Source organism: Sarcophilus harrisii, chromosome 3 (genome assembly GCF_902635505.1).
Source record: "Sarcophilus harrisii chromosome 3, mSarHar1.11, whole genome shotgun sequence".
Classification (NCBI taxonomy): Eukaryota; Metazoa; Chordata; class Mammalia; order Dasyuromorphia; family Dasyuridae; genus Sarcophilus; species Sarcophilus harrisii.
In genome coordinates, this window is record NC_045428.1 from 443,959,940 (window position 1) to 444,032,028 (window position 72,089).

General features: G+C 34.8%; 1 long non-coding RNA gene across 1 annotated transcript; it reads right to left on the reverse strand.

The window, feature by feature from the left end:
• Window positions 1-11,756: 11,756 nt before the first annotated feature.
• Window positions 11,757-43,743, reverse strand: LOC105749889. The gene is made up of 2 exons (XR_004233145.1): window positions 43,523-43,743; window positions 11,757-12,187 (listed from the first exon to the last, which is right to left on the reverse strand). It is a non-coding gene; the product is annotated as an uncharacterized LOC105749889 (long non-coding RNA).
• Window positions 43,744-72,089: the final 28,346 nt, after the last annotated feature.

The following is a 72,089-nucleotide window of genomic DNA, read 5'->3' on the forward strand; positions in this document are numbered from 1 at the left end:
ATTAGCTGAAGGTCATTAAAAAGGGATTTAATTAGTTCCTTCTTTTCTAAGCATATCTTATATTACTTTGTGCATATATTTCCAATTATGTTCATATTACCTCCACCTTAAAATGTAAACTTTTCCTTTTTCTTTATATCCCTAGCTCTCAGTATGTTGTTGTTATTTGTCCTTTGTTCTTGAAGAAGGATAATGACATCAGAAAGGTGATGCCATGAAATGCAAATGAATTGGATTTAATTCAGAGAGGGCTATGCAAAGCACCATCCTCACTTTCTTCTCCAGAGCCATCTGGGTTCAAGGGCAAGATATACATCAGGATGACTAAAGATGGCCTTGGATGCAATGGGAGACCTTGGGACCAAAAGCAGTTTCCTGGAATACTATCATGATAAAATAGTACTGATTCATTTTTGATTCCTCTTAGGTTCTAGCCGTTCAAACAGTTCTGAATCTTCTCTAGGACACAGAAGTATCTTGACTACAAGAATGATACTAGAGGAACAGCTAGATGGGGCAGTATATAGAGCACCAGCCCTCAAGTCAGGAGGACCTGAGTTCAAATTTGGTCTCAGACACTTAACACTTCCCAGCTATGTGACCCTAGGCAAGTCACTTAACCCCAATTGCTTCAGGGGTGAAAAAAGAATGGTACAAAACATTCATTAAACACTTTGCTTCTAAGATAAGAAAACAATTTGTAGCAGGGTTTACTTGTAAATGTTTTCAAGAGTTTACTACCTTCCCACCATTCTGTGCTGGCTCAACTGTTGGTGTATACAGAGAATTGTAAGAGGGATTAGAGGGTGGAGTAAAACAAGCCAGAGTTACTTTTTGGGGAGAGAGGAAGAGAAAGGAGGTGTGGAGATTGCTGTGTCTATTCCCTTCACTTCTACCCCTAAAACCAAGAATAAAGAGCAAGGACTTTTGCTTATCCTGACTCTAAAGAATCCCGGGTGCTAACTCAGTCTTCACATTTCGTGTCCAATATGTGGACCAAGGACCCTACTTTCACTGAAGAAGTCCCTGGTGACCAGGAAATTGGGTGAATATTTTAATAGACAAACAGGAAACTTACTTTGTTAAGGACTAAACTAGTTAGTAACCTTTTCTAGCTGAAATGGGGCAGATGTTAGGAAAAGATTATCTCCCAGCTCCAGCCCCAGCCCTGCCCCAAAGGGGCAACATAGAAAGCATATTTAAGTTGATCAAGAGACAAGGTTTAATTGTAACTTAGGAACAGATTGCTAGACTCTTGGGTACATTAAAACACACGTTCCCTTGGTTCCTAGAGGAATCAGAAATAGGGCCAGATAATTGGAAGTTGGTAGGAGATAAACTATGTGAATACTATAATGATAAAGGTCCTAATTCAATTTCCAAGGAAGCATTCTATACATACAACATAATACAATTGGCCTTAAAGAATCCTGCAAGTTATAGAAAAAAGATAAGTTTTAGGAGCAGCCAGATGAGGAAGTATGAGGAAAAAGAGGAAGACAAAGAACAAATTAATGACATTGCCAGAGGGCATGAGGAATTAAGTGAAGTTCAAGGTCATGGTGATTCTGGTTCTCACAAGGCAGCTTCGACTCCACCTACTGAGCAGATCCTTGACATGCCCCCATCAACTTCACCTTCTGAGATGGAAAGAGGAGGAGTAGTGGGAGGGGCAGTGATACCACCAGCACCTCCCCCCAACAATCACCCCCTCCTATGACTAGATTGCAAAAGGCACTACTTAAAGCCACAGAAGAAAAGCAGGATTTAGCTGATTTAAAAATAGGAATGTATCCTGTGATTCAACAGTTTAACTCTTCAGGTCAAGAAAGCAGAAGGTGCACTCCTTTTGATATAGAAATCCTCAAAAACCTGAAAAAGGCTTGCACTCTTTATGGGGCTATGTCAGTTTATGTTAAGATGTTATCACAGAATTTGGCTTATGAAGTCTTAACCCCTAGTGACTGGAAATCTATAACAAGGACATGCTTAGAACCTGGACAAAATTTGTAGTGGCTTTCTGAATATAGTGAGCTCTGTAGGATACAAGCCCAACAAAATAGTCATAGTGGAGTATTAACTCCAATCACCTAGGACCAACTAACAGGTATGGGTTCTTATGCAGAAATTTCAGTATAGATTAATTACTCCATAGCAACATATGAGGAAATTGCTTCGACTGCTATCAAAGCATGGGCTTTTCTCCCCAGTGAAAACAATAACGGAGAGGCCTTCACAAAAATAGCACAAGGACCAAATGAACCCTTTGCTGATTTTGTGGGATGTTTGCAGACAGCTGTCATACGAACTAATGGTGAAAATGAAGTAACAGACATTATGATAAGGCAACTTGCTAAAGAAAATGCTAATGAGGTTTGTAGAAGAATTATACTAGGACTATGCAAGGATGCTTCTTTAGAGGAGATCATAAGACGCTGTGTCACAGTGGGCACAAATACCTTTTATAGCCAGGCTATGATGCAGACTTCCCAAGATCCCAACATGGAAAGACAGGGTCCATTTTGGCAAGGGACTTCCAGAGAGACTCATCAATCCTTCCAATGTGGTAAAGAATTCCCCAGTATTTGTTGTAAGAAAGAAATCTGGAAAATGGAGGATGTTGACTGATTTAAGAAAGGTAAATGAACAGATGGAAACTATGGTAACTCTTCAGCCTGGACTTCCATCTCCTACTCAGTTGCCTAGAGAATGGCCTCTTTGGGTTATAGACATTAAGGATTGTTTCTATTCTATCCCTCTAGATAAGAAGGATATGAAAAGATTTGCCTTTTCAGTGGCCAGCGTTAACTTAGCTGAGCCCTATAAAAGATATGAATGGACAGTTTTGCCACAGGGAATGAAAAAGAGTCCGACTATATGTATCAAATGTATGTTGCTGCTCTTACTCCAGTAAGAAAATCATTTCCAAAAGTAATGTTATTAATTACATGGATGATATATTGGGATGTGCACCTGAGGAATAAATGTTAGAAGCATGTCTACAAAAGACCATAGAAACACTAAGGAACTACAAATTGCCCATAGCTCCAGAAAAAATTCAAAGACATGCGCCTTCTCAATATTTAGGATATGAAGTATACCCTACATTGCTTACAGTTCAAAAACTTTCCTTAAGAACAGAGAAGCTAAACACCTTAAATGTTTTTCAGAAATATAGGAGATATCCAATGGATACGTCCAGTGTTAGGCTTGACTACCTATTAATTGCAACCATTATATGACATTTTGAGGGGAGACAATGCTTTAAACTCACCATGTCAGCTTACAAAAGAAGCTCAAGAGGCTTTGAGAGAAGTTAAACTGGCTTCATCCAATGTGGTTGGAAGAGTCACTCAAAAACCCTTGGAAATACCAGTTTTTGCTACACAAGAGGCACTCACAGCAGTCCTTCATTAAGGAGACAGTGTGATAGAGTGGGTAAACCTCCCAGCACAATCAGAACAAAGCATTCCTCCTTACCCAGTGCTTGTGGCTAGAATTTTATTAAAGGCCATTAAGCAAGCAATACTATTATCTGGGATAAGACCTGACAAGATATACACCTTTTATACTAATGTGCAAATTAATGTGTGCTGTGAAACCATCTCAGAGTGGCAAATTTTATTAGCCACGGCTCCAAATTTTACACACGGGTCTCCATTAAAGATAATCAGACAATTACATACTTAGTGATGAATTCTTGAAGAAAAGGTTTCTAAAGTTCCTCTTAAAGGACCAACTATCTTTACAGATGCATCCAAACATAATATTTGCACTATATACTCTCATGACTTAACTATAAAGAGAGTAGTCAGAACTCCTTTTCAATCCACTCAGCAGAATGAATTGTATGCAATCATTCTAGCTCTTACTTATTATCTAGGAGATATAAATATAATATCTGATTCAACCTATTCAGTAGGTGTGGTATAAAGAATTGCCACAGCCCAAATAAAAAGCCTTTAATATATATCAGCTCTTTAAAGAACTTCAAGAGCAAGTGAGAAAGCATCCAGGTAAGATTTCTATCTTGCATGTCCACTCTTATAGTGGACCTCCAGGTCCTATTTTTGATGGTAATTCAAAGGCAGATGGCCTTCTAACTATGTTGGCCCATCCTCCTTTATTTCAAGAAGCCCAAAAATCTCATTTTAAATATCATCAGACTGCTGGAGCTTTACATTTACAATTTGGAATAATTGGAGAGAAAACTAGGAGCATAGTAAAAGCCTGTACGACTTGCCTTCCTTTCCACGTTTCTACACTGCCTCCAAGGAAGAACCCTCGTGGTTTGAGACCCAATGAAATTTGGCAAATGGTTGTGATCCATTACAAATCTTTTGGTTGTCTGTTTTTTATCCATGTTGTGGTAGACACTTTTTCAGGATTCACTTTTGCAATACCAGCAGCAAAAGAGACAGCCCGAGTGGTCACTGGATTCCTTATATAAGCATTTGCAATTATGGGTGTGCCACAAGCAATAAAAACAGATAATGGACCTGCATATATTTCTAAACATTTTGCACACTTTTGTGCACAGTATAAGATTTTACACACCACTGGCATACCCTTTAATCCTCAAGGACAGGCAAGAGTAGAAAGGAGAAACAGAGACATTAAGATGCTCCTCCAAAAACAAAAGAAAGGGGGAGCCACAGGTAACCCTAGAGTGCTTTAAATCTAGCTCTTTATACTATTAACTTCTTGATTTCTGACAAAGATGCACTGGCTCCAGCAAACAGGTTTTATAACCCACCAAAAGGGCAGTGTCCAGTACAAGCAGCTCCACTATCTTTAAATAATTGCCAGGTGATGTGGAGATCCCCAGAAAGTAGTGAATGGAAGGGACCAGATGGATTAACAACTTGGAGGAGAGGGTTTGCTTCTATCTCTACAGATGGAAAAGAAATCAGATGGGTGCCAATGAGCCGTATTCACCTCATTCATCAGAGAGAGACAGAGCAGACCCTTGAAACGAAGGAGAAGATCCAACAAACATCAGGTAGTTTTGTTGCTGACTGTGCCTACCACTGAAAGAGCATGGTAGGTATGGCATTTGACTCATAGACATCAAAAATTGTTGGTCTACAAAATCCTCAACAATCATTGGATTTTCTGAAACATGATAAGACTGATGTAGGATTTGAAAACCCTCAGGAATCATTGGATTTTCTGAGAAATGATAAGATTGTTGCAGGACTTCAGAATCTGCAGGAATTATTGGATTCCCTAACATATAAAAAGACTGTTGCAAGACTTCAAAAACTTGTGGGGATCATTGGATTCCCTGACTCATGAAACAATGGACAGTAGATTGGTTTTGGACTATCTCTTGGCTGCTGAAGAAGGCATATGTGTGACTGTTGTTTACATACCCTCCTTCTAGGACTTCTGGAAATCTTTTACAATACCATGTTGATTTATATTGTTTGTTATATCACTACTTGCATGTATAATTCATGTCTGTTACACCACATTGAGCCTGTCCTGGCTATGGGGAGAGTCATCACTAATAGCCTGTGAGTTATTGCTATGTGCTTGTGTAATACCTCCCATGCTGATGGGTTTGTATATACCTGTTTCTAGTAAGACCCTTCAGCCCAGAAATCCACTAACAATATCTGGCTTGACTCCCCACTTCCCTTTGGTGCTTTTCATCTTCCTTCCTGAGAAGTCAGGGAGGGCATGATTATCTCCTTTTTTGTGCTTTCACCTCCCTTCCTGAGAAGTCAGGGCGGGAAGGGAAATGTGATCACCTCCTTTTTGGTGCTTTCACCTTCTTTCCTGAGAAGTCAGGGATGGCGTGACCACCTGTGTTCTAAAACAAAAGAAATTGGGAGATGTAAAGGGCTGAAATTCTTGAGTTTATGCACTGGGGGCGGACAACTGAGCACTTAAGGCTAATTACCGATTGGACAATACCCTATTAGCATATGCTTGGAAAATGGCCCTTCCCACCATTCTGTGCTGGCTTGATCTGTTGGCATATACAGAGAATTGCAGGAGGGATTAGAGGGTGGAGTAAGACAAGACAAAGTTACTTTTAGGGGGGAGAGGAAGAGAAAGGAGGTGTGGAGATTGCTGTGTCTATTCCTTTCACTTCTACCCCTAAGACCAAGAATAAAGACCAAGGACTTTTGCTTATCCTGACTCTGGCTGATTCTAAAAAATCCAAGGTGCTAACTCGGTCTTCACACTGATATATTTTTACTGTGTGTATAATAATTTGAATATTGATCATTTCTGGGGAGTATTTTAGTTTTGTTTTTACACATATTTGCATTTTGACATAAATATTTATTCCTTCCTTACCCAAAAAGACTTCTCATGTAATGACAGAAAAAAGTTAAATCCTCTACCATGTTTGACAAAATAGATAACATTCCATATCCCCAGTGCCTCACATCTTCTAAAGGAAGGAAGCACATGTCCTTAGCTTTTCTCCATATGTAGAGGCGCTATCTTCTCCAATGACAGAACTATTTTATGTCTTTGTATCCCAATACTTAGGTTAGCACAGAGAAGGTACTAAATAAATGTTAATGGATTGACTGATTTTGATGCATATATTAGAAGAGTAGATAAGAGGAATATACTAGAAATTATGCACTACTTTATTTCATGAAGGAACTTTGCAATCTTTCTTGCTACTCTTATGAATAAGATAAATATTTATGGAATATATGATAGGTGAGTTGAATGGGTTTGGAATTGGTTGACTGACCAGACTCAAAGAAAGAGTGATTAATGAATGGATCAATATCAAGGGGAAGCATATATGGAACATTATAGAGCTCTGTCTTTATTGCTATTGAATTTTTCCCTTTTTCAATGATTTGGAAATATAGATAGATAGCATATTCATCATAAATACAGAGGTAATGAAGCTTGAAGAGATAGTTAATATATTGAATTACATCACTAGGATCATATATATACTGATGGACTAGAAGAATAGGCTGAAGCTAAAGTGAAATTTATTGGGATAAATATGAATTCTTGTATATGAGTTCAAAAGTTCATTGACACAGGTACAAGCTGAAGGAGCCATGATTAGAAAGTAATTTATTTGGAAAGACATAGATTTAGATAGATTGAAAGTCAAGTTAGTTGTCTTGACTATTCCAGAAAATTATGGTAAATTTTTTAAAACCCTAAAATTATCTTACTCTGCATTACTAGAAATGTGGTATACTGTGTTCTTCCTAGGTCAAATCACATTGGAAGTAGTATATCCCTTTCTTGAAAGCACATTTTAGGAGGAACACTGAAAGACTAAAATATAACTAAAAGAAGGTGATTCATCTGGTAATGAAACTCAAAATCATGCAATACAATGATGGGTTAAAAAAAATCTGGGAAAGTGCAGCCTTGAGAATAGATTTAGAAATGACAGGATGATTATCTCCAAATATTTGAAAGATTAGTAAATAGAAGAAGTATTAAATTTGTTTTACTTGGGCCCTAAGGATGTATGGAATATTCCAAGAAGACTAGAATTTCTGATATAAGGGCTTGGGATCCTTTTTAAGAGCGCCTCATCCACCTTTGGTATTCATCATCACCCAATTTTCACCTGTGGCTCCAAAAGTTGTAACATGCATATGTTTCCCAGTAAAAACATCTCAACAGACAGGCTAAACCAGGTGTGGGTAACTGACAGTTACAAATTTATCAGTGAATTAGGGGATATCTGTGGGAAGACCCCACCCCAACCCTAGCCATATGAGAACAATTTGTTCCAAGGACCATGACAGTGACTGGAACTAGTATTATGGAGCCATTAGAGCTTGGTCAGTTATTGAAGACTACATTGAAGGTCATCAGCTACATCCCATGCCATCAGCAGTCATCTTGACTTTTGTCTTCTCATTGGACTTTGATGATTCTGGAATAGAGATTGATGTAAGCTAATTAACCACTTTGTGTACTTCTGCCTCACTTGAATCCAATTTATGTTCAAGTGAAGACATTACTCCATGTAGTCACTGATCCTCTTTGGACAAAGTCAAACAATTTGGACTCTGGGACAAAATTGGAACCAAGAAAGAATAATTCTGGGAAAGTAGGTTTCAGTTAAATATAAGGAAAATATTTCCTAAGAATTAGAATAGCCCTGATGGAAAAATCTTGTTTTCAGAATAATGACTTACCCATCTGTTGAGGCCCTCAAATCAGAGCTTTGTATGAATATTATAGAAGGGATCAATATGTTGCCTGGGGATTGGATAAAACAACCTCTAAAACCCATACTAATTCAGATTCTGTGATTCTGTAATAATCCCAGGTTACATATATTTAACACAATTTTTTTCTCTCTCCCTTGAATTTCTACATTACTGTATTTGTACTATTCATCTAGCATTTGTGCTGTCTATATTATGTCTTAATTATGTTGCTCCAGATCCTCACTCCATTGTAACTTCAAAGAGTAAGGAATAACATAGGGGAAACCTGGATTTATCTAAGTGCTTTATTGGCATACTGTGAGCTCTGGCTCACAAGTACAGTGAATAAATTTATAATACAAGATGTCCCTAAAATTTCCTTTCTACAAAAGAAGGAGTCCTGTTTGGGTGTAGCTGCTTCTGTCCATCATTGATCAATTGAAACTGAGTTAGATCTTCTCTTTGTCGAAGAAATCCACTTCCATTAGAATACATCCTCATACAGTATTGTTGCTGAAGTATATAATGATCTGGTTCTGCTCATTTCACTTAGCATCTGTTCATGTAAGTCTCTCCAACCCTCTCTGTATTCATCCTGCTGGTCATTTCTTACAGAATAATGATATTCCATAACATTTGTATACCACAATTTACCCAACCATTCTCCAGTTGATGGGCATCCATTCATTTTCCAGTTTCTAGCCACTACAAACAGAGCCGCCACACATTTATTAAGCCCTTTCTATGTGTCAGGTACTATGCTAAAGTCCTTTACAAATATTAAGTACAGAATAACATTCCACCTCTCTTAAATTACCCAATTCCTATTCTCATCTGTATAACATCCAGAGGAGATATTCTTTCATAGCCTTTCACTAAATATAATGTAAACAATGGTTGAAGATGCTCTCAATTTCCATTGTTTCCTCCTCTTCCTTTTTTTTTTTTTTTACCAATATTACCAGCATATTCTAACACATGTCCAGCCTAATCTTTGGAGAAAAGACTCTCTTATAATCCCAATTCTAATCTTACTGATCCAGGATATTTGGCTGTTCAGTTCATCATCAGATTATCCTGACCAAAGGTCCTCTAGTTCAGCACTCCTATAGGCGGCTATGGGATAACCCCCTTCCTGCTGATGCCCAGCAAGACTTCAGTATCTCGGCTCCAAGGATCTTTGTTGTCAGTACCTATATTTCTTGAGATAAAAAGCTTGCAAAAAATAATAAGACTAGACAGGCCTAAAGATAAGCTGCAGCTACCAAGGTTATTTCTGAAACTATAGAGTATCATCCTTGGACCTGAGCCAGCTGCTGCCCAGAACCTCAGATCCTGTATTTTTCTGGCTAAAGGCTTTTGATGCCTTTCCAAAAGTTAACCCCTTGGTTAACATCATATTCCTTCATTTTTTATATCATACAAGACCAATAAATGCAAAAACTAATACTTCATCCAAGATCTTTGATTAATTTGTTCTATATTTTCCACAGGCATTGTTTCATTTCTTGTCCTCTCTAATAATGATGCCAAGAGGTCTTTCTAAAATTTTTGGAGGATTAGATTTTTTTATTTATTGGTTTCTTTTAATCCACTTTAGTTTCCATAATAGAACTTTAACTTCCAAGTTAGTAAAATATCCATCCAGAGAAGAATGAGAACAGACTGTACTTGAGCATGCTTTACTGATATCCATAACAGTCTTGAATGAATGAAAAAGCATTTATTAATTGCTAACTATGCTATACAGGCACAGTACTAAATTCTACAATGACAAATACAATCAAGCAAAATAGCCTCTGTCCTTCAAGGAATTGATATCCTAATGGGAAAAGATAAAATAAAGGGACTTGGGGGATGGGTAGTAAGGTACCTTCCTTTTGATTATGACAATGTGATATTGACTCATATCTATAGGGCAGATTTATAAAATATGGCCTACATTCTTAATAACTGCTATTGGAAGTGCAGTTATGAAATGAATTATAGTTATATTCCCTTGTAGAGATCAAAATTTTCTAAACAGAATAGAAGTGGAGAATAGGAGTGAAACTCTTCTCTACACTCAGAACTGTCCTTCTCTGTCTTATGTGGCTTCCATTATGCCTTCATGTTACAAATGGAGGGAAACCAACCAATACAAGGACAAAATTCACCACAAGTGTTAATGGAAAACATTAAATAAAGCAATGTATTAACCAACAGAATGTCAAAAAAAAGCCACAATTTTGCAAAAGTAAAACAGGACTGAAATAGATCCATCCTCCCATTCCTCTAACTGGTTTGCTTCTTTCACAATTCTTTTCTCAGAACTCGACTCTTTTAAAACAAGTGTCCCTCCACATAAAAAAAAAAAAACTACCTTTCCATTGTACTTTTTTAGTTTCCTCTCTTTCCAAACTGGGAAGAATTACAAATAATCATCATCCTCTTACCATAGATCATTATACCAGCATAGTTAGGCATGCATAGTTGGAAAGTGATATAGAGACATAATTCTGGGAAAAAATAAGGTGAAAGCTCAGGGTGCATAAAGAAAGAATACAAGGTCTGGTGGGATTTTCTTGAGAAAAATGATCCCAGTACATGTTGAATGAATGGAAACATTTTCTTGTGTATCTATCTACAACCTGTAGGCTCCCACAGACACCCAGTAATTCATATGCATTCAATGACTTTTCTTTAAAAAAAGAAAGATTGGTTCCAAATCACTATTGATCAGAGAAATGCAAATTAAGACAACTCTGAGATATCACTACACACCTGTCAGATTGGCTAAGATGACAGGAAAAATTAATGACGAATGTTGAAGGGGATGTGGGGAAACTAGGACACTGATACATTGTTGGTGGAGTTGTGAACCAATCTAACCATTCTGGAGAGCAATCTGGAATTATGCCCAAAAAAGTTATCAAACTGTGCATACCCTTTGATCTAGCAGTGTTACTACTGGGTTTGTATCCCAAAGAGATACTAAAGGGAAAGGGACCTGTATGTGCCAAAATGTTTGTGGCGGCCCTGTTTGTAGTGGCTAGAAACTAGAAAATGAATGATGCCCATCAACTGGAGAATGGTTGGGTAAATTGTGGTATACAAATGTTATGGAATATCATTATTCTGTAAAAAATGACCAGCAGGATGAATACAGAGAGGGTTGGAGAGACTTACATGAACTGATGCTAAGTGAAATGAGCAGAACCAGATCATTATATACTTCAGCAACAATACTGTATGAGGATGTATTCTAATGGAAGTGGATTTCTTTGACAAAGAGAAGATCTAAATCAGTTTCAATTGATCAATGATGGACAGAAGCAGCTACACCCAAAGAAAGAACACTGGGAAATGAATGTAAACTTCATTTTTGTTTTTCTTCCCGGGTTATTTTTACCTTCTGAATCCAACTCTTCCTGTAAAACAAGAGAACTGTTCGGTTCTGCACACATATGTTGTATCTAGGATATATTGTGACATATTTAACATGTATAGGACTGCTTGCCATCTGGGGGAGGGGGTGGAGGGAAGGAGGGGAAAAGTCAGAACAGAAGTAAGTGCAAGGGATAATGTTGTAAAAAATTACCCAGGAATGGGTTCTGTCAATAAAAGTTATAATTATTTAAAAAAATTTTTAAAAGATTGCCACACAAAAAGAAAGATTGATACTTTTTGTCATTGTAGAATAGTCACTTCACATACCAGTTCCAAGTGGAATATTCTTTTGGGAGAGGGGGAGAAAATATGCACATACATATTTTCTTCAATAGATGTAGCCCTCTACCTCTTGTTCTGAGGACTGAGATAGATTTCATTCCCAGGAAGTTTCAAGTACTCAGAGATCAATTTCCTGTTCATTATTTGAATTGTTATAGTCATGTCCTCCAAGTGTTTTTGTGCATCCATGTGATCCAACTAGCTGTGAGTTTTTATCTTGTTGACATTCATCTGTCCATGTACTTGATCAATGAGTTCTCTAGAAGAAAAGTTTATCCTTCTGGACACAGTACCCAACTTGCCAACATCTAGAAAATATAAAGCAATACATTAATTTCTGGAATCTCTGAAGGCTATGTTTAACCTTCAAGGTAAAATCCAAGCTTTGCTCCAATTCACTGATGTAGAGGAGTCTTTACCAACAAAAGAAACTTGCTAGTACTCAAATAGTAGGGGGCATCATCCTTTCCTAATGGTACCACCTTCATCCACTCCACTGAGTTAGAATCTACCATGACCAATAAAAACAACTTCCCATATGTAGTAAGCCACAGAGTCCTTAAAATTCCTCTTAAAATCTTGTCATCCAGATTCTTCATGGCTTCTGGGACACATTTTTTATGTATTACTAGCCATCTAACCCATTGATCAATATCAATCAGTTTCCTATTTCCTTATGATGTTTTCAGGGAATTAGTGTATTTTTATCTGGAGCAAGGAACCTTCAAGGGTATGCCAATTTATTTGTCACTAAAATGGTTTTAAACACATCATCAATCTGTGCTAACCATTCTTCCCATCTAGGGACTATTATAACTTTTGGGGAGATTATCATCATGGTGATGTATTTTCATCATTATTCTCCAAGTTTCTTGCTATTAGAAACCTCTTTTAAAATATCTTTTTTATCTCCAACAGTACATAAGATAGAACCTTAAAAGAGAGAATTAACAGGAAAAACAAGGAGAATCAGTCCACAGAGAACACACACACACACACACACACACACACACACACACGGAAATACCAGACTAAAACTAGGAAAAACCAGAAGTAGTTCAGCAAGTACAATCCTAATTCAGTGTATTTGCAATCTGAAAATAGACAGTACATCAATATAATATAATATAGCTGAATATTCTGATATAGAAAGGTAATGTTTTAGTTTTCCCTGCCTACATAGAGTCTCTCAAATACTAGCCTGGAAGGGACATTAATGATCATTAACCGCATATATCCCCTTGATTTTACAGGACAGGAATAGAAACACTAAATCTGAATAAGATCTCTAATAACTTTAAAATGCTATGACATTCAGGTCATACAATTAGCCAAAAGTTCAATTCAATTGAAAAAAGAATTATTAAACATCTACAGTACATCATATACTAGGTAGTTGGGTCCTAGGAATAGAAAGGCAAAAACTGCCGCTGCTCTCAAGGAGTTTACTTTCTAATATTAGATTAATTAAAGAATTTGTCTCGTACTAATTGATAGTAGTAAACAGAATAAGAACAGAATATTTGGTAATTTTATTTATTTGTTTTAATCTATATATTTAATTTAAACTGAGGTGTTATTTCTTTTTTGTTTATTATTAGATATCTAAAGAACTTTTGACAGTCTCTTCCGGCTTTAAAATTGTTTATCAGTCTTTATGTGCAATTCAAAGAAAATAAATAGATAAATGAAAAAATGAAAATATATTTATTATTAAAAACTCATTAGGTTCCAAAATTTTTCTAAAGGATAATAAATTTAATTTCTTTCAATATAAGCAGATTAAAACATTATAATACATTCATTTCCTGTCAAAGTTTTACCCTCATTTAAGTAAATATGGCAACATGTTTTCTCTTAAAGAAATGTATATATGTTGTTGTTAAGTTGTTTTAATCATGTCCAACTTTTTGTGACCTCAAATGAAGTTTTCTAGGCAAAGATACTAGAGCGGTTTGCCATCTTCTCTATCTTATTTTAAAGATAAGGAAACTGAGGCAAACAGGGTTCAATGAATTGCTCAGAGGCCAAATAGGAACTCAGGAAGATGAGTCTTCCTGATCATACTTTATCCTCTAACTATGTGCCCACAAATGTATATATTTAGAAGATGAATTGAAGAATTTGGTATTGGTTAGCCTGGAAATGAGGAAATTTGGATTCTAGATTAGGTTATCCTTTTAATGACCTCAAGGGAGGCTAAGAGTTCAATCCCCTAAACCCCTAGAAATAACCCAAACCTAAAACCTCTAAGACTCCCTGGAGTTGTAATGAGTGAGGAAAACTTCAGTCATTTCAGAACTTTAGATTCATAGATTATTATCTTGACTCACTGACTTGGGAGAGAAAGATTCTTAGAACTGGCCCTAGAAAAGATGAATTTCTAGGAAATTAGAACTCAGGCACTTCCTATTTCCAGTTCCCTATTAGCCAAGACATTAAAAACAACCACAGAATATCCTTTCCCTCCATTCACAAAAAAAGACATGCTGAATGCATAACTTCCTAAGTCTCTTCATCCTCTCCCAATTATTGTACCACTATCACCACCAGGATGTTGTAGGTCGAAATATGGAGATTTTGTTTTAAAAATAAAAAGTGGCTCTACTATCCTCACATAGCAAGAATGATGAAGACAAAGAAGAGATAAGGGAGGCAGCTGCTAATAGGTAAGAGGATGTTATCTCAGAATTGGTATTTAAAAATTAAAATTATATTTTTATCTATTTATTTATATCTATATCTATTTATATCTATTTATAATATTATATATAATATAATTATATATTATATATTATATATATAATATTATATATTATATTATAATCATATCATATATCATAATCATATAATATCATATCATAATCATAGAATCATAGAATCATATATAATATATAATATATATTATATATTATATACTATATGATCATATATATTATATATTATTATGATAATGATAATGATAATGGTATATGATAATGTGATAATATATAATATATAATGATCATATAATCATATAATATCATATCATAATTATATCATATCATAATCATTATTATATCATTATATATCATATATCATTATTATAATAAATAAATAAATAAAATATAATAATATAATTATATTTTTAAATACCAAATATTTAAAAAACCATTAAATTTGAAGTCAAATGACCTGGGGTCACATTCTAGTACTTTCATTTATCACTGTATGACTTAAAGCAAACATTTTATTGGGGGAAAGAGGGAGAAAGGGTCCTAAATCCCTTCATCAGGAAAATACTATTCTAAATACTAGTTCTAAAATCCTTTGACTGTTTATCAGTCTGTATAGGCAATAACTGAGAAAATGAATGAATAAATGAAAATGCATTTATTAAGAACACATTAGGTTCCAGGCATTATTGTTAGTAGGGTGGATACAAATACAATATATACTTACCCTCAGGGAACATATGTTGTAATAAAGGGAGACAATATTTATAGAAGAGAGCATCCAGGGAGTGATATTTTACTTAGGGAAGTTATTGAGATGGAAATTATCACCATAATGGAACTGATTTACATGCCTTTTCTCTTTTTTTCTTAAACAATTTTTTCATTGTATTTGCCCTTTGACCACCCTGAACTTCCACTTTCAGAGAATGTTAGAAAATGCAATTTCTTGTTAATTATATATATATATATATATATATATATATATATATCCCTCCCAAAAGCTGGATATATTTTTATGCATATAATTTCATCAGTCTTCACACTATTCTTCTGAAGTGTGTAGGGACAAATGTTTTCTTATTTTATTGAGTCAGACAAAAATCAAATTTATCTTAAATCTTTCTTTAAGCATTCACAGAGATGGACACACCTAGAATTAAAACTCAATTCTCTTTGTCCTTTTACTCTCCTATTCAATAAGTGATATTATCATCAAAACAGATTCATTTTTAGAACCAGGAAAGATTATGTCTACATTCAATTATGGTAGAGATTGCCAAATTGATAAAGTATTTTAATGTGATATGTTGGATCACCTAAAAAATGATTTCAATATGGAAAGTCCTTCAAATGGAGTCTAATTATAAATGCTTTTATTTTAAAAAAAAAAGATATCTTTTATAAATTTTCCAATTAAAAAAAAAAGCATTTAAAATTAGTTTTTAAAAAGAACCAGGAAAAAGAGCTATATAGATTTTTTAAAATTCTGAAGGTATGTGGAATGTGTTTAATTATGAAGTTTGAAAGATTACTGATAGCTGTGATGAGAGTATGAAAGCTTAGAACGGAATTGGACCTTAATAACTTTAATAATCTCATTTCTAGAAACATACTACTAGTATAGAATTCAAACTGTCTATTCTTTTTCATCTTGTGTAATAATAATAATTTATAGAGTTCTTACTATGTGTCAGGCACTCTGCTAAGGGTTTTATGGTTATCATCCCATTTGATCTTTACAATACCACTACAAGGTATATACTAATATTATCCTCCACATATGAGGAAAGTAAGATACAAAGAACTTAAGTGACTTATTTAAGGTCCACACATTTAATAAATATCTAAGGCAAGATTTGAACTCTGTCAACTGCCCCAAGGCAAGTGTACTGTTCACAATGAATGACAAAGACAATCATTTGGTATTTAAAACCTTTGTTAATTGTCCCCCTCTTAGATTTCTAGATTGATTTCAGATAACTTGTGCATAACCCTTTACATTCTAGTGAGGTGGCCTATTTGCCATTTTTCAAGTATTATATTCCATCTTCTGTCTCCCTTCCTAGACTTGGAATTGCCTTCCTCTTTGCCTCACTTTTTGGAAGTCCTCATTTCCCTTCCAAGCTTATCTTCAATGCCCCTTCCTACACATGCCTTTCTGGAGCCCTACCAGCTGTTAGTGATCTCCTATACCCTAAACTGATTTGTTCACACTTTTTATTCATATACTTATGCATTATAGTATATAATAGTAGAATATAAATTCCTTCAGAGTATGGATGAGGTTTGCTTCTTCTTCTTCTTTTTTTTTTTTTTTTTTTTTTGGTATCACCAGTGACTGGCATATAGACATTATTTAAAAAATGATCAGTTCAGTTAAATCTGGGCAGAAGAACTTTAGAAACCAATCAATGAAGAGAAGAAAAGGAAACACAACAAAGACTTTATAGGGTTGACAAGTTTAATCAATTGGCAAAAGAATAATAATGAAACTTATTAAGGACTTGAGAAGGATATTCTTTCAATAACCCTATGGCTTTTATTGTGATGATTAGATATGAAGCTTTCAATTTTAAAGACTTATCTCCAGATGTAAAGTCATGAGCCCGGTCTTCTTCAGGAGAGTCATCAAATTGACTACCAATACTTACTCTCTGAACTCCTTTCCGGATACTGCAACTTCATTCTTCTGTCTACTCCTATATCCTGTTGACCCTCTTCTGAGCCCCTCTGTTCTATCAGCAACATTTATCCACTACCCTAAAGTGGCAAGCCGAAAATCATGTACCAGTTGCTGAGCCCAAGCCCAGAGTAGACTAGGGAAGGGAGGGATGATAGACTGAAAAAGGAAAGGAGGTAACCAAGAAGAGGGGGAAGTATGTCAGATGAAAGGAAAAGTTTAAATTTTTTTTTTATTTTCTTTAACCTTATTTTTCTGATTTGCATAGACTCCCCTGGACTATTTTTGTTTTCTAATCAATGACATTTTTTAATGTTGTGGGTATCCTGGGGTTTAATTCAGACTGTCTCTTACCTTTTACAATGTAGAGAGAAATTACAATGTAATTAGAAGCCCATAGGGAATATAACCACTGAGGAAAGGGCAAAAGAAAAGGGCAAGTAGCCATGGACAAAGGATCATTTCCTTGAGGACATTAAGATCACAGGCAAGTATGATCCCAGGCCATAGTTGTCCTACTTAGATAACATCAGAGGCAACACATATCTTCCTATTTCAGTGTGAGACAGCCAGGACCTTATACTACAAAAAGAGTGGTGTTAGTCTTTAAAATATACATATAAAACCCCCAAACAAACAGAAGAAAAGTGCCCAGGAAACAAAGGGGTAAGCTATCTTGCTAAATATTCTCCAGGAGGAAATATCAGCTGAAATGTTGTGTCATTTGAAGATGGAATGTATGACCTGCTAATTGAAAGCTGCAGACTAGAAACATTTGATATCAATACAATTTACTTAACCAAATTACTATTATTAGTGGGTAACAATGACAAAGAATTATCCAACATCCACACATTTAATTTCAGTGATTATTATTTACACATGATTTATTACCCCCAGTGCAAAGCACAGCTGTAAGGATCACAGAGATGACTCATGATTTGCTAATGCCAAAATTTTGTTTTGTTTTGTTTTGCCAAAATGATGGTTTTATTGAATCCCCAGGATGAGAGGCTGCTCCTGATGTGTAGCTAGTCCCAAATGCAATGAAGGAAATACAGGAGCACTGAATTATAACTTTGTTTCTAATAAAGGGTTCAGCCTTGCCTTTGTTCTTCAACAAGAAGCTCTATCCACAAATCTTGAGAAGGATACAAATCTAATGCTTTCTTTAAGACTGTAGTTGGAAACTACAAAGAATAACACCATGTTACATTCGAATCACTTGAAACAAGTTAATTACAGGGTTTCTATCATTTCTAGGAAGACTGCTTTTCAGGGCCTACTAAAAAATGCACACAATCCATTCTTAAGCCTTTACAAAAAATTTGCATAATTGTTATATTCACTGAGCATTGGAGCACAGAAGGTCACATTCTTCTTCTTCTCTGTAATTCTGTATTGAGCAACAGGAACATCAAAAAAGTGGCAGACCAAGCTAACTAGCTGACCTGAGATACCAGGAGAAGTTGCATATGAAGTAAGTTGAAATATATACTTAAATATATTTGTGAGTATAGTGTTAGAAGAGAATTTTAAAAACTCCTTCCTAATAAAATGTGAATTTCCAGTGTGTGTGTGTCTGTGTGAGTCTGTTGTTTTGTTTTTCCAGTATTCAACACATAGTAGGTGCTTGATAATTGCTTTTTTGAGTTAGATAGCACTTTGGAAATGTACACATAATGTTCCATATAATGGGATAAGAACAGATTGGTGAGTCATAAAAACTAAATCAAAGAAGAAAAATTTGGTCACCAAAAATGAAATAACTTTTCCCTCAAATTGCTCAGTCCTTGTGCAAAAAGTAGCAGGATATAGGAGGAACAGTGTCATTTATTGATGCTGTTTTGGGGAACACATTGTTAGTTATTTCTACCATTCCTTGAACTCTAAAATGGAGCCAAAGGCTCTACTGCAAAGAGCAAGTGGATTTGTCTATAAGAGCAACCAGCCAATAGGAAATAACAAAGGAGGAGAGGAGGAGGAAAAGGACAAGGAGGAGAAGGATAATGGTAACAAAAAATAATATATTTGAGCACAGATTTTCCTAATTCCAAAATCAGTGACCTATCTACTATCCCGTATTGTCCTTCACTATGCCCTCCTATTTAATCAATATTAAATTCAATAAAACAAATATTTATTAAGTACCTACTTTGTGTCAAGGACTATGTATATATTGTATACTCATACTTTCTTACATTCTTGTTCTGTTAACCCCAAAGTAAACCCTGACCTATTTGTTTACTCTCTAAATCATGCTTGTTTCTTCCAAATTAGCCTAACCATAAATTCTGATAATGAGGCTCAGAGAATATTGAGTAGAATGGCTTAGCTGGAGTGTAGAATTAAAGTACAGGAATCAGGGGAACTAAAACTCAAAAGGAGCGAGTGTGATCATATTTTGTTTTACTTTGAATGCCAGCAAAGTAATTTATATTTGATTAGGTGATGAGGAATTATTAAAGATTTCAACAACTTGAAGGCAAATGAGTATCATGATTAGAGCTACGCTTTAGAAAATTAACTTAGAGATGATGTAAAGATAAGAATTTGGAAATACAAAGATGATTTCAGGGAGTACAAGGCAAGAGGAAATCTTCACTACCAGTATCACCCCATACTAGTAGTCACAGAAGTAGAAATAGAAATAGAAATGTGAAAGAATTTGAGAAGGTAGAATTGATAGGCCTTAATAACATAGTGTTGTAAGAGAGGTGGAAGAGATGCTGATATTTAAATGTTGATGCTGTTATTTAAAACCTCAGGGATTTAACCTATTAGGTGATAAGCTCCATGAAGACAAGATTGTGCCAATTAAAAATCTCTTTCTTACTGCCACTACTCTTCCTTCCTTTCTCTGTTAACCATTCATTTTTTCTCTATAATTTGTCCATGTGATTCTGCTACAAAAGTAAACAGCCTGGTCACTCTGCAGTTAGGGTCCCTCTATGCCTCTAATTCAAGTTCCTTTTAAGAACTACTTGTCATGCATTAAAAATGAAAAGGATGAACTTAACACCAATGAAAAAAATTAAAACAATAATTAGGAACTATTTTGCCAACTACATGGCAGTAAGTCTAACAATTTAACTGAAATGGATGAATATTTAAAAAACTATAATTTGACCAAGTTAAAAGAAGAGGAAATAAATATTTTAGACCCATTTTAGAAAAATAAATTGAACAAGTCATTAATGAACTCCCTAAGAAAAAATCTGCAGTGTCAGATGGATTCACAAGTGAACTCTACCAAACATTTAAAGAACAATTAATTCTAATACAATGTAAACTATTTGGAAAAATAGGTAAAGAGGGGCAGCTAGGTGGTGCAGTGGATAGACCACCAGCCCTGAAGTCAGGAGGACCTGAGTTCAAATGTGACCTCAATTATTTAACACTTCCTGGCTGTGTGACCCTGAGCAAGTCACTTAACCCCAATTGTCTCAACAAAAAGAAAAAAGAAAAATAGGTAAAGAAGGAATACTGGCAAATTCCTTCTATGACACAAATATGGCACTGATACCTAAACCAGGAAGATCTAAAAGAGAGAAAGAAAATTACAGATCAATTTCCCAAATAAATGTTAAAGCAAAAATTTTAAATAAAATGTTAGCAAAAAGATTACAGCAACTTATCAGCAGGATAAAATACTATGATCAACTGGAATTTATACCAGAAATGTAGGACTGATTCAATACCAGGAAAACTATTACTATAATCAGCCATATCGATGACAAAAACAACAAAAATCATATGATAATCTCAATAGATCCAGAAAATTTAAACAAAATACAGCATCCATTACTATTAAAAACCCAAGAGAGCACGATGATAAAGGATGCTTCCCTTAAAACAATAACCAGTATCTATCTAAAACCAGCAGCAAGCATTATTTGTACTGAAGAGAAGCTGCATGCATTCCAGATAAGATCAGGGGTGAAACAAGAATGCCCATTATCAAAACTATTATTCAACATTGCATTAGAAATGTTGGTTTTAGCAAAAAAGAAAAGAAAAAGAAATTAAAGGAATTAAAAAAGGTAATGAGGGAATAAAACTATCACTATTTGCAGATGATATGATGTTATACTTAGAGAATCCTAGAAAATCACCCAAAAACCTACTGGAAACAGTTCACAGCTTTAGCAACATTGAAGAATATAAAATAAATCCACACACATCATTAGCATGTCTATATATTATTGACAAAGTCTAGCAGCAATAAATAGAAAGAAAAATTCCATTTAAAATTATGGTAGACAAAATAAAATACCTAGAGATCTACCTGCCAAGACAAACCCAAGAACTATATGAACATAATTACAAAATACTTCTCATACAAATAAAGTCAGATCTAAACAATTGGAAAAATATTAATTGCTCATAGTTAGGCTAAGCTAATATAGTAACATGACAATTCTGCCTAAATTGGTCTACTTGTTCAATGCCATACCAATCAAACTGCCAAAACATTATTTTATAAAACTAGAAAAAAATAACAAAATTCATCTGGAAGAACAAAAGATCAAGAATATCAAGTGAATTAATAAAAAAAATGCAAAGGATGGTCGTTTAGCAAAATACCAAACCCAAAACTATATTACAAAGCAGCAGTCATAGAAACCATCTAGTATTGGCTAAGAAATAAAGTGGTACATGAGTAGAATAGATTAGATATATGTGACACAGAAATCAAGACTTATACCAATCTAGTATTTGATAAATCCCCAAACTCAATAAGACCTCACTATTTGACAAAAATTGCTGGAAAAACTGGAAAATAATTCAACATAGACCTACATCTCACACACCATACCAAAATATAGTCAAAATGGTTCTGTGATTTTAACATAAAGGATAATATCATAAACAAATTAGGAGAATAAAGGATAATTTATTTCTCAGATCTTCGGAGAAGGGAGGACTTTATGACCAGAGAATAACTAGAGAATAATATGAAAGGCAAAATGGACATCTTTGATAACATTAAATTAAAAAGGATTTATACAAACAATACTAAAAGAAACAAGATTAAAAGGGCAATACAAAGCTGAGGGAAAAAATCTTTACAGCCAGTGTTTCTAATAAAGATCTCATTTCTAAACTATATAAAGAACTGTGGGGGGCAGAGCTAAGATGGCAGAGAAGACATACATGTCATTCTAAGCTTCTCTTCTATCCTCACTACTAATTACCAAATTCAGCCTCAGAAATAGTGCTTAACTGGTAAAATCCATGAATATTGGGAGTACAACAAATTACCACTTGAAGATAATCTGGAAGATTGCCAGAAAAGGTTTGTCCTGATTGGCGGGAGTAGGCCAAAGCAGACAGGAAGGTAGAACGCAGAGGCTAGCACACTGAGCAGATGGAGGCGGGGTTGGTCTCTGTGGGTAGAGATTTTGCAGGTAGGATTCTATCACAGATTGGCTGCTCTGCTTTGGTTGCAAAGTAGTAGATCAGCAAAGAAGTTACACAAATGCCAAAGGTAGAGTGTACTCCCAAAAATGACAGAATCTAAGGATCTGGCTACACCCACCCAGCACCGGAGGTGATTCAACACAGACCACAGCACAGCTATGCAATCCCATTCTGCAGCATGTGGCTTTTGCCCAGGGTAGCCACAAATCTGCACAGCAGGGGGCTCTGCTTGGGGCAGCCACAAATCTGCATAGCAGGAGGGCTCTGTCCAGGGCAATATAACTTTTGTAGCACAGCTATGCTTCCAGGAAAGAAACACTTCCCGTGGTGGGGCTCTTGCCAGGGCACTTCCTTTAGCAGCCCATTTGCAGGACAGCTACTGTCCATATATCTATCCCTGTTCTGCAGAAGAAGCTGATAGCCGTCTTGCCCTGAAGGCAAACCCTAAGAGCTTTTTTTTAAAAAATGAGTAAAAAAGCCAAGCATACACTAACTATCAATAGCTTCTAATAAAGAAAGAGAGCAGGTTTTCAACCCAGAGGAGACTAATAGCAAACGATCTCCAGACAAAACCCCAAAGTGGGATGTAACCTGATCCCCATTACACATGGCTCTCCTAAAATAAATTATAAAAGATATTAAAAGAGAGCTAGAAGAAAAATAGGGAAAGGAAAGAGAAGCCCTGCAAGGGACTATGGAAAAGGTATGTAATTCACTGAAAGAAAAATTTGATGAAGTGGAAAAAGAAAACAACTTCCCGAATGTGAATTGGAAAAGGTAAAGAACTTCAAGGGAAACAAATTTTGTGAATTGGAAAAGATAAAAAAATTCCCAGGAAAGTAAGATTCGTAAATTGGAAAAAGACAATAACTCAGTAAAAAAAATGCAATAGAACAAAACAACTCATTTAAAAACTCAATTGGACATATACAAAAAGAAGTAAAAAAAGCTAATGAAGAAAACAACTCATTAAAAATTAGAACTGAACAAATAGAAATGAGTGACTCATTGAGACATCAAGAATCAATCAAGCAAAACCAAAAAAAAAAAAAAAATGAAAAAATAGAAAAGAAGTTAAATGTGTACTTGGAAAAACAACAGACCTGGAAAATATATCTAAGAGAGATAATCTAAGGATTATTGGACTTCCTGAAAATTATGATTAAAAAAAGAGCCTAGACAATATTTTACAGGAAATTATCAAAGAGAATTGCCCAGAAGTAATAGAATCAGAAGGTAAAATAAACATTGAAAGAATTCATCAAACACCTTCTGAAAAAGACCTTAAAACAAAAACTCTAAGGGATATTGTGACTAAATTTCAGAACTATAAGACTAAGGAAAAATATTACAAGCAGCCAGAAAAAAAAAAAAAACATTTCAAATACCGAGGACCCACAATAAAGATCTAGCTGCTTTCACATTAAAGGATCGAAGGCCCTAGAATCTGATATTCCAAAAGGCAAAAGAACTTGGAATGCAGCCAAGAGTAAACTACCCAGCTAAGCTGAGCATTTTCTTCCAGGGAAGGAGATGGACATTTAATGAAACAGGTGAATTCCATTTGTTTCTAATGAAAAAAAACCAGAGCTAAACAAAAAAATTGACCTTCAACTGTAGGACTCAAGAGAAGCAGAAAAAGGTAAAAAGAACTCTTGAGAACTGTATTTCTGTTATGGACCAACATAAAGAATGCATGTATAATTTGATTTTACTAATATAATATTAAAAAGGAAGTAGAAATGGAAAGGGGATAGTATCAGAAAAAGGAATAAGGGGAGATAAAAAGAGGAAAACTACATCCCACAAAGAAGCAAAGGAAACCTATCATGTCTGAGGGAATTTAGAGAGGGGAGGAAAATTGTGTGAATCTTACTCTTATCAGACAGAGAAACTTCTCTCACATCATTAAAAAGTGGGAGAGAAAAAGGGCAAAGGAAAAGAGTAATAAGGGAAGGATACAAGAAAGGGGAAGAGATTCAAAGGGGGTGAGAGGGATCCTAAAGAGGGAGAGCTGCATGTTACAAGTGGTGCCCATAAGTTTAATACTTAAAGTTTAATAAGTTAATAAGTTAATAAAGTTAATAAGTTTAATACTTAAAGAATGATTGGGTGAAACAGTAAATTACAGACACAATAATTTTACCCAAGATAATGACAACGATGAGACGTCATACCAAAATGTTCAATATTAGCAAAATTATTAGCATAATAAGATATATCAATTACCAAATTAATAAAAACCATATGATCATCTCAATAGATGCAGAAAAAGCATTTGATAAAATCCAACATCAATTCCTATTTAAAAAAAAACATTTGAGAATATCGGAATAAATGGATTTTTCCTTAAAATAATCAGTAGCATCTATTTAAAACCATCAGCAAGCATCCTATGTCATGGGGATGAACCAGAACCATTCCCAATAAGATCAGGCGTGAGACAAGGTTGCCCATTATCACCATGACTATTCCATATTGTATTAGAAATACTAGCTTTGGCAATAAAAGATGAGAAACAGATTAAAGGAATTGGAATAGGTAATGAAGAAACCAAATTATCACTCTTTGCAGATGATATGATGGTATACTTAGAGAACCCCAGAAATTCGACTAAAAAGCTCTTAGAAATAATCCACACCTTTAGCAAAGTTGCTGGATATTAAATAAACCCACATAAGTCATCAGCATTCTTATATATCACTAACAAAATCTAACAGTTAAAGTTACAAAGAGAAATTTTATTTAAAGTAACTTCCAATAGTATAAAATATTTGGGAATTTATCTGCCAAAGGAAAGTCAGGAACTGTATGAGCAAAATTACAAAACACTTTCCACACAAATAAAGTCACATCTAACCAATTGGAAAAAATATTAAGTACTCTTGGATAGGTTGAGCAAATATAATAGAGACAATACTACCTAAATTAATCTATTTAGTGGTATACCAATCAGACTCCCAAAAAAACTGTTTTAATGACCTAGAGATTTCACTGTTTGACAAAAACTGCTGGGAAAATTGGAAATTAGTATGGCAGAAACTAGGCATTGACCCACACGTAACACCATACACCAAGATAAGGTCAGAATGGGTTCATGATCTAGGCACAAAAAATGAGATTATAAATAAATTAGAAGAACATAGGATAGTTTACCTCTCAGATCTGTGGAGAAGGAAGGAATCTGTGACCAAAGATGAACCAGAGATCATTTTTGATCGCAAAATAGGAAATTTTGATTATATCAAATTGAAAAGCTTTTGTACAAACAAAACTAATGCAGACAAGATTAGAAGGGAAACAATAAACTGGGAAAACATTTTTACAGTCAAAATTCCTGATAAAGGCCTCATTTCCAAAATATATAGAGAATTGACTCTAATTTATAAGAAATCAAGCCATTCTCCAAGATAAATGGTCAAAGGATATGAACAGACAATTTTCAGATGAAGAAATTGAAACTATTTCTAGCCGTATGAAAAGATGCTCCAAGTCATTATTAATCAGAGAAATGCAAATTAAGGCAACTCTGAGATACCACTACACACCTGTCAGATTGACTAGGATAACAGGAAAAGATAATGTTGAATGTTGGAGGGGATGTGGGAAAACTGGGACACTGATACATTGTTGGTGGAATTGTGAATACATCCAGCCATTCTGGAGACCGATTTGGAACTATGCTCAAAAAGTTATCAAAGTATGCATACCCTTTGATCCAGCAGTGTTACTACTGGGCTTATATCCCAAAGAAATCTTAAAGAAGGGAAAGGGACCTGTATTGCAAGAATGTTTGTGGCAGCCCTCTTTGCAGTGTCCAGAAACTGGAAACTGAGTAGATGCCCATCAATTGGAGAATAGCTGAATAAATTGTGGTATATGATCTTATGGAATATTATTGTTCTGTAAGAAATGACCAGCAAGATGATTTCAGAAAGGCCTGGAGAGACTTACATAAACTCTGAGTGAAATGAGCAGGACCAGGAGATTATTATATACTTCAACAACAATGTTATTGATCAATTCTGATGGACGTGGCTCTTTTCAACAATGAGATGAACCAAATCAGTTCCATTTGTTCAATAATGAATAGAACCAGCTACACCCAGCAAAAAACTTCTGGGAAATGAGTCTGAACCACTACCTAGCATTTCCAATCCCTCTATTTTTGTCTGCCTGCACTTTTGATTTCCTTCACAGATTAATTGTACATTATTTCAAAGTCTGATTCTTCTTGTGCAGCAAAATAATTGCATGGATATATATACATATATTGTATTTAACATATACTTTAACAGATTTAACATTTATTGGTCTACCTGCCATCCGTGGGGGGAAAGGGATGGGGGGAAGAAGGGGAACAAGTGGAACAATTGTTTTTGCAATTGTCATGCTGAAAAATTACCCATGCATATATCTTGTAAATAAAAAGCTATAATAAAAAAAAGAAACCCCCCCCAAAAAAAGAACTGTGTCAAATTTATAAAAATACAAGTCATTCCAGGAAAAGATAATGATGAACATTGGAGGGGATGTGGGAAAACTGGGACACTGATGCATTGTTGATGGAGTTGTGAATGAATCCAACCATTCTGGAGAGCAATTTAGAATTACGCCCAAAAGGTTATCAAAATATGCATACCCTTTGATCCAGAAGTGTTACTACTGGGCTTATATCCGAAAGAGCTATTAAAGAAGGGAAAGGGACCTGTATGCGCCAAAATGTTTGTGCAGCCCTTTTTGTAGTGGCTAGAAACTGGAAAATGAATGGATGCCCATCAATTGGAGAATGGTTGGGTAAATTGTGATATATGAATGTTATGGAATATTATTTTTCTGTAAGAAATGGCCAGCAGGATGAATACAGAGAAGCTTGGAGAGACTTACATGAAGTGATGCTGAGTGAAATGAGCAGAACCAGGAGATCCTTAGACACTTCAACAACAATACTGTATGAGGATGTATTCTGATGGACATGGATTTCTTTGACAAAGAAAAGATCTAATTCAGTTCCAATTGATCAATGATGGACAGAATCAGCTACACCCAGAGAAGGATTACTGGGAAATGAGTGTTAACTGTTTGCATTTTTGTTTTTCTTCCCAGGTTATTTTTACCTTCTAAATCCAATTCTTCTTGTTCAATAAGAGAACTGTACGAATCTGCACACATATATTATATCTAGGATATACTATAACATACTTAACATGGATAAGACTGCCTGCCATCTAGGGGAGGGGATGGAGGGAGGGAAGGGAAAAGTTGGAACAGAAATGAGTGCAAGGGACAATGTTGTAAAAAATTACCCATGCATATGTTCTCTCAATAAAAAGTTATAATTTAAAAAAAGAATACAAGTCATTCCCTGATTGATAAATGGTCAAAGGTATGAATAAACAATTTACAGATGACAAAATTAAAGCTATCTATGGGTATATGAAAAAAATACTCTAAATCACTATTGCTTAGAGAAGTACAAATTAAAATAACTCTGAAGTACCTTCCTATATATTTCAGATTGGCTAAGGTGACAGGAAAAGACAATGATAAACGTTGGAGGGAATGTGGGAAAACTGGGACACTAATGCATTGTTGATTAAGTTGTTAAATGATCCAATCATTCTGGAAAGTAATTTGGAACTATGCCCAAAGATCTATAAAACTCTGCATACACTTTGACCCAGCAATGCCACTACTAGATCTATATCCCAAGGAAATTATAAAAGAAGAAAAGGGGCCCACGTGTGCAAAAATCTTTGCAATAGTTCTTTGTGTGGTTAAAAAAAAAGAATTGGAAAATAAGTGGATGTTCATCAATTGGAGAATGGCTGAACAAATTGTGGTATACAAAGGCAATGTAATATTATTGTTTCATAAAAAATTATCAACAAGGTGATTTTAGAAAGGCCTGGAAAGAGTTACATGAACTGATGGTGAGCAAAGCATGCAGAATCAGGAACATATTGTACACAATAGCAACAAGAATGTGTAATGATCAACTATGAAAGACTTGATTCTTCTCAGTGGTTTAGTGATCCAAAGCAATCCCAATAGATATTGGACAGAAAACATCATTCTCATACAGAAAAATAATTAAGGAGACCAAGTTGTCAATCCACACATGGCCATGTTCTCTTCTTTTTTCTGTTTATTTTTTCCTCTCTGTCCATGGTTTTTCCCTTGTGCTTTGATTTTTCTCTCCTAACATGATTCATAAAGCAATGTGTATTGAAAATAAATACTTATTAAGAAAAAAAGAACTACCTCTGATGTACAAATGGACCTTCTGCTTGGAAAAGCCCAGGCTTTTTGCCTTCCTCCTTTCATTTTCTCACAAGCCCTTGCTACTGGACTTGAGTACTCAGGCAAGTGGGACAGAGAAGGGGTATTTATTTCTCTTTTGGCATTTTCTTTCCAGTTTGATTTTTCTGGCCACTATTAGTCCACAAGAAGTGGCCTCGGGCTCTGATTGGCATAAGTAAGGCAGGAAAAAGATTAAATTTTTATGTAATGTGCTTCTGGTAACCAATTCTTAAACTCTACCACCTGTCCTTCATGGCAAAGATCAAGGCTAGAGAAACAAGGTCAGCTGAAAATATGCTTTTTTTAGCCAAGAAGATAAGGATGAAAAGGTTATTCTGTAGTCTAATATAAGGGTAAGTCTTGATTAAAAGGAGCTTTTGGCAAAGTCTGTATTTTTTTAAGTTACATGCAGGTTTTTAAAAAACTAAACCTATTTATGTTTTAGTTTCTTTATTTTGTTTTGTGAATAGAAATAGTGTCCTTTGTGATTAAGTATTCAATAAATGTTTGCCTTTTTAAAAAATAAATAAAATTCCCTGGGCACACCCTAATGAAATGTGTTGCTAATACCTATGATAACAAACAAAAGACTATTTCATTAAGGAGGTTACAGCTGGTGGTAGGAGGTTAAAGAAGGACTTGATCTCTGAGGACCGAACTATGAGGGATTGATCTACTTTCTCTTCTTTTATTACCTGCTCCAGCCAGAATTCCAGATCTCCACATTTAGACCCTTGGCTAATCAAGTGGGAGGATAACACTGCATTTTTAAGAAGGTTTTTTTTTTCTTAATCACTAAGCTGAGACAAATGGTTAGCTTTATATGGAATTTCTAGCTCACTTTTGGTAACTTGTATCTTTTGTTCAGATTCTGCCTTGGTCTTTGACTCCTCATACTTCTTTCCTCTTCTATACAAACTCCAAAGCTTCTTTCCTTTCTGAACCAGAGTTAGCCTCCTGAGGAGTTATAACTGTTAACCACTATAGGGTACTCACAGTGGTAAATGCACAAGTACCATTGAGAAAATGAAAGCCTTTCAGCCTCTCAGACTATCCTTCCCCTAGATCATCTTGTGATTTTACCAGGTGTCTTCTGGGGCCATGACTAGGGAATAAGAACCTGTTTCACTACCCTTTTCTTTTGACTCAGACAATAAATCACACAGGCTAAAATTATCAAAGATCTCCTTATATTTTACATCAAAAGTCTCCTAACATTATCTTTCTCCTCTCAAAATATACCTCTTCCAAACTTGCCTATTAGGGCCAAGAGTACAGTTATCCTTCTAGACACCTCAGTTCCAACCTCAATTTCATCACTGATCTCCTCAATCTCCCTCATCCTAAATATCCTATCAGTTGCCAAATAGGCATACACATTTTTCATTTATGTTCCCTTCTCTACTCAAACAGCTAACTTTTGCCAAGACTATTATAAAAGATTTCTAATTAGTTTCCTATTTCAAGACAGCCTATTCCTATCTATCCTGCACAGCTGCTAAAGTAGTTTTCTTGTAGTATAGGTCAGACAATGCCATTATTGTTGTTTGGGTATTTTTAGTCATGTTTTACTCTTTGTAATTCCATTTGGAGTTTTCTTAGCAAAGATACTGGAATGATTTGACATTTCCTTTTCCAGACAATGTCATACTCTACTCAATAAAATCCAGTAGTTCCCCATTGATTTTAAGATCAAATATTATCTCATTTTTATCTCATCTTTTTTTAATAAAATTTTTCTATTTTGTGTAAATTTTAAAATATATGTATTAGTACAGTGGTATATACATATAATTTAATAGTTATTGTTTATGCTATATTGTCAAAAAAACTAAAAATGTGGTATACTTTCCAAAAACAAAGGTTTACAGACCACTGATCTGGCTCATAATAATATATAAATAATAATGGAACTTATTAATTATCCCTCATTCTCATTATATCAGCAACCACTTTATTTTTCAATTATTCATCCCTCTGTTAATATTTCTTATGCCACTTCTCTTACATAATTCTTTGTTGGATGTACAAAATACAATATAAAGTGCATTGTACCCATTATAGTTCACGATATACTATTCCTTTGACATTTGGATAACACTCACCTTTAATTCTTTGGCAGATTGGAAGAATCTGATTCATAGCCATCAAGAATCATTAGAAGAACATTTATGTTTTTAAAAGAAAAAGAACAACAAAGATGAACCTCTTTTTGATCAGTCTATCAATAAACACTTATAAAATGCATCTTTTCTATTAAGTACTATGCTAAATTCTGTTCTATAGAATGAGGTAAAAGACAGTTTCTTCACAATCGCAATCACATTCATTTTTAAGGCTTCCGTGCTATGCTGTTGAATCATATTGAGCTTGTGATCTATTAAAATTTCCAGATCTTCACATTATCTATTGCCTTAACTATGCCTCCTCTATCTTATACTCACACAGCTTATTTCCATTAACTGAAATGCTGGGATTCATAGTCTATTGAATTTCAACTAATTAAAGCTGGCCTATCTCTAATCCTCACTCTGTCATCCATTCAACAGCTTCAGTATTCCATCTATCTTTGTCACTTTTAATTTTTATGAGCATGCCATCCACATCTTCATACAGCTGATACACTCAACTAGAAATCTCCCAGGAGTTGAAATCATTCCATTTATCACTGTTTTTTGGTCAGTTGACAAATTTAGAAACCACTAAACTTTGCTATCACACAATAGGCATTTTTCCATCTTGTCCTTAAAGCAAGCAAAAGAGACTTCCTTGAATATTTTGTGAAACCTAGATATATCCAATGAATAGTCTTCTCCAGACCTAGTAGGTGAGAAAGAAAGCTCATAAAAAGAAAACAAAGTTAAACTAATATAAGCTGATCTAAAGAGACATGCTGGATCTTTGTGATTTCTATGAGCTTTTTTTAAATGCTTGAAAATGATCAGTTTGGCAGAAATCAGAGTTAAGTTTATTAGTTTGGTTTGAAGGATACAACTATCCTTGTTGAAAAAAAACATTTCAGCTTCAGATATCTGTCTCTTACATTCTAGGAGTTTTTTCAAAGCTCAGTGACAATTCCTCAACCTAGACTAATGGCCACTTCTTTTAGGGCTCTAGAATATAATACATATAGGTGATGAAAATGCGAAGTGGTTTTTTTCACCACCTCCTCTGTTACCCTAGGCTTCACTCAACTGTTTACCATTTTTGTCTTTCTCTTTTACACTAAAAGTAATTCTCCTTGTTAGAAGCAAGAATAGGACTGAATAATTCTATTTCTTTTTCTATCTTTAACAGCTAAGTATCATAAAAAACAGTATTGTCAGGAAAATCTTGCTATCCCCAGGTTTGGAATGTTCTCCCTCCTCAATCTCACCTCTTGGCTTCCCTGGCTTCCTTCAAGTCTCAACTGAAGTAACACCTTTTGCAAAGAGTCTCCCTTCTCTTCTCACTCCTTCCTCCTTAATCTAAGCAATTTCCCCAGAGATCACCCCAAATTTATCCTGTAGCTAATTTGTACATACATAATTGTTTTCTTATTGTCTCACCATTACATTTTGAGTCCTTCGAGAACAGTGGATGTCTTTTGTCTTTTATCTTTTTTTATCTCAAGATCTTAGGACCATGTCTGCCACAGAGCAGAAATTTTTAAAATTCTAGTTGATTGATTGCCTGATTTACTGACTTGACTTTTAACCCAACTTTAGACATTTACTAAGTATGTTACCCTGAGCAAGTTACTTAACACCTCTCTGTTGGTCTTGGTTGCTAATTTGTAAAAGAGGGAAAATAATAGCACCTGCCTAGCAAGGTTGTTATCAAGATCAAATGTGATAGCAAAGCCTAGCAATACATAAATCCTTATTATTATTATTCTCCATTATCTATTGTAATAATCCATTGGGCATCAGTACTATTTCCTCTTGCCTACAACACTGATTAAGAGTCTTTTTGACTTTGGCTTTTAGTTTTTGTTTAGAATTCTGAGTATTAATTTCCAACTTTAGGTCATTCTGAATGTAATGTTTTTTTTCACCATTCAAAGCCACCCTTTTCTACTTTTTTCAAACCATTTGCCCTTCTTTCCATGGTTTTTATGTCTTTACAAAATCTAAATCAGTCTTTTAGTTTCCTGTGTATCCATATCATTCTCTTTAGAATAGTCTTCCTTTTCTTCTTCATCAGAATTATTTGTTCTTATGTTATCAATATCTTGGCCAGAAAATTATTCATAGGCCAAATTCCCCTGTACAAATTTAGACTATGAAATACTCTCTATGCTTTATCTAAATTCTCAAATGTGCTCTACCAAATTCAAGGTGGTGTACCAGAATTTCCCTGGCTTTTCTTTTACCATAAATGCAAAGATGAAATGATCACCTCCTCTTAAAAATCTTACCTCTTCTTCTTATGCAACCATTACCTCTTTGTTAGTCAGTCAACAAGCACTTCATGTTACACACTGGAGATATAAAGAAAAACAAAAACATGGAACCTGACTTCAAGGAGTACACATTCTATTGGAGAAAAAACTTAAAAATAAACAGAATATAATTAAGAAGCAAGAGACTCATGAGGGAGAGCAGGGAAGAATTTTATTACTTACATAATTCCTATTATATGCCAAGGGATGTGCTAAGCATTTTAAAAAACTGTTTCATTTGATCCTCACAATTACTCTGTAAAAATAAGTGCTGTTATTATGCCCATTTTACAATAAGTATCTGAGGCCAACTTTTAATTGAGGTCTTCCTAATTTCAGATCCAGAACTCTATCTGCAGGAGCCAGGTGAGTAGCCTGAAATATAGACCTGAATACAGCTATTAACCCAGTCAGACAGGAATGTAGTACACACTCACTGAAGTCATAGTCCAAAACAAGTAAAAGAAAGTAGAGAGAAAACAAGAGAAATATATTTACAGCAGTGCAAGGTGGAAAGTAAATTTTTAAATTTTTGCAGGTGATCATTACATATGCCAGTGGTTCTCAAAGTATAATCCAGAGAATACTGGAGGGGTCTCTGGAATCCTTTCAAATGGTCTGCAAATTCAAAATTATTTTTTATTTCTAATATGGTAAAGATCTACAAATATAACCGACATAAACAAAAACTCTTTGAACAGATGCACAATAATTTTAATAGTATAAAGAGACTGAAAACAAAAGTGTAAGAATCTCTGACATATACTACTGTGGTCAAGAGACCCTTAGAAGAGAATGTTTGTGGCAGTCCTCCTTGTAGTGGCCAGAAACTGGAAACTGAGTGGATGCCTATCAATTGGAGATGGCTGAATAAATTGTGGTATATGAATATTATGGAATATTATTATTCTGTAAGAAATGACCAGCAGGATAATTTCAGAAAGGCCTGGAGAGACTTACATGAACAGATGCTGAGTGAAATGACCAGGACCAGGAGATCATTATATACTTCAACAACAATACTATATGATGATCAATTCTGATGGACGTGGCCCTCTTCGACAATGAGATGAACCACATCAGTTCCAATAGAGCAGTAATGAATTGACCCAGCTACACCCAGTGAAAGAACTCTGGGAGATGACTATGAACCACTACATAAAATTCCCAATCCCTCTATTTATATCCACCTACATTTTTTACTTCTTTCACAGGCTAATTGTACACTATTTCAAAGTCTGATTCTTTTTGTACAGCAAAATAACTGTATGGACATGTATACATATATTGTATTTAACTTATACTTTAACATATTTAACATGTATTGGTCAACCTACCATTCTGGGGGATGGGGTTGGGGGGAAGGAGGGGAAAAATTGGAACAAAAGATTTTCCAATTGTCAATGCTAAAAAATTAACCATGCATATATGTTGTAAATAAAAAGCTATAATAAAAAAGAAAAATGGTAATATATCTGTAAAGAGTCCCTTAGAAGAAATGAAGCAGATCTCATAGGAAATAAAATGATGAGGAAACTAATAGTGGAGTATAAGTTCAAAAATGACTAAATGACATCAGATCAAATCCAAATTAAACTGTTCAGCATCACAGTAATACAAGTCTATGCTCCAACCACTGAAGGCAAAGAGGCCAAAATTGATGGATTATATCAAGATTTACAATATTTTCTAGAAACAACACCTCCCCCCCAAAAAAGATATTCATTCATCATAGGGGATTGGAATGCTAAAATAGGACATCAAAAGATAACTAGAATAACAGATAAGTTAGATTTAAATAACAAAATGAAGTGGGAATTGTCCCTAATGTCTATCCAAGACCAATTAGATAAGTACCTTTTATATTTTAGGTATCCCAAATAAGTTAAATTTCTTTATTGAAATTGCTCAATAGCCCCAATTTTTGAAAAATGAGGAATTGGAAAATGGGAGAAGAGTAAAGACCTAAATCACAAAGAAAAGGCAATCCACATGTTACTCCAGTTACTCAAACATTCTTCCTCCATAAAGGGTTACATATTTTAATCAGAGAAGCTGTACCCCCCCACCCCCGGTCACTGACCTAAAGCATTTTTAGTCCTTCCATCTTTTCCATAAATAGCTGGCAGATAGTTTAGGCTCAAATTAGATTGCCAGCATATTTAGTACTATTTGCTACAAGTTCATTAGCTCTTGATGTCACCCAACAGCTGTTCAACTTGGCCTATTAACATTAAATGGGCAGGAGAAAAAAAGACTAGTATTCCATATTGCCAAAGGAGTGTCTTCATCCTCTGACAGTTTGAATAATACTAAGATAACACAGTTGTAGTCAAAATGTTTGTTTGACATCTAAAATTTAAATGGCTATGACATTTGTGATTATGTGTTTGTCTTTTTAAAGTACATGATCTTATACACACATACACACACACACAAACACACACACACACACACACACACACACATACACAATTTTGCATCACTATTGACTATGATGGATGGGATGAGGAGGAGCAGAAAATAAAACAAAGGCCATCCTCTGATTTCTGCCTCTCAATGAGCTATACCTTCTTTCCCTTCAACCTGCTTCCTTCACTCACAGAACTCTTTCTTTGGGTTCATCAAACAAAGGCTTTGGTTCAAGGATGCTCAATAATCACCCTGAATTATGCCTTAGAATTTTAGAATGTTAAAGTTACAAGGAACCCTAGAGGTTCTACTTGTTAATCTTATAAACAAAGAGCCTAACTGAACATTGTGGCTCCAAGTTGTTCCTCATTGTGCCTTTTGAGTGAAAAATGTTACCATCTGCTACACTGCAGAACCACCAGATCACTGGAAGCAGAAGTAGTCAAATATCCTTCAGACTCATCTTGTTTTGAAGGCCAAAATGATCACAGATTTTGAGCTAGAAAGGATATCAGAAGCTATCTGAGCTGACCCCCTCATTTTAAAGATGACAAAATCAAGGCTGAGAAAAATTAAATGATTCATCCAAGTTCACATAGATAGCAAGAAACTGAGCCAAGATTGAAATCCAAAATTTTAAGTTTAAGATCCTTTCCATTGTGTGACTCTGAATTTAGAAAAATCAACCTTTTGTCTCATCAGACTTGATTCTCATGTTTATGTTGTGTAGGAAATGAGACTTAAAATCAAGTGTTTTATACACAATGCACAATGAATAAAATTTTTTCCTATCCTGAAAATTGTGTATTTCTTATCCTTTCCAAAGGGCTCCATTTTAGTTAGGATATCATGGAAATCCAAGTGGTAAAACTAAAATTCTAAGGAATGAGTATCCAAATATCACCAACAGAATTACAGAGATCTAGAAAACCACAGTTTTCAAAGGTGCCCCAAAATAAATGTTTCTTTTTTCAATAAATTTTAAAGGTTGCTGATATTGTGGGATGTTGAAGGGAATTGTAAAAAAAATGAACAAAATTTGCCTGACATCTCAGGCACTAGACGGTATATATACAGTCTGCTTGATCCAGTTAATATTGAATAGGACTTTTTGTAGCTCTGGTCATTTAAAATCACTCACTTGTGAACACACATCATAGTACAGTGGAATGAGCATTACAATTCTTTCTCTGTTTCTACCTTTGCAACTTTGTAGGTAAGTCACCTCCTCTCTGATTCCTTACCTACCAAATGAGGGTATTAAACTATGATCCTAGAGTATGTATCTAATGTAAAGGGAGAAAAATGTGGAATGAATAACTTGATTTCTGAAAAACCCATGTCAGGATGGGTGTGATGCAATAGATTAATGGACAATCCCCTGGGCTGAATGCTCAAGACCTGGGGTAACACACCAATACACAAGTAACTAGCTATGGAACCTTCCTCAGATAGAAAGTGGAAATCGTAATGTAGAAGATTTTAAAGGTAAATTTTGCCTTTAAATCCTATAAGTCAGGATCATCTGTCCAGGCATTAACTTCCTTACTCATAAAGGGATGAATTCTTCAGGTGGTCTGTAAAATTCCCACCATTCTCTAAAATTCTATATTTTTATATAAAGTTTTAAAACTTTCTTTATGTTTACATTCATTTGCATTCATTTGTTTGTACCTCATAAAATTCAGTGAATTATTTATTTTTAAACATATAAGATGCTTTAGGTCTTCATTTTAAAAACAAGTTCAATGTAATGAAAAGGGAGCAGGTGAAAAACCAGCACACTTGAATTCTACCCCAGCTCTGGCAATGAGAACTTGTGTGATCTTGGTCAAATTGCTTTCCTATTTTTTAAACATAGAAGATCCTTTAGGTCTTCATTTTAAAAACAAGTTCAATGTAATGAAAAGGGAGCAGGTGAAAAACCAGCACACTTGAATTCTACCCCAGCTCTGGCAATGAGAACTTGTGTGATCTTGGTCAAACTGCTTTCCTTCTCTAAGCCTTAGTTTCCTCATCCATAAAACAGGAAAGAGGAGACACATGGTATAGGGGTCATAGGATTATAGATTTGGAACTAGAAGAGACACTAAGAGTTATTTAATCCAACTCTCACTTTTCTACAAATAAAACAGAACCAAAACCAGAACCAAAGTCTAGAGAGGTGAAGTAAGTTTCCCAAGTTCACACAGGTAATAAATTTCAGTGACTTATCCAGAGTCACAAAGTTAGTAAGTAATTTTGTCTTACTAACTTTGTGACTCTGGATAAGTCACTGAAATTTTGTTTGCTCATAAGTAAAAATGGGAGTAATAATAGCAACTATTATCCAGCATTTTGTGAGGATCAAATGAAATATTTGAAGTGGACTTTGCAAACTTAAGGATCTCTCTACAGAAATGTTCTTAATATTTTTTTATTAAAGTCCTTCCTTTAGTACATACTATCTATGTTGCCTATTATTACCTAATGATCCAGACAATTCGCTAAGGTTCTGTCCTGCAGAGTGGGTGTCAATCTACTTTGAAAGAGGGTATTTCTACACCAGGAGCCTTCTATCTCAAAGAAATCATAAGTTTAAGTTTACTCTTTTGCCCCTCCAAAAAAAAAAAAATGAAACAAATGAGGTAATGAAACTAAATGACCTTCAATCTTCCTTATAGATATTTCAGTCCCTCCTGATAAGGAATATGCATCACAATATGATAAAGTCTTTGCTGTTCCATAATCCCCATTATTTCACTACTTCCCTATGAGGCTTCCATTCTCAGGGATCTAGTGAATTTGTGATCTGTGTTTATATTAAAACCCCACTTTCAGCAAAGGATCTAAGAAACTCATTCTCACTGTGAGAAAATGATGGTTTTACCTGTCCTAGGAAATTTGTCCTTAACATGAAAAAGCTTTTAGCCAATGGAATGAATCTCTAGCAATGGAATTCCAAGCATCAGCAAACTAACGGAGAGATTTTTAAAGAGTGGGATGGGGAGAACTTTCCTGGTACTCCTAATATCAAGCCATGTAGATGGCAGTCTGCCTGTAAAGCCATTCTTATTGGCAAATGTTCTCTTCTTAGTCCTAACTCTACTGCTTTGGCATTGAGGAGTAGTATTAATTTTCTTTCCTCTTTAGAAAGAAGCTAAATTCACTGTAACCATGAAACAATTGTATCATCTTCATCCCCTGTGGAGCAGCTTGCAAACCTACTCACTACTCAATTTCAGGTAGCTTCCAAGGAAACAAAAGATCATAGTAGTATGTGTTCAACCCTTTACACAAGAAACCTCAGTGAAATGCAAGGGTTTCTACACTTGCCAGATCATTTTTCTATATTGAGAAGACCTTACATTTTTATGAATACTGCTTTCAGTAGTTTTGAACTGCTTAATTTTAGAGAAGTACAACTCTTCAATATTATTTTCCCCTCCCTAATGAATAAGTGAAAGGAGTAATGAATCTAAAGCACTAAGAACTGATTTCAAATTCTACTTCAAATGTTTTCTAGCATTGTAACTCTGGGCAAGATATTGAGCTTCTCTGCCTAATTCCTCATCTATAAATGAAAGATTTGTAGTCAAGTGTCTAAGACTTCTTTCAGCTTTAATCCATGATCCTGGAGGAAATCAAAATGATGAGAAGTCAGAGGGGAAATGGAAAGATGCAAGGTGGGATAAAACCTGTTGTTCATGGTTTCCAGTTAATGCACCTTTTCTTATGCAAAGCAATTAGCAATTAATCCCTCCATCTAAAATGATCTGTCTCAATTTTCACTAGTCAAAATCCTAACCATTGGAGGTCCACCTCAAATGTTTTAACTTCCCTTCTTCCTCCACAAAACTTTCCTTGAAAGACTGAATTAATCAACTCTCAAATGATGCCTATGGTTGCCCTAACCCATTCACTGACCTCTTTTTGGCTTCCCCTTTCTTATATGTAGTTTCTCTCCCTACTAGAATGAAAGTTCCTTGAAAATAGATTCTATCTCCTTTGGATTTGTATCCAGAAAGTCATATATAGTGCCCAGCATATATTAAACTCTTCATAATTTTTTCAATTCATTCTTTCATTCATTCATTTACTCTCATCCCCAGAAAGGAGTGATATCTTTCTCTTCTGTATCTTATCACAGAAATGTTAATCCTACCAGCCAAAGAACTTTTGCACCCCATAACACTTGGGAGCCTGGCCCAAATCAAATTAAAATGCAATTGGAAAATATTTAACAAAATAAATAAAAACAAAATAAAACACGTTACATGTAATAACTAAATCCATCGAATGTTGGAGGGGTTGTGGGAAAACTGGGACAGTGATACATTGTTGGTGGAATTATGAATGAATCCAATCATTCTGGAGAGCAATTTGGAACTATGCTCAAACATTTATCAAACTGTATATAGTCTTATGATCCAGTGTTACTACTGAGCTTATATCCCAAAGAGATCTTAAAGAAAGAAAAGGGACCCATATATGCAAAAATGTTTGTGGCTGCCCTTTTTGTAATGGCTAGAAACTGGAAATTGAATGGATGCTCATCAATTGGAGAATGGCTGAATAAATTGTGGTATATGAATATTATGGAATATTATTGTTCTGTAAGAAATGACCAGCAGGATGATTTCAGAGAGGCATGGAGAGACTTACATGAACTGATGCTAAGTGAAATGAGCAGAACCTGGAGATCATTATACACTTCTGATGATCAATTCTGATGGACATGGCTCTCTTCAACAATGAGATTATCCAAATCAGTTCCAATTATTCAGTAATGAAGAGAACCAGCTACACCCAGCGAAAGAACTATGTGAAATGAGTGTAGACCATAACACAGCATTTCCACTCCTTCTGTTATTGTCTGCTTGCATTTTTGTTTTCCTTCTCAGGTTATTTTTACCTTATTTCTAAGTTTGATTTGTCTTGTGCCACAAGATAACTGTATAAATACGTATACATACGTTGTACTTAACATACACTTTAACAGATTTAATATGTATTGGACTACCTGCCATCTAGGGGAAGGGGTAGGGGAAAGGAGAGGAAAAATTGCAGCAGAAGATTTTGCAAGGGTCAGTGCTGAAAAATTATCCATGCATATGTCTTGTAAATAAAAAAACTATAATAAAAATAAAAAAACTAAGTCCATGTGTGACCCCAGAGATCTTTTTTATGTATTAGTGACCCCCATTTTTATTTGCCTTTGACACCACTGCTAAATTTCATTTCTTCAAATTTCTATTAGAGTAACTAGTCTATAATATCTCACATTATAACTTGGGCAGAGATTTTCTCAACCTTGCCAGATTATAAACTCCTTGAGGGCAGGGATTTTATTTAATTCATTTATAATTATCCAACAACAAATACCTTATTTCAATTCCCAAAGTAACCTGCTGAAAATTCATCCTTGACTGGTAAAACTCCTCTAAGGTTGAACACTATTGGATTAGCATTTGGAAATTTCTGGATACTAGAACAATAATAGTAAAGCTGTTCAAATACTCCTCCTCTAGTAACTTCATCAGAATTCTTCTTTGAGAAAACAAACTGCATAATGTTTAAAAATAGATGGTTCTAAAGGTTGGGTAAATGTGGAAATGTGTATATTTCTGGGTTGGCTCCCTTTCAAGGCTTCTGTGGGCTTCTGAAAAAAAGCCAGTGTTCTAATCTGTCTGGATAAAATTCTGCTGGTGACAAGAGGTCATCCAGTTAAGCAGAAATACTGAAAAACAACAATGGTGAGAAAAAGTAAACCTTCCATTTAAGAGACCTTTTCTTCCAGGAGACCCAAGAATCCTTATATTCACCCCCAAATTGCTCCATGCTGTGCTTCTAAGTCAGTTGCTCATCTAGCCAAAGCTAGGAATTTGGCAAAGTTTTGTCTCTTATTTTTTCCCTGACACCCCCTATTTTCTTTGGATGACCTAGAATTATAAACTATGAAAGATTTAATTGACTGAGAACAAAATGGAATCTCAGAGTCTAAGGTCCTAGGTGATCTAAAGTTTTCTTCACTCTAAGTATATGTAGTACCTAGTAGAGTTCAAATTTGGCCTCAGACATTAACTACTTGTATGCTCCAGATAAGTCCCTTAACCTCTGTTGGCCTTAATTCCTTAATCTTTAAAATATAAATAATAATTTCCAGGATTGTAATGAATAAATATGAGGTATTATTTGTAAAGTGCTATGCAAATATTAAATACTTATTTTATTATTATTTATTTATGTTATTTTGGTGTAAAATATAAATATAACATAAAATATAAATATTTATGTTAATAATATTTATTGTTATATCATTGTAATTAATCTTATTACTTTTCAGTCTTACATTGAATAGTTCATGAAACTGTGAAGCAGAGATGATTTACCTAAGGTCACACAAGTAGATAGTAACAAAACTTAGACCAGAACTTAATTATATTCCAGACTTACTCACTGATTAACTAATAAATACTACTGTATCTCTCAAAACCTTTAATCAAAGAAGTGTCCCCAGTGGCAGAAATTTCAGAATGATAGGGAAGTAACATTATCAGATCATAGCATGTCAAGATGAAAATCCCTCAGAGACCATAGTCAGACTTCAGATGATGAGGGCAATGAGATCCAGAAAAGTCAAGGAATTGTCTCAGGATTGCACAGGTAGTTAATTTGAGTAGAAGAATTTTTGCCCTATATCATAGTTCAATATATTCCAAATATTCTAATGATTATATTTTGTATTGTACTTATATGCATAGCTTTCTAGGTGGTATATAATAAACTCCTTGAAGATATGGGAACTGCTTCAGTGGTGTTATTTTGATCATGAGCCTTTTCTATTATCCCTAGCTTTGTATCCCCAAAATATAGTCAAGTGCCCAGTGTATTAGGTGGTTAATAAATGATTGTTGATCGACTAACCAAGATCTAGCACAAAAGCTGAAACATAGTAGATAATCAATCACTGAATATTTATTGAGTCTCTACTTAGAGTATTGAAAATTGTATAGAGTATTGAGTAAGTATTGAGCCTGGAGTTAGGAAGATTCATAATCCTGAGTTTAAAACTGGCCTTACTAGCTATGTGACTCTGGGCCACTCACTTACCCTGTTTGCCTCAGTTTCCTCATTGGCAAAATGAATTAGAAAGGGAAATGGCATGCCATTTCCAGTGTTTCTGCCAAGAAAATCCCAATTGCATCATGATTGAAATAACTGAATGACAACAAAATGAACTTAGCTAGATAGTTGCAATTTTTTTAAAAAGAAAGAAGTAGGAGAGAAAGGACAGGGGAGGGGGGGAAGGAAGGAAGGAAGGAAGGAAGGAAGGAAGGAAGGAAGGAAGGAAGGAAGGAAGGAAGGAAGGAAGGAAGGAAGGAAGGAAGAAAAAAACAAAGAAAAAGCCTTCAAAGAAAGACCTTCAAAGGACATTCCATCCAAGAAGATAACATAAGCATCTACCGAATATATTCATCAAAATAATCCTCTAACAAATGATCTAGATTATGCCACATCATTCTTAAGCTTAATATTACTTGTGTGTCATTGGACAAATACTTTTTGATAATTTATTGAAGCTAGTGTGTTCTTGAAGTACTCCTTAAGTCAGTCAACCATCTAGGCTATCAATTATCTTACTTCCTCACAGAGCTAGCTGTTTCCTGATTAAAAAAAAAAAGGCAAGTTGTATAGTTCTCACCCAAGGTATATGTTGAAGATCATACAGTGAATCATAAGGCCATAGTAGTATTTCTCAGACTGCCAGTCTCTTGAATGACGCTTCAAAGGTGCTCCATAATGGTGTTTTCCAGAAGCCTATTTTTCTCTGCCAATGATTTTATTTCACAATACCAAGCACAGAAAAAAAAAAAAAAAAAAAAAAGATGAACACAAACAGCATTAATTATGCCTTTGGGCAACATGTTGCTGCCAAGAACAGTCCAGGGCCCAAACTTCCCTCCCATCTACACCCCCACGTCAGAAGAGATAGGCAGGGTGTGGTAGGGCATGGGACCCTGGCCAGCTGATTCTGGCAATGTCAATATCCAGGCAGCCTAATCATCCTCAGGCACAACCCAGTTCTGAAATAAAGTGACAGATGTGTCCTTATAGTCAGAGTTTTAGATAAATCAAGAATGATTTACTCCTTGTCAGCTATATGACCTGGGACAAGATCCTTTCTACTGCAGAGGCCTGATCTATAAAATAGAAATAATCATACTCCAATAATTCACACAGAGAGTGTTGCAAGGTCCTCTAGGAATGTGACCTATTTTAGGTTTAAAGTGGACATACTAATCCTTAGCTGAAATAATATATAAGCAAGTGCTCTGGGAAATATAAAATTCTATACAAGAAAGCAACAATTATTTCCTAAATATGCTCATTCTTGGCTACCTCTATATAGTAATTTTCATTTGAGATGTCCAAGCAAGCCTGAATAATATTTCTATAAGGTAGTACCTCATCTGTTTTACAGAATACAGAATGTATCTAGTAAAAATAGGAAGAGTTTTAAAATGAACAATCTGTTCAAAGGAGGGTTCTTTTTTTCTGCTTATTTTCTATTTTTTTTTTAATTTATGTAAAGAAAAAGAATAGACTTTCCATTCCTAGGCAAGGTATAGTTAACCAAAGGCTAAATAAACAAATAATTAAATCAGTGAATAAATAAATAAATGAATTAATAAATAAGCATAACTGGGCCAAAAGAGTCCAGCATATTAATTTGGTTTGGAACTGCACTCCTGTTGACTCTTCAATTATCTCATTTGTGCCTGGTGTTTCTCCTTGACTAGATTAGATAAACTCTCATCTGGTCTTTTTTTTTTTTAATTACAGTTTTCCCACAATGACCTTCTGTATTGTTCTTATCACAGAAAGTACTCAATATATGTGAAACGGAAACCAATTTATTCAATTGTGTTTAAAGAAAGCATCTATAAGACTTGGAAGGAAGTGGGTTTGCTTAAATAAACAATGCCAGTAAGCAGAGACAACATACTAATGGGCCCAGCCAATGTTAGGAGAGAAATTGTCAGGGCTGGCCTCATTCTGAAACAATGACAAGCGGCCCTCTTAATGAGCCAAGCATAGAGGCCATGATTCAGTCAGGAGTGGGAAAGGGAGAACATTTGTTACACAGGAGATCACATGTTCCTCATACAATGGCTAGTCATGATTCAAGACGATGGCCACATAAAGGCTGTTCTTTCATGCTCAAGAGGAAGCCATTCACACAGGAGATGTATTAAAATACATTAATTAGTTTGTTTTCATTCTGGAGGAATAGCAAAAGCTGTTCTGGTAACCTGTTGTCCCTGACTAATTCTGGTACTAAGATGTGATTTTTGTTGGTAGGGTTTTGTTTTTTTGAGGAGGTAAGATTACTAGCAATATTCATGAACATCAATTGGTCAGCTATATATAAAAAGGGAATTTTCAGTTTCCAAAGGAATGCCAAAAAGTTAATTTATATTCTAAAAGTATATTTCCAAAGAAACTTGCCTATAATACAATCCACAAAAGTTTTTGTCGATTGAGATTCTCATTGTCCATTTTCTAATTTGTCATTTAACTATTTTAATTTTCTTCTCTCCAAGACTTCCATTTTGAATTCTACCATCTAACCATTTTTGGTAGGACATTAAAGAATAATTTGACTTCCTAGTCTCAAAATCATGGGCTACTTCTTCATACAGTGAAGAAACAGTATGAGATAGAAGAAAGAGGACTATATTCGAGAGACCTAGCACTAGGGCTAAGTCTACCTGACTTGAATTGAAGTCCAAATTCAGATACTTACTAGCCGTGCGATCCTAGGAAAGTCACTCAACCCTGTTTGCCTCAGTTACTTTAACTGTAAAATGAGATATTAGTATCTTATTTTACCCAACATTATTGTTAGTAACAAATGAGATATAAATAGCACAGTGCTTGGCACAGAATAAGGTCTATATAACTGCTAGATAGTTCTATTAATTTAGAGAAGTAGGAAATGGTCTTAGGGAGAACTTGGTCTAGGACTGAAAACAAAGTCTTTAAATTCAATTTATCAATGCAAAAGCATTTATAAAATAGTATGAGCTAGCTGCTGTGGCAAGGGATTGGTTGTTGTCTTTCATTCTCCAAAAAAACCAAAATGACACTATTATGTTGGGATTGAGGTACAATGTGACCAACTGTGGCTGATCACCAATATGATCTCAGAAGGCTTTACCACAGTTTGGGCAGAAGTAGTTTATATGAATATTTAGTATGGAGATATTTATAAATTTGCACATATTTCTTGAGCTACTACACTTCTGCTTTGCTCATAGAGCACAGTGCCTTCTTTGATGTAGGCACATTGTGCTAAGTGGTCCTATGCCAATGTCTTCCATGTCTCACAATTGACTCCAAAATTCTTCAGAAAGACCTTGAGAATATACTTGTATTCCTTCTTCTAATTTCCATATGAGTGCTTGTCTTGTGTAAGTCTTCCATAAAATAATCTTTCAAGCAAACACAGGTTTGGTATTTAAATAACATGGCCAGCCCATCAGTGTTATGCTTTCTGCAACAGAGCTTGAATGTCCGGCTATTCAATTCAAGAAACGATCTCAGTCTCTGGTATCTTATCATGTTAGGTGATCTTTAGAATCTTTCTAAAATAACTCAAATGTAAACAAATCAATTTTCTGGCCTGGTGCTGGTATATTGTCCAGGTTTTACAGGTACACAACAATGAGGTCAGCATAATGGCTCTGTAAACCTTCAGTTTGGCAGGCAGACTAAGATCTCTTCTCTCCCATACTTTTCCAGTCTTCCAAACATTGAGCTAGATCTGGTGATGTGTATGACATTTATGGGTACATGCCTGGAAAGTCTACTGCCAAAGTAAATGAACTTATCTACAACATTCAAAATTTCTTCATTTGTTGTAACCAAAGTTTCCATATATGGATGTTGTAGTACTGTAGACAATCTCTTGTTGTAGTACTGTAGACCATCTCTGTTTTCTTGTGGTAATTTGTTAGGCCAAAATTAGCACAAGCAGCAGACAATCAATCTATACTGTGTTGCATCTTAGCTACAGAGGCTACATTAAAGAACAATTGTAGTGAACAAAGTCATGCACCAACTTTCCTTCCACTTTAGTTTTGGCTCATGTTCTTTTCAAATTAAATAATTTGCCATATGTACAGAAGCTGACCTTGATAAAAAGAGATAAAAGTTCTTGCCCTCAAAGACATTACATTGCAAACAACCTACACAGACAGGTATAGACATGATACAAAACAAAATAACCTTGGAAGGGAAGGCAACTGAGGAAGCCAGAAAAGCCTCTTGCAGAAGATAGGATTTAGGTTGAGTCTTGAAGGAAGACTGGAAAATGGCAGAGAGAAAAGGGGGCATTTCAAACATAATGGTCAGCCAGTTCAAAATCAAGAAAATAAGTGAAGGAATATCATGTATGAGGAACAGTGAGATGGTCAGTAAAACAAAACCAAAGAGGAGTAATTTGTAAAAAGACTAAAAATGTTCAGAAGGGGCCAGATTAAGATCCTTAAATGTCAAATAGATAGTTTCCATTTTATCCAAAATTAAAAGGCATTCACTAAAGTTTATTGAGTAGTGGGTAAAGGTAGTGAGAGGAAGAGTTTATGACTTTGTTAGATCTGCATTTCAAGAAAAGCATTTTGACAACTCAAGATAGAGACAAATGCTGGATAGATAAATATACATATATATACATAAATCTGGGAATCTTCTTCATAGAGGTGATAATTAAATTTAAGGAAATTGATGAGATCAACAAATGATAGACCATTGGAAAAAATAGGAGAGCATCACTCCACACAAAGAATTAGTGTTCATAAATGGACAAAGATCAAATCATGTAGTAAGAAAGAATGGTCAGATAGGCAGAAGGGCAACTAAGAGAAAACAATGTTATATAAACCCAAAAAGAAGAATATATCCAGGATGAGAAGATAGACCATTAGGTTTGGCATTTAATAGATAACTTTTTAATAGGTAACTTTACAGACATCAGTGTCACTTGAATGACGTCAGAAGTCATATTGCAGAGGGTTTATACAAGAATGAGTGAATAGAAAGTAGAATCATCAAATAGAGATGATTTTTCAAGTAATTTAAAGAGAAGAATGAAATATAGTATAAACTTTAAAAGGGATGATAAAGAATGGTAGACCTAATAAGGTTTTTTGTTAGTTTCTTTTTTTTTTTTTTTTTTTTTTTTTTTTTTTTTTTTAATTTAATAGCCTTTTATTTACAGGATATATACATGGGTAACTTTACAGCATTATTTTGTTAGTTTCTTTGCAGAAACTTGTATTTGTGGTCAGTAGGGAAAATAAGGAAAAGGCTGTATATCAGATGGGGAAGATAGGAGAGATTGGAATCAAGGTTTTCCCTGGGATGGAGAAAGGTCAGCATTTTATCAGAGAATATAGTGAAGGAGGAAGTAATGGAGATTAATGTCAGAAGGACATGAGATGAGAAGAAGGGGGTAAAAGAGAACTTTTAACTTACAGTGTCATTTTTTTTAATTGAACTTGAAGTGAGGTCCTCGGCAGAAGGAGATAAGAGAGGGCATGTCATTTGACAGGATATTTGAAAAGAGAAGAGGTTTAGAACATCATGTCTAGTATTTTGATGAGTAACGTAGAATCAATTGGGAAGAAGTACAAAGATCGTACTTACTTCCCTAGGCAATGAGTTCAAATTAGATATCATAAATTTGTATTGGCCCTACTCAATATAGTTTTGTGACTTCCTCCAGCTCCCTTTACCAATCTTGAGTAAGAATGAATGAGGAAAATGGTGGATGGAATCCAAAGTTAGGATTTGGCAAAGTATAAGTGGCATTAGGATAGAATGAAGAGGATTCAAAAGTAAAGGATAATACAGAATTGGGTTTTTCATCAAGAAGCCAAGATTGTGAAAAAAAAAAAAAAGGAGAATATTAATCAACTAGCAATCATTAAGTACCTACTATGTTAAGTGCCACCTAGAGTGTAACCAACATTGGTGTGATAGTCTAGGAAGAAAGCAAGGTATTGGAGGTCATAGTGAAAATAAAGAATAGGATTGGGAAGTAAGACACTGGAAGAGATAAAATCATAAAAGATTATGATGCCAGTGTACTGTTCTTCCTACTATACAGTAATGCATTTTTTTGTTGATCACTCATATAATGTCTAAAGGCATTTAATCATAGAATTTCAGATGTTTCAACTGGGGGAAAAAGTCATCTAACCTAGCTTTCTTCCTTTAGACAAAGCATGATTTTCATTTTGTAGATAAGAGACAACTAAGTTCTAAAGAGACTAAAACTCTTTATCCATATTGTACATCTTTTTAGAGATAGTGATCAATGATACTGTACCTGTGACAAGTGCCTCCCAAAATACCTCAAGTAGTATACCCAAAGACAAATACTTAAGAAAAGAAAAAAAGACCTGAGAGAGAAGCAATATGAATACCTCCTTGGATTAAAAGCAGTGATGAAATAGAAGAAATTTGCCTATTAAAAATTTGCTGGTTCTTTTTTTTCCTACTGGAATATAAAAAGAAAGAAAAAAATTGCTTCATTTCATTTTGTTTTGTTTTATAAGGCAACTTGGAATTGTGTACAACTACCTGCAAGGAACTAACTTGCTCAATTTCCATATCTATTGGCAGATTGGATTTTTCAAAAGAATAATTTCTATTTCTAATGTTCTAGTTATAACAGTGGGTGGCCATCTCACTAAATTCTAGCTCAAAACATCACCCCAACAATGTACTTCTTAATCAGCCAGGAGGCTCAGCTCTTTAACAAAAGCATTTATTCAAAGGCAGAGAACCAAGCTTTTTCCCCAAACATTCAGGGGTATATACATTCACAAATATACTCAGAGTCTAGGGCAAGTGGATAGAATGGGCACAAACTTAATGGACAATAATTTATGTCTTCTTGTGATTTTGAGGAACTATATTTTGTACTTATCAAGATCTCTGGTTAACTAAATTATCGATCATCAGCAGGTTAGTGAACAATAAGCAGCAACCAATTAAAATCATTGTTGTCTAGCCTGATATTGACTGACAGCTTGTTTGACTGGTGTGGGGGGAAATGGCACTGAAATCCACATTTTCTTCTATTACTTCCCCTCTGATACCCAATAGAAGAAAGTCGGGTATAACTTGACTGAGGATGTCAAAGCTGACTACAGAATCGAAGTGCAGAAAGGAATATTCTAGAATTCTCTGATCATTTTCCTCCTTGCCACTTTTTAAGTGAAGAATATGCAAAAGGACTACATGTGCTTTGGTAGTCTCTATTACTAAAGGACTTGTGGCCCACTAGAAAAACTGAGGATGCACAAGTCCATCATTACATATGCAATGTCCCCTACTATACAAGCAACTTGGGGTGGGGGAGATAAGGACTTCCAGTTGGAGCTTAATGTCCCCTAATTGCTCAATTTCAACCTCTCCCAAGATTTACTATGCCACAAACCTGGTGTCCAAGGGAAAAAAAGTTTCTTTAGCTTTAGAAAAGGTGTATGTTACTTCTCCTGATGGTTATTTCTCAAGATGCACTCAGTGTTACATTTTATCTACGATTGTCAGGTACAGTCCAGATTCCCTTTCCAAGATCTGTCTCTTCCACTGTGCCCATAACTATTAGCAGACCATTCAGAAGGGCCTTTGAATTCAGCTTAATCTCTGTCATACTGTTTGGCAAGTGACAGGACTTCAGCCTTTATTGAGATAAGCAGATTTCCCAATCTAGCAAAAGCAAAAGTGTAAGGTTTATAAACACACTGATTTACTCTGTGACCTTGAAGATACACAACACTTCATTGCTCTGCCCCTTGTGTAACCTGCAATAGTGAGGTAATATACTCTTGAGAATAGTTTTCAAAAATCACTGGAGTTATTAAAACTCTATTTGACCCTCAAACATTCCCTACATACACAAACATGCATTTACCTCTTCCACCCCTCCACCTCCTGAAATCATTTAATAAGTAGCTATTGAGCACTAATGGCACACTCAGCTCTGAAGCTAGCATTGTAGGGAATAAAAAAATAAATTGTCCTATATTTAAAAAGTTTTCAATAGATTTTTATCTGAGAAGCAACATTGTGTAGCAAATAGAGCACCGGACTTGGAATCGAGAAGAAAATTCAAAACCTGCTTTAAATACTTATTATGTGACCCTTCTCTCTGGACTTCAGTTTCTTGAAAATGAAAAAAATGAAATGAAAGTATTGGACTCAGTAATCATTTATTAAGAAGCTATTATATACCAGATACTGTGTAAGATACCAAAAAAAAAAAAGTACAAAACATAGTTCCTTCCCTCAAGAAAGTTACAATCTAATTGGTGTCTATGATCCTTTTCAGCTCTAGATTGATGATCCTATTTATAACTTTGAGAATAGGCTTGTAATTTAGGGAGCACTATGTGAGAAATTTCCATAACACAGATTCCAGTTTGAAATCACTATAAAGCAAATAAACAAATAAAAAATATTCTATCCAACAATAGACTGCACTGCCTCAGGAAATAACAATTTCCTCTTCTCTGAAGGGCTTAAATCTCTGAATGCTCACTGCATGGGAATGTTGCAGGAGTAAGTAGGGTGCAGGTTAGACTAAATTGTCTCTTCCAATTTGGAAATTCTGTGACTCAAGCAAACTGTTACCATCCTTTGAGTATGATGATAAGAAATTGAGCTTTTATAAGACAATGAGGGTAAAAAGGGTGATGAGTAACCATTTAAATGGTTTCAAAACAAACAAACCACAGTCCCTGAAAATGAACTTAGCTTACAAAAGAGTAATTCTAAATAATTAACCATAGGTTTGGTTGTGATCAATAGAGCTAGGTAAATTTTAGCTTTAAAAAATGTACAGCAACTGAAAAAAATGTATGTATGATAAAATGTTTTATCCATTTCTACAATTCCCTTCATATAAAGAAGAAACTTTAAAATAAGAATAGCCAAATGGTTGTCTTTCATTGGTATAACCTCTCTCAGTAACATAAGTTTAAGGATACAGAGCAAAGAGTTTTGAACATTTTCATTCCCCCCCCCAATCAAAATGGCTTTGTGGTCAAGGTCCAAATGTTCCTGGTATGTTTCCCAGTTGGATAGGATATTTAAAATATCCCAGTGATCCACAGATCCCCCACATTTAGGAGGTGTTCAAGTTACGCACAAAATGTTCAGCCTCTCTTTCCTTGCTGTGTAATTTTTCATCTCCTGTCCATAATCTGACACCTGGAAGTTCCCCAGGAATTCATAGCATTCCACTGAAGTTCATTCCCAGTCCTGCATTGGGCTTGATATTTGTGTTGATATGATGGGATTGGATCCATTTGCATAATGTGGATTTCTCTCTGTATGCTGATGACACGCAGCTGTACTCTCTTTTAAAAAGCCTCCCTCCCCACAGCTTCCCCAAGTGTTGTCTGATGCCTGTCAGATATTTGCAGCTCAATAAACAGCATTTCTTGAGGTTGAAATTTGTTTGGAGACATTTGTTCACACTGTTGGGAGACAGCTTGCTTCCTTCTTGCCTCAGGTGGCTCCAAAATTACCCAGATGTCATTTAATCCCAACATTTTATTTCAAGTATGTATTCACTGAACATTTCAAGTGTCATTTTATGTTCAGCACTGTACATGGGGAGGATACAAAAGGAGTTGAAAGTCTCCCTTTCCCAAAAAGTTGATGAATAGTTGAGCAAGTCTTTGAGCCTCACTGAGCCTCATCTCTAAAATAAAAGAGTTGGACCACATTATCTTTCATGGTCTCTTCTGATGCTGAATCTTAGAAGGGTAGGATCATAGATTTAGAATTAGAAGAGATTTAGGGCATCTCATTACTTACAATTTTAAAATTTGAACTGAGATGAGGGAACGCAGATAATAGTGTTTTTAAACTGTATCACTCTCAGTCATAAGTAGGGCTTGTGTGACTAGGGTAAATATCACAAACATGCACATATCATGAAGTACATCCTTAGTCTGAGGAGAGGGGAAGAAGCACAACCTACCATTTTACCATTTGGTAGATTTCTATTCTAACTAATTTTTCTTTCTGACTATAGATTCTAAATTCATTTCTTTTTACTTAACAGTTTACAAATATTCTAAACAAACTCAAATTTTAGAACTCTGACCTAGTTATACCTTCAATCATTTTTAATTTTCCAAGGTATAATTCTATTACAGAGTATATCCAACATCACACTTTCCTGTCAGAGATTTCATTAAGAGAGACAGAAATAGCAGAGTCCAAGGTCCCACTCTACTGTGCAGTAAAAGGATTTTTCTTATCTCTCTCGAATATAAATGAGATAGGTCATGGCTATGGATCCTTAGTCCCTTGAGTTTACCTCAGAACTTCCCTCTTCCCTAACAAGTCCCCTAACTAGGGATTTGACTCAGACAGCCTCTCCCCAAATTCCAAAGAAGTAGGTTGTGTGAGCCCTAAAAAGGTTATCTATCTCTCAGCTAGACCTACTAGAGGCCTGTACTTGAGAGAATATGTATTCTTCCTCTGGCATTCAATGCTATGGGGCATTATACCTCAGTTCTAGTCTGAATCCTTTTCCCATATTAAAAGTCAAAAACATTACCATGATTAGTGACCCTCAAAAATTCTCAGTTTGTTCTAGCCTCTTAAATTGTTGAAATTACTATTTATACATTAAAGCCAAAAATCTCACTTTTTAAATAAAATGTAATGTTACAATTTAATATGTAAGTATAATGAATTATTTTAAATCCACATGAGCCTTACAAGCCAGTAGAAAAAGAAATGTTTCCTGTACTTGTATGTATTAAAAACAAAATTAATTCCCTCCGATTCTTTTCCAAGGCCTCTGGATTGGCCTCAGAAACAACCTCCCTTAACAATTTGTATCATAACAGAAACACAGAAAATAGGCTCCATCCTTTACTACAAAGGCATTTTAACATTAAAGAATTCCTGCTGAATTCACAAGAGCTGTTGTACTATGTCTACTCTTTATCACTACAGCTTTATACCTAAGTACTCAGTCTAACCAAGCTTAGTCCTGACAGAGCCTAGTCTCTAATGAAGGGAGGTTAGGTCTTAGTCTTGCACCCTTCAGGTCACTGTACCCTCACCTAGACATTTTGTGGACAAACTTTTTAAGGTATATGTTTTAACTCATGTCTCAGGTTTCCCCAAAGAAAGGAAACAAAATATACTTGAACTACAATGTAAACTAAACATGAAAGATCTTTACTGATTTCCTACATACAGAAGAAATGCTAGTGAACATATAAAAAACTCAGTGTACATTGACAAAATAAAAATGGATTCAGTAACTTAATTTAAAATTACTATTCATATTTCTCAGGAGGATGATATTTTAATTTCATCAGAACATAAAAAGTTTGAGGGATTGTGAATTAAACATTTTATCTTGTCTTTTCATTGTTCATGTCTTTTGGGAAAATATGCTGAGATTAGATAAATTCTCCTAACTTATTTTAAAATGGTGGCATAATCAGTGGAATTCATCTCCTAGGTGTTAATTCATACTGACTCAGTATGCAACGTGCTAAAAACTTCTTAAACTTACAAGATGACCGCCAAGACTGGACATATACATTTCAATTTAGATAGTCATTTGTCTAAGATCAGGAAAAAAAACAAAAATAGACATTCAAATCCAAACTTAGAGTTGCCTAGACAAGAGTTGCCTATGTGTTATAGATGCCTTGTATTCACAGACATGTGGTGATTAAGTTAAGAAAATGGACAATCCCCTACACCTTTCTCCATCTCAGGAAGATACTTAAAACAATAGGGTTGAAATCCAAAGCTGGAAGAAAAAAAAGCTAAGGGTAGAGTCACTCCCTTTTATACAGCTCTTGAGACATCAGCTCTTCCAACTCAGCAGTCAATAAAAGAACTCTTTGGCATCTGAAAGTTCTTCAGTCTTCATTCAAATATGAACCATAGTAGTAGATCCCAAATATCTTACATGGTCAACTGGTACCCAGTTTTATAAGCCTTCACTTCCAAACATTTCTCTGCTACCTCCACTCCACTACATGATCTCTTTGTGTTATGTGTACATATTTAGTTTTGAATGAATTCACAAGGAAGTTAATGAACGTTGCCCCAAAAATCACATAGAAAATCAAACTACTGGTCTTGGGGTAAAATGTACTATGTAGGGAGATTTGGGTATTTATTAGGCACTATTCTTTGTGTAAAATGAAATGAATTGGCAATTTAAAAGAAAAAATGAGGGTGAAAGAGGGTGAAACTCAGGCAGAGTCATGACCAGCATTATGTAACTATAGGGTATGCTCTGGAATAATGGAGAGCCCAAACAAGAAACATAATATGTGCATTTAAATCAACTTCTGAAGACCATTTAAACTGAGGGAGGCCAAAAAAAATGTCAAATTGCAGATGCAACAAGATATCCTAATGGTTTCTCACCCTTTGGGTGAGGTTCCCCTCAAGGTAAAGGCAACAGCTAGATGTCATAAGGGATAGAGTGCTAGACCTAGGGTCAAGAAGACTTGAATTCCACTTTGGCCTCATACCATAGCTGTGTGACCCAGGGCAAAGACCACCTCAATTTCTTCATCTATAAAATAAGAATGATATTTGCATCAACCTTCTATCCTCATTGTTCTGATATTCAAATGAGATAATATTTCTAAAGTACTTTGCACATCTTATTCATGTAAATGCTAACTATCATTATTAGGAATTCACCTGAAGTGTGACAGGAGAGTGGAAAAGCAGGCCACTTGCCAGCTTCTTGTTTTAACTAATTAATCTCATTAAGGAGGTGCTAGACTCAGTTGGGGGAATAGGATCAGAATTCTACAGGTAAAAGTTTTATATAAATACAAAAATTACTAATGTTTTCCTCAAAAAAAAAAAAAGGGAGCTGAATGTTATGGTACTATTGAGCCTTTGAATATTTTTGAATACCCAACATTGTCTAAAATAGTAGTAATTATAAAAAGTAAACATATACCTTCTAAATATGTTGCTAAACGTGGTCTTTGACATGTCACTTCCATTTTCTATGTCCTTCTCACTCCTAGGTGATACATACTTTGCTTTATCTGAATAATCTATTGCTCCCTCTGGCTTGATTTCAGGAATGATCTGATAGTTCCTTCATGCTGAAGTACAAATAACTGATAAAGCATGATGAGTTATCTAACTGCAGGGGTATATGTATTTTACAGGAGGCTAAACTTTAGCCAATAGATAGATCCCTTGATTTCAAGCAGTAGTTGAGGTATTTGAGGAAGATGACATAGAACCCTCTTAGCCTGTTGAAAATCACATCATATTAGGGGAGGTCAAATAGATAATTGTCAAGTCAAGTGCTCACTCCCATACAATGTCAGCTGCTATAGAAACCAAATGAAATCACAGAAAACAAGGAAGTTTTCTTTCTTGTGGGACCCCAGGGTTAGCAAGCAGCAATACTTATCCACTCCAGCTGGAAGTGCTCTCAATAGCTTAAATCATAAAAACACTTTAATCCTATTTTCAATAACAAAGCCTCTCACAGTTTTCACAAAGAGAGGATAAAATAGCACACATGGGAACATCACTGGCATTCAAACCAGCATAGCCAGGACACAGGATATCTTTCCAAGAATAGAGAAAGACTATGGAAGCCAATTTTGGAGAAGAGGTGTTCATGTCTCATATCCTAAGAAATACAGAGATCAAGAGAAAAAGATCTTTCAAAAATTGAAAATCATCCACAAATCATAGAGCATATAATGAATGATTATAAGATAATGAAAATAATATCCAACAAACCAGAATATCCCCAAGCACTGTCAGTTGGCAAACATTTATTAAACTCCTACCTTGGCATTGTAATAAGTGCTGAGGATATAAAGAAATGGAAAATTTAGAAATTTAGAAAGGAAAATTCTTTATTTGAACTTTTAATTAATTGATTAATGAGGCAGAAATCAGGAGAAAGAGAATTAAATTGAGTTTATTATAAGTACATCAAGTCAGTAACATGCCTACAAACTGATTTTTAAAGATCAGCAATGTTTTCAACCCTAAGCCCATCTTAGGGTGACCTTAGGATAATTCATAGAGGTCCACTTCAGCAAATGAGGTTAGTCTCTAGCATCTCCATTCCTCATTAAGGTAGTAAAAACATGACAATTTGTAGTTAAGGGTATAAATATCAAAGGTAGGGAATGTGTGATAAAAAAACAAATAATGCAAAAAGCTATAGACTTGGTGTCAACTTTCCCAATATTGATTGACAAGCAGAACTAGAAACAATGGAATACTCATTCAAAAAAACTTCCAATAAGTTTTTAATTTCAAGGATCTCTCAGTCTAAAGGGGGAGAGAATAGGCAAGCAACTACATATAAAAATGCTATACATAGGATTAATTGACAAAGGGAAGATATTAGCATTAAGGAGGATCAGGAAAGAGTCATTGTAGAAGACAGGACTTTAGCTGAAAATGGAAGGAAGCCAGGGAGGCTAAGAGATGGAAATGAAGAGGGAGACCATTCCAGGTATGGGGTACAGCCAGTGAAAATGAAATTATAATCATGGGAGAGCAAACATAATGCAAACTTGCTGCAATTATTCAAAATATTTTTATTTCTAACACTTCTTTTAAAACTGTTTGCAGATGCAGCTTGCAAATCACAATAAAAAAACCAGCCTCAATGCCTTATCATTTTTCATAAAATCTCAGAATCTGCGACAACTGATATGCCCAACTTGAACTCTCATCTCTTGAACTTAACCACTTCAAAATAACACTCCACAACATCCCTAGCAAGCAGAAATAGTCTCTCTTTGAAGACTTATACTTCTTTAAGAATACACCTAACCTCCAGAAGCACTTCCCTCCCCCCCACCTAATTTTACTTTTACATAGCTTTACCTATTACCAATTCTTAAACTTTCCTCAACTTGCATCTGTTTTTTGTGGTTCTACTCTGCAAGACCAAGTCCAGCACATCTGACCTCTCCTCCTTATGACAAACAAGCTATGATAGTTTTCTTTTTACATTTTCTTTTTACATACATCCCATGTTCCTCAGGCTTATCAACATCATTGTTGTTCTTATATAGATTTGCTCTATTTTATTATTTTATTCTCCCTGAATTGTAGTTCCTATACTGAATATGCTATCCTAGATCAGATTCAATCACAATGCAGTGTAACTATTCTTACTGTCTTTCTGTATATTTTTTTCTATTAACAAAGCCTGATAGGAAAATAGCTTTCTTGAAGGCCATATTTCATTATTAAATCATAGTAGCTTGTGGCCCATAACAGTCAATTGATATTTTTCACCAGAATTATTCCCTAACCATGAGTATCTGATACTAAACATGGGAAGGCCAATCTTTTGAACTAAAGCTGAGTATTGTATTTATAACTCTATTTATGTATAGAATTCCCCAAAAAGAAACTCCCTTTATTAATATTGAATTTCTGCAGTTTATATACTTAGGCAGTTCCCAAAGCACTAAGAAGTTAAATGATTCTCCCAAAGTCACATAAAGAGTAGCCTCAAAGGCAAAACTTGAACTTCCTTACTTTAAGGGAAGCTCTCTTTTATCACTCTTATCTTATTACATTCACTGCTATTAACTGTAATCTTATTGGATTCAGGTCATTGCTCTGTCAGATGATAACTTAAAAACAGTATGAATCTGTTTTACAATATCTTAGCTATTTTTGTCATCAGCGAGTAATATAGGGATCTATTTTCATCTAAATCACTAATGGAGATAATGATTAACACTAGACCAGCAACAGATTCAAGGGATTTTCCATTAGAGATATCTTTGGGTAGAAACTGATAGATTAACAACTACTCATCAATTAGCCATAAATTTGCAAAAAATGTGCTATAATCAAAATGACATGTCGTCTTTTTGTCAAAAAGCATATCATGAGAGACTTTTCTAAATTACTTGCTGAAATACAGCTATATTATGCTTATAATAAAAGATATCTATCAACAAAAATGAAAGAGAACAAAATTTAAAAAGTCAACTATAAGGAGAAAATGGTAAATAATATAAATATAGGAATAGTATTAATAGGAAATAATTTCACAGATTAGAAGACCAAAAGTATGAGACAAGAAATGCAATGGCAAAAAAGTATATCAAAGAATAAAATTGAAAAAAAAAATCTTGAAAATTTTGTAAACAAATATGTTAAAACTAGAATACAGGCCCGGTATAAATAACCTGAAATTCATTAGATTGCCTTTTTTAAAAAAAGAAAGGAAGTCTAACCAATATTCTTCAGGAAATTTCTAAAGATAATAGCTCAAAACTAATAAGATCAAAGAAGAAACTACAGATCAGTAGAATTTACTAGATGCCCTAAGAGAGAAACAAAAAAGTTCATCTCAGACACACTGTGATCAAACTTCACAGCCTATTAAATTGAGACTTCAATAAGTGATTCCTAAGAAGAAAAAGATGCTTATTAAGTAAGGTATATTAATTCAGTTCCCACAATGCTATATGTCCATATCAAGAAAATAAGGAAAAGCTAGAATATCATTTACAGGAAGTCAGTCAGACTTCACCCCAATATCATCTACCTCTCTATATAATTCTATAGATTTAGCCTTTACTATACAACCAACTCACATTTGTATAGACAAAGTTATATATATAGGATTTCAAAATGAATACTTAAAAAAGACATTTATTGGTTTAAGTTAAAGCATACTTGTTCAAAATATATATGTCTTTTCTTATAATCATGCTTCTTACATTTTGATGCTTTAATAAATCTGATATTTTAGTAAGAAAAGTATTCTTTCTTCATTAGAAAGGTTTTGCTCATGTCCTATACATAGGAACATCAAAAACTGAACAATCTTCCTGTTTCTTCAGTACCTCAAATGTCAGTGTAGAACTCAGATAGTCCAGATATTGTTTTTAATTATTATGGTAATAAATCCATATCCTTTTTTGATAATATGTCTTCTATATTTTTTCATCATCTATCATTATTCAGTCACTTAGTATTTTTGGAATTGACTTACATACAACTTAGAATTTTCAGGGTGAAAAATATCATATGAGCGATATCATATGAGTTTATCATATCATATCAGTGAGTTTATCATATCTAATTGTTTCCTCATCCTTCACAGGTTTAAAAGTCAAAGTTTTCTAAAACTATAAAAGAGAATAATTCTGAGTACTTTAAGATATATTAAAATTTCTGTTGAGTACTTTCCATGATGATGAAATGCAGCATGATTGTTTTCCTCTGTTAAGCCCAGATCCATCATTATTATCTGTGTGACATTTCAAGTCATTTCAAGTCAACTCTGAGCCTCAGTTTACAAATTAATAGTATGTAAATAACAACACTTGCATTATGTGGTTTTCTGAGGAAAGTATTACATTATTGTTCAACATAAAACTGTCTGAAGGTGAACACTAAGCATTTATGTGTTGAGTGTTCATAACAAAAAATGGAAACATAAAACATTTCTATCCTTGATGTGGTATTAGATGCCAGTTGTCTACCTAGGTATTACTCTCCCACCTTTAATATGGCTTCATTTAAGAAACAATCTGTTTAGCTCTAGCTGCAAGGATCCATGGGATAAAAGATACCATATAAAGGTAAAATAGTATTATTTTATTTATTAGGTGTTGATGATGTCATCATCCAGGTATGTTCCATGACACTTCATTGTTTAAAACTCACTCTTTACCACTTAAAGGAAAGAAGGCACATTTCCCATGATATGGACTAAGTTATAGCCACAATACCACCTGGAAAAAAACAAACCCCAAATTCCCTAGGCCATGTTATTATATAAGGGTTGTGAACCTGAAAGAAAAGTCAAAAACAATGAACTCATATAGCAAAAGGACATGCCATCTAGGGTTAGAGAGGAAAAAAAAAACAGAACCAATAGAATCCAGTTCCAATGTGGCTTTTTAAATGATTAGGAAATAAAGAAGAAAAAAAACAGTCATGCAGTGTCTGCAGCAGGTAAAGCCCAAATCTTTGGATGGTTGTGGTATTTAAAGCTTTTCTTAGCTTTAAAAGCCCATGATTTTTCAATTAACCATTGAAATCATTGCTTCCATCAAGCTTGCCCTCTGTTCTCTGAGCCATTTGTGAAGTATGTGAAAGGAGAAAGGAGATGAAAGGAGGCATGGATATTATAGTCTAAGACCAGAGCTATTAAAGGGTTAACAATAGCTCTTACAAATTACCTACAAGAAAGTGTAATGTCCTCGGGGTATGATTAGCAAGAGAAGGTTTGTGGAATGAATGGAAATCTTATTGGTACAACTCTATTGGCTGAGGATCTTACTGCTATTCAACCAAATCTGCAGTTTTTCCCTGTTGTTAGGAACATTGTAGAAAGAACACTTGCTTCAGAATCAGAAGTTCTGGGTTCAAATCTTATGGAATTTGGGGCAAATCTTTTCACTTCTCTTGACCTCAGCTTCCTCATCTCTAAAATGAGGTTTAGATTTACGTCCTTTCAAGTTCTAAAATCTATGATCCTAGAAATTATGGGTACATTTCAATAAAATTATTCTAACCAATTTACTTGGTGTAGTTGTTAATTAGACATAGATAATTAATTATCAAGTGTCATTCAGCACAAATTAATGGAGCACCTATGATGTTTTCAGCAGTGTCCCAAGTATTATGGGAATACAAAGTACATAACAATTGTCCCTACCATTGAGGAATTTAAAATCTAGTGGAAAAGACATGAGTACTACACATATGTGACACCTAAAGAACAACTCCAACATAATCAATGTATCATGAACAAGGTATCAGGTAATTTCACTTTTCTAGGCTTATTGATACCATTCAAGAAAACTGTGGCAATGTGTACATGGTACCTACTTCCATCTTCCTTCCCTCTGTCCCCCAGGATACTGAGGAAGACTCTCCACTTAGTACAAGTGTATGACATTGCCAAATAAAATTATAATTTTTTTTAAGAGTTGGGTTGCAGTCTTCTTTTTATCATATGATTCTGCCATATTTTGAGTGGCATTTTAAGTGAAAAGCTAGGCTAAAAAAGGATCAAGAGAAGCTGGCACCAGAGGTGGCCCTCTTGTGGAAGATTAATGGGAAGATTTGGAAAGGAATCACAGAGATTAGGCAGGTAAATATGTTGCTAAATAGTAATTGAATGCTCTATTAATATATATGCTTGGAGAAAGAATGGCCCCCCGCCCACTCTTTGTGCAAGTCCTGATGTGTTGTATAGGAAATGATGAAATGTGATGACCACGTATTTTAAAATCAGCTAGAGTCAGGAATTTAGGTTAAGGGAAAATCTTCAATCTTTATTCTCAGTAGAGGTGAAGAAGGATCGGAGGTGAAGGGAGATTGGAGGTGAAGGGAGGATCGAGATAGCAATGTGTGCAGCTGAGTCAAGAAGCCAGCCAGACAAGAAGCCAGCCAACCTTCTCTCCCTGCCTCTCTTCCTGCCCCTCTGCCTCCACCCACCAAAATTGTCATTTCCTATACAACACATCAGGATTTGCACAAAGAGTGGGCGGGGCCATTCTTTCTCCAAGCATATATATTAATAGAGTATGGTCCAATTACTATTTAGCCTCACGTTCTTGGGACCTCAGTGCATCAATTCGAGCTTCAGCCCATTACAAATAGGTAGAAATTCCAGGAGCACAAAATTCTGTTTTAACATAACTTTTCCCTTAAAAGCTTCAGAGTTACAATGAAGCCCTTTCATAGCTTCATAGGGGTTATGGTATCTTGGTGAAGTTACTTAACTTTTTTTTTCAAAGATGAAATAAAAGTGAGTTTCTATATCTTTTTTTAATTATAGCTTTTTATTTACAAGATATATGCATGAGTAATTTTTCAGCATTGACAATTGCAAAATTTTTTGTTCCAATTTGTCCCCTCCTTCCCCTTACACATTCCTCCAGATGGCAGGTTGACCAATATATGTTAAACATGTTGAAGTATAAGTTAAATACAATATTAGTATACATGTCCAAACAGTTATTTTGCTGTATAAAAAGAATCAGACTTTGAAATAGTGTACAATTAGCCTGTGAAGGAAGTCAAAAATGTAAGTGGACATAAATAGAGGGAATGGGAATTCTATGTAGTGGTTCATAGTCATTTCCCAGAGATCTTTCACTGAGTGTAGCTGGTTCAGTTCATTATTGCCTTATTGGAATTGATTTGGTTCATCTCATTGCTGAAGAGGGCCACGCCCATCAGAATTGATCATCATATAGTATTGTTGTTGAAGTATATAATGATCTTCTGGTCCTGCTCATTTCACTCAGCATCAGTTCATCTAAGTCTCTCCAGGCCTTTCTGAAATCATCCTGCTGGTCATTTCTTACAGAACAATAATATTCCATAACATTCATATGCCACAATTTATTCAGCCATTCTCCAACTGATGGGCATCCACTTAGTTTCCAGTTTCTGGCCACTACAAAGAGGGCTGCCACAAATATTCTTGCACAAACAGGTCCCTTTCCCTTCTTTAAAATCTCTTTGGGATATACGCTCAGTAGTAACACTGCTGGATCAAAGGGTATGTATGCACAGTTTGATAACTTTTTGAGCATAGTTCCAAATTGCTCTCCAGAATGGCTGGATGTATTTACAATTTCACCAACAATGTATCAGTGTCCCAGTTTTCCCACATCCCCTCCAAAATTCTGCATTATCTTTCCCTGTCATTCTACCCAATCTGACAAATGTATAGTGGTATCTCAGAGTTGTCTTAATTTGCATTTCTCTGATTAATAATGGAAGTCACTTAACTTCTCACAATCCCCTTTTATCTAAGCTCTCTAGGATGTTAATTCCTCACCACTGAAATCATGTTATAGTCAAAACAAAAATGAAAGAATAAGTGCTCATTATACCTGACATGAGGGTTATAAAGACGATAAATACTCCTTGCTCTCAAGGAGCCTATATTCTATAAGGGGAAATAGTATGTGTATATATATAAATACAAACAATATATAGAGCAAGTAAATATAAGATAATTTGATTTTCATGCATTTGAAGGTAGTAGGGAATATATCATATCTGAAGTGGAACTTTGATCTGAGCTTTGAAAGAAGCTGTGGGTTATAATAAAAGAACATAAGAAGGGAGCACCTTCTTGGTAGGAGAGCTAGGCTGTGTAAAAACACAAAGGCAAAAGATGGAGTATTGTGTGTGACCAATATAAAGAATGCCAGTTTAGCTGGACAAAAAAGTATATGGAGAGGAGGGATGTATAATATGCATGAGAAGATAAGCTAAAGTCAGATATTGTGCTAGATATTAAATATCAAACAAAAGAGCTTGTATTGGATCATAGAGGCAATATGAAACTGTGGAACTTCGTCATCAGGGAATGACATGTCAGTTATGTGATAAAGAGATAGATTGATAGACACATAGAAAGAGATAGAGAGAGAAAAGATACTTGTCTGTGTGTGTGACAGATGTAAAAGATAGAATCAAAAAGGTTTCATACCTGTTTAGAATATATCAAATGAGATAAAGTAAAGAACACATGAAACTTTAAATGCCTATGGACTATCTAGTTGGAGGACTATCCCCAAGAGAGGGGCAGTTACATGGTACAGTAAATAGAGCACTGGCCCATGAAGTCAGGAAACCCTGAGTTCAAGTCAGGCCTCAGACATGTAACATTTCCTAGCTGTATACTCTTGGGCAAGTCACAACCCAAATTGCCTTACCAAAAAAAAAAAAGTCCAACAAACACTTAGTAATGTGGTATTAGACTAAAGAGACAGACCAAACCTCAATTGATTGTGAGTCATTTGAACACACAAGATGAGGTTGCTGAGAAAAAAAATAGGAAAAAAAAAAAGAGATCCAGGACAGACTTGTGACACATCTGAAAAAAAAGTTTTTTCATGATATTTAGGAATTAGAGAAGCCATCAAAAATATCAATTGTGATGAATCAGATTTGATTTCAGGAAGGTGAATCCTCCTGACTCCAAGCAATAATACTTTATCCATTATGCCACCTATAGAGAACATGTTGCCTATTCCAATTTTCCTTTTGATTCCTGTTTGCTTCAGTTTCCTCATCTGTAAAATGAGCTGGAGAAGAAAATGGCAAACCACTCTAGTATCTCTATAAAGAAAAATTCAAATGGGGTCATGAAGAATTGAACATAACTGAAAACAACCACAGTCTCCATAGGAATGGTAAGTATTATCAATATCTTAAAAATCAGTATATCTCTTTTTAAATGTGATAAACTGATCAAATCGCCCTTTCCTGTCAACACTATCAACTTATTAAAGAACAATGTAATATAAGTACTAGATATGGAAATCTGAGTTCAAGAAGGCTCTTTCTATTGCTATGCTTTTATGAACACAATGGCTAAGCATATTTTTTTAAATTTGATCTAGAAGGGAGAAACTTCAGGAAGCTAAATTCTATGAAGTATTTTTGTCACTAGTCCTCTGTTTCCTGATGTGATTCAATCAATGTCTTGTCATTTGGCCACCAATCTTGAAAGGCAAGCCCTTTTTGGTATCTAATGCTCTCATGGGTAATCCTCCAGCTTCTACTATTTCAGGTAGATTTCATTTTATTGCTGCCATTTTCCATGTGTGTCTAGGGCCCTGGGGCACCTGATGTATCTTAAATAAAACAGGTATAAGACATACAAAAGTAAGCTAAATTTCAATCTTTTCACATGGTGAAAAGACAGCCATTAAAATAGAACCCTGATGTGCTCATCTGAAAGCTTCTTAATGGAGGTTCACAGAAAAAAAAATCATCCACTGAAGAGCTTCAAGAGAAAAGTCCTTCCTCCCACTTACTTTTCTGCGTGTGGACTTTAAATAATTCTTAGTCCATTACACTATAATGTCAGAAGCCAATTGTACTTACACTGTGAAGCTATAAATAAAAGGAGATTTTGTTTGGGACAGTGAAAATGGGACCAATGCAATCACAGGTGGCCAATTACAGTATTTTCCATGCAATTTTCTTTGCTTTATTTTGTTTTTCTTTCCCCATTTTTTATTTTCAAAAATATACAAGAAAATGAAATTATGACACTTAAGGTAAGAAACATTAAAATAAAGTTGGGGAAATGCTGACATGGTGGTTTGAAGAGAGATAATTATACACCATCCATTTCAGGAGAAAACTCCATGGTGTATTCAGTGAAAATACTACTCTGTGAATCAAATACACTCAGTCCTACACTCTGATGTGGACCTCTCCCTGGACCTCAGTTTCTTTGTCTATAAAATTAGAGCATCAGATTAACCAATTGATAATTTCCTTTCTATTCTGATTAAAGTTTACATAAGGACCAAGAGTAAAAGGAGGCAACTGTAGGTAGGTCTTTAAAGCCTGAAAAGGGAAATCTTTCCCAGGCCTATCCCTTCCCTTCCTCCTTGATGCAACGTAGAAAGATACTTTCCTATCTTCTCTCTAGCTGGATCCAGCCAAAAACTAAAGCAGAGGAAGTGGGGGTCCTACACTGACCTGTAAGTGCACAAGTTGCATAAGTATATCTATCCCTGAGTCTGCTGTCTTTCAGGCTTTGATGATACTTGTTTTCCCTTTTGGGGATAACTAATCAGATCCATTCTATTTATTTTCTCCTTCCCCTCCTCACCCTTCTTCTCTCTTTCCCTGTTTTCTTCCCTTTCCTTTTTTTTAAAGACTGGAGTTTCTTATTTAGCCCAAGTTTCAATGGACTCATGACCCATTCTGGTGAGCCTCTTTGACTTATCCTATTTATGACCTGAGCTGGTTTGCCCCTCCTTAAGTATTCTGGTAGCCCCCTCTCCTAGGCAGCTTACCACATTAATGCCAAACGTATGGAGGATATCTGATTGATTTAGCTCACTGCAGTTCAGAATTCCTGAGCCCAAGAAATCCACTAGCCTCAGCTTCCTTGGCAGCAAGAATTACAAGCTGTTTCATTCTGTTTTCAACAGGAATTAGAGAACATTCAGCTGGTCTATTTCCTACCTTGTGGTTCCATGAAATGTTTTCTTAGATAGAAAATTTATGTTTGCTATTTACAGACTTTTGCTTTATATGCTAAACTTCATATAATAATATCTTTAAGTTAAAAAACTTCAGCATAGGAATTCCCTCCATTAACTTAAGAGTTTATGACTTATTAGAGAAGTTCTAAGGAATTTCCTCAGACACATAACAGCAGTTGAGTAATTAACAAAAGGTTAGACTCAGACAATGAACATTATTAAGCACCTACTCCATGCCATATTCTGGTTTGCACAACTAGTAAATTTTAGAGGTGAGATCTAAACGTAAGTTTTCCTGAATAGTTTCCCTAACATCTCTCCACTAAATCACTTTCCCTCTAAGCATCAAACTAAGCACTAGGTAGTTTTCCCTTTTTGGTTACTGCTGCACTTATTTCTTACTACATGTGTTGTTTGTGTTTTATTAAATAATCTCTGTGAAATTTTGTGATTTCATGAAACAACATCTCAAACACATTTAGGTGATACAAATATTCTTATGTGTGTGTGATTGATTAATTATAAGGAAAATGTCCTTATAATTGGGGAAATACGGGGTGAATATTGGATTTGGAATCAGAAAATCTGGCCTTGACACGTTTTAACCATGCGGCCTTAGCCATGTCATTTCAGCTTAGCAGGTCTTATTTCTTTTTCTGCAAAAATGAAGATAATACATTTTTCATTACTTACATAAGAGAGTTGTAGGAAGAAAGCATTTTGTAGGCCTTAAAGAACAATAGAAATGAATCATTATTGTGATAACTGTGGTGATTATTATCCTCTGTACATCATCTCAATAAATGGTGTGTTCACAGCACTGGCTAAAGCTCTAGCTTTCCGTTTCCTGGAATTTTTGTATAAAAATGAATATGTCATGAATGCAACTTTCTGCATTTAATATTTGAATGGCTTTTCAAGAAGAATAGGAAAAAAATGAACAAATCAAAAGGGGAAAATACACTTCATGGAAAAATTCTTCTATTATCTAAATCATGTTACTATTGTACAAGTTTCTTTTTTGAGGAAATGTCTATTCATTCTCTTCATAAACATTTCCTAAGGACAAAAGTATTTTCTGAACATATGGGCTATGTCTCTGTTTTGGATATAAAAACTTCTGGCATTTTGCTGACTTCATTTCGTTGTGAGTCATCCTGTAGTTTTCTATAAACATCAGGGTATTTTCATCAATTAGGAATAACTGAGATATTTTCAGCATAACATTGCTATCACGATGTCTTTTCTAGATTTGTAAATGATTATCCTTTTTCTGTATTCCTAATTATTTTTAAATTTATATTATAGATTTATTCTCTGTTGCTGAACCAGATGGTCTCAGTGGATCTTCAGTTGATCTTCAAATAACATAATGTCTGCTCTAAGACTCAGCATAGTTGAAACAAAGACTAATTCTGTCTTTGGTGTATCGAAACCATATACTAGAAGCATCAAATTTCTCAGCGTTCTCAGGCTTTCATGTGAAGAGGTGACAAGTGGCATTTTAAAACTTTTTATTTTTTTGGGAAAAAACATATTCTACATACCCAACTTGCTCCCTTTTTCTTTTCTGGAATCAGTCAATAAAACAGTCAGTCAATTAGCATTTGTTAGGTACCTACTATGTGCCAAGAACTGTACTAAACACTGTAGAAACAAAGAATTATAGGAAAAATAGTTCATGTTCCCCAAAAGTTCACAGTACAAACAAGGTAAGTACAAGATAAATTGTAGATAAGTAAAAGAGGGAAAGTTCAAAGTTTAGAGAGAACCAGAAAAGGCTTTTTTGCAGAAGGGGAAGTTTAGCAGAGACTAGAAAGAAGCCAGGATGAAGAAATAAAGATGGAGAATATTGTAGGCATAATGGTAAGGTGATGGGGATGGGAAAAGGAGGAGTTTGGAAGGGTACATGGAGTCAGAAGATGGAAGTCTTATTTGAGAAATCAAAAACAGGCTAGTGTCTCTGGTGTGCAGTTTATGAAGTTTATTAAAAACCAAAAATAATTTTATATTTGATATAGAAGTAATAGAAGCCACTATGTTTATTGAATAGGAAGGCAGAAAGTTTGCATTTTAGGCAGAAAGTTTGACAGCTGAGTGGAAGGTGGATTAGAGTGGGGAGAGAATTGAGACAGAGAAATTAACCAGTTCACTGCTGCAAGGAATAAGGGGGTAAGGATCTATACTTGGGTAGTTGTAGTGTTAGAGGAAATAAGAAGCATTTATAAGAGATATTGTAAAAGTACCAAAATCAGAACTTCACAATTGATAGAATATAGAGGAGGGAGATTGAAAAGAGAAAAGAATCAAGGATAATATCCAGGTTGCAATTCAGGGTGACTGAAATAATTCTGGTACTCTCAGCAGTAATAAGAAAGTTCAGAAGAGGAGAAGGTTGAGGAGGAAAGATAATGAGTTCAGTTTGATACATGCTGAATTTAAAGTATTCACAGGATCTCAGATTCAAGATGTCTAATAGATAGTAGGAGGTATGAGGCAGGAGGTTGGAAGAGGGATTAAGGTGAGACAGGCAAATCTAAAAGTCGTCTGCATAAAAATAGTCATTCAATCTATGGGAATTTGTTCTCATCAAGTTCTATAGTATAAAAGATGAAGAAGAAAGGCCTCAGGATGATAGAACCTTGGGGGACTCCTACGGTTAATGGGTATGACTTGGATCAAATTCAGAGAAAAAGGGAATTTGTTCTCATCAAGTTCTATAGTATAAAAGATGAAGAAGAAAAGCCTCAGGATGATAGAACCTTGGGGGACTCCTACGGTTAATGGGTATGATTTGGATGAAATTCAGAGAAAAACAGGAGAAAAAGGAGGAATGCTATAAAACCTAGAGAGAAGAAAGTTAATTCTTCCTGATTCCACATCTCTTACTTTATCCATCATGTTACATATCTGGTAAAATTTCCTATACTCAAGCCATCAGTATGGGCCTTAAGCCCAGAGTTTGACTTATCTACAACCCATTGAAAAGAATGATTGACACTATTAATCAAAGAAATGCAAATTAAGACAATTCTGAGGTACCACTACATACCTCTCAGATTGGCTAATATGACAGAAAAAGATAATGGTAAATATTGGAGAGAATGGGGGGAAACTGGCACACTAATACATTGTTGATGAAATTGTGAACTAATCTAACCATTCTGGAGAGTAATTTGGAATATGGTCAAAGGACTATCAAACAGTGCATACCATTTGATGCAGCAATGTCTCTACTGTATCCCAAAGAAATCATAAAAAGGGAAAAGGACCTATATGTGTAAGAATGTTTATAGCAGCCCTTTTGGTAGTGGCAAAGAATTGGAAACTGATTGGATACTCATCAGTTGGGGAATGACTGAATAAGTTATGTTATATGAATGTTATAGAAAATTATTGGTTTATAAGAAATGATCAGCAGGATGATTTCAGAAAGGCCTGGAGGGACTTACATGAACTGTTGCTAAGTGAAGTGAGTAGAACCAAGAGAACATTGTACACAGTAACAAGAAGATGATATGATGATCAATTCAGACTCTGTCTCTGCATCTATCTCTGTCTGTGTGTGTGTGTTTTACCTTTCTGTTGCACTCTCTCTGTGTGGCTCTTTACAACAATGAAATGATTCAGGCCAATTCCAAAAGACTTGTGATAGAGAGAGCCACCTGCATCCAGAAGAGGGCTTTTGGAACTAAATGTGGATCACAACATAGTATTTTCACCTTTTTTGTTGTTGTTTACTTGCTTTTTTCTCATTTTTTTTTCTTTTTGATCTTATTTTTCTTGTACAGCATTTGGAAATATGTGTAGAAGAATTGTACATGTTTCACATATTTTGGATTACTTGCTGCCTAGGGGAGGGGTGACGAAAGGGAGAAAGAAAATTTTGGAACACAAGGTTTTACAAGGGGAATGTTGAAAACTATCTTTGCATATATTTTGAAAATTTAAAAAAAAACTATTATTTTTAAAAAAATAAAGAAGAAATAGTACCTATCAAATGTTTATCTAGAGCCTACTATGCACCAGGCACTGTGTTAAGATATAAATAGAAAGAATGAAACAATCCCTTCTCACTAAGTACTCATACTATTTTGGATAGATTTATAAGTCACATAAACTAAGGTACAGGGAAATATATCGTAAGTGTTTTAAAATTTACCTATGGCTTTGTTGGGTTACAGATGAGGAAATGATTGTATCTACTTGAGAGAATAAGAGAAAGCTTCATGGATGAAGTTGCATTTAACCTTGATGAAAATCATCTATTACATTAAATTGAATTAAAAAGAGATATAGAAAAAGGGCAATTTGGAATTAGGAGGCAACATTAGTTTATGAATCTATAAGTTTAAAAAATGTATTAACTGATTCAAGTGTGAAGTAAGCAAAACCAGGAAAATAATTTAAATAATGAGCCATTTTGAGTACTTTTATAAACTTATAAAGAATGAAATTATTAAAATCAGGAAAATAATTTTTACATTGACAACATCATAAAAAGAAATAACATTTAAAGGCGTAAAAATTATGAACAATACAATTACTCTTTGTGATTCCAGGGAATTGATGAAACACACTATCCACTGAATAGGCTTAGGATACAGAATGAGCTATAAATATACTTTTGTATACAGACATTGAGGAAATTTGTTTTGCTTAAGTGTAGTTATTTGCTACAAGATTTTTCTTCTTTTTTTAATATGGCAAACTGGCAAGAGAAAATAGATTTGTATTCATTTTCTTAAAAATAGAAAGATGAGGGAGGGGCTATATAGATGTGAAATAGTTCATGCTCTATCACCTGAGGTAACTATATTATAATTTTACTTTGTTACAAAAGGCCTCTAACAAAGTGTGAATTTATAAATATAAGTAATATAAAAACAAAACGTTAATAAAAGTTAAATTGGACCCCCAAAAAAGCAAACTGCACAAGCATAGTTACAAAAGAAAAGATATAGATATAGATATAGATAGTGTTGAAGGAAGAGTATTGGGTTCTTTTGTATTTTGTAACTCAAATGTTGTGATATGCTCCTTGAAATTCATAATGTGAGGACATGTCTACTTTGCTTTCCACTTTGTTACAGATAAAAATTGGTTGTCTGGATTCAGATATCATTTACCCAGAGCTTTATATCCTAAAGAAACTTAATTGATTAGACCCAGGGCAGA